This window comes from Apodemus sylvaticus, chromosome 10 (assembly GCF_947179515.1).
Source record: "Apodemus sylvaticus chromosome 10, mApoSyl1.1, whole genome shotgun sequence".
Taxonomy (NCBI): Eukaryota; Metazoa; Chordata; class Mammalia; order Rodentia; family Muridae; genus Apodemus; species Apodemus sylvaticus.
The window spans coordinates 103143013-103215101 of record NC_067481.1 but is presented as its reverse complement, the minus strand read 5'-3'; the positions used below and the strand labels follow the sequence as shown (position 1 = coordinate 103215101).

General features: G+C 48.7%; 1 protein-coding gene across 2 annotated transcripts; it reads left to right on the top strand.

The window, feature by feature from the left end:
• The first annotated feature begins 26953 nt into the window (after window positions 1-26953).
• Window positions 26954-42448, top strand: Tmem114 (transmembrane protein 114). Of its 2 annotated transcripts, XM_052194890.1 has the most exons (4): window positions 26954-27170; window positions 27444-27524; window positions 38910-39047; window positions 42216-42448. In XM_052194890.1, exons 1-4 carry the CDS (start codon window positions 26954-26956, stop codon window positions 42446-42448), a joined length of 669 nt encoding a protein of 222 aa, XP_052050850.1. The 2 variants fall into 2 exon arrangements, with proteins under 2 accessions (XP_052050850.1, XP_052050851.1); XM_052194891.1 differs by lacking the exon at window positions 38910-39047.
• The last annotated feature ends 29641 nt before the right edge of the window (window positions 42449-72089 follow it).

Sequence of the window (72089 nt, the reverse complement as noted above, 5' to 3'; positions counted from 1 at the left end):
CTGTTGCTTATGTTCTTGCCCTTGCCTCTCACCATCTGGTTATCTCTGGTATTAGCTGATCTTGCTGTCTCTGACTGTGGCTTGTCCCTCATGCAAGCCTGTGTGTCAGAACTCCTGGGAGATCAGTTCTTTCCAGGAGGAATTTAGGTATAGACAGCAGTGGCACAGCTGTGTGCAGACAAAAACTGGAAGGATCCTGTCCCCAGCTGTTCCTTGGTTCCTGTGTCCCGATGGCTCAGGGCAGGTCCCTCTTGGGCCAGGAATTTGAGCAGAAGTGGTGGTCTTACCTGTGCTCACAGATGAGTCAGCACTCCTGGGAGACCAGCTCTCTTCCGATGGTATTTGGGTAAGAAGCACTGTGACATAGCATCATGTCCAGGCACAGATGGAAACAGGAAGGGGGGCATTTCTTAATTAATGATTGATGTGGAAGAGTACAGCTCAGTAGGGGTCACTTCTGGTCAGATAGCCTCAAGTTGTATAAAAAGGAGGCTGAAGAGCTGGAAAGATTGCTGCTTGGTCAAGAACAGTGGCTGCTCTTGCCGAGGACCCAAGATAAGTTCCCAGCACCTACCTGGGGGTAACTCCAGTTGTAGGGTTATCTGATGCCCTCTTCTGGCCTCCATGGGTACTGAATGCTTGTGGTGCACATACATATATGCAAGGAAAACATTCATACACTATATATACACGTGTACATTTATCTATTATCTATTGTCTAGTATGTATTGTCTGTCTGTCGTCTGTCTATCATCTACCTATCAATCATGAAAGCAGGCTGAGCAAGCCAAGGAGAGCAAGCCAGCAAGCAGGTTTCCTTCATGGTCTCTGCTTCAATTTCTGCCTCTAGATTCCTATATATACCTATATATTCCTATATAGACAAACTATAAGCTATAAGCCAAACAAACGCTTTCTTCATCTGAATTGGTTTTGGTCAGTGTTTTGTCACAGAAATAGAAAGCAAAGCAAGATCAAATAGTATGTGCATTTGTATGGAGAAATGGAGCCTCGAGTCACATCACCGTAACTTTGATAAGAATATGCTGAGCAAAAGAGGCCAGGGCCTCCCATAGTGTAAGGTGCCATTTGCAGGGAGTATACAGAAGAGGCAAAACTCCATGGAGCTATTAAGCAGCCGAGTAGTTATAGCGGGGACAAGGGGAAGAAAAGGAGTGGGTGACAGCTTATTGGCAGCTGAGTCTCCTTGGGGCATGAAGGCAGAAGGAATGGCTGCTTTGTGCTGTGAATGTGGTCAGTGACACACAATTCCTACTTTCTAGTGCAGTTGGCTATGCTGTGCAAGCCTTTGCTCAGACAGAGCACATGCGTTCTATGATGCTGAAGAGGAGACTTGAAAACAGAAGGGAAGACTCAGTGAGCAGAATGAGCTAGAATGAGCAGAGATAGCAAGTGTCTATGGAATGACGGCAGGAGCTGGGAGTGGTGAAGTGCTTACACAGAGACCTGAGTTCCACCCCTAGCACCAACATAAAGAGCCAGGCACGCCGTTGTGCATGTGATCCCAGTACTGGGGAGTTCACTGGCCAGCCAGTATAGCTGAATGGGTGATTTTCAGGTTCAAGTCTCAAAGAATAAGGTGAAGGAGCTGGGGACATGGCTCAGCAGTAAAGAGCACTTGTTGCTCTTTCAGAGGTCAGAGTTCAGTTCCCAAAACCCATGTTTGATCTACTTACAACCACCTGTAACTCCAGATCCAGAGGATCTGGCACTTTCTTCTGGCCTCTACCTGTACCTCCATCACATCCTGTACCACATGCACACATACACATATATAAAACACATCTTTATTTATGGTTATATTTATTCATATACTCTCTTTATATGTATCTATATAGATGTATTGAAGAGTGGTTGAAGAGAACACCTGATATGAGCCTGTGGTCTCCACGCACACGCACACTCATGCTGTTCCTCTGGTTGGTGCTGCACATTCAAGTACCAGGGTTTGCAGAATGAAAAGACCTTGGAAATACCACCACATACTACTGGGGGCACTGCTGCCTTGGAGACTTCTAGACAGCGAAGGCTTCTGAGAGAGCATCATGACCAGCTTAGTGGGAAGGAGAGGTTTAGCTACTTATTGACATCTGGATCAATGTGTTCCCCTGAGAAATGAGGAGAAGCCATCCTGTTCTTTCCAGAGCCTGGCTTTGGGAGAATAATCCACTTCCATTTGTCACCTGCAGCTCTGCCTTCTTTCCTGGGTTATTCCAGGTCCCAGGGGAGCTCCCAAATGCTGGTGGAACACTGAGTAGCTGCCAGCCATCTCCCTCTGCCTCCCCCTTCTCCTGTCAGATCTCTGCATAGTCTTGGGAGTCTCCAGAGCAGAGGCACATCAGCGGTGGATGCAGAGACAGGGAGGAGCGTCGTGCTGGACTGGGGAGTGCTCTGGCCCATCTAACAGTCATTGTTTATGACAGTTCATACCGACTGTCAACAGGACAGGATCTAGAATCGGCATAGAGACAAACCCCCAGGCATATTGAATCTGGAGACTGAACTCAGGTCTCTATGCTTTATGGAAATAGCGTTCCTATAGATCATCGCCTCAGCCCATAAAACTTCACCTTAAGGGCAGTTTTATGTTCATTGAAAAAAGCAGAAAAGATAGGTATTTCCTCTTATTGTAGACCTTGCACCTATCCCAGCAGTGACGCTCACACCAGTCTAGTTACAGTGACGCTTCCAGACACACTGTTGTCTCTCAAATCCACGGTTTCCACAGGGATTCTCTCTTGCTGATGTGCATCTTAGGGTTTGGGCTGTGTGTGATGACATCTGTCTACACTGTGGTGTCACACAGAATAGCATCACTGCTCTGAAAGTCCTCCTGGTGCCCTCTGCCTCCCTGTAACCCATGTATGACACCCATGCATGGCACCCATGCACAGCACCCATGCATGACACCCATGCATGACACCCTGCAATGGGAACCATGCAGCAGGCAAGCCCTGAAGGACGGCTTCTTTCGCTTAGCCATGCGTACTTGAGTTTCTTCAGTTTCTTTTCACGGCTTTGTAGCCCAACACCTTTCACTGCTGATTATTTTCCCATTATTTGGAAAGCCACCATTTTCCTAATTCTCCCCTGAAGGTCGTTTTGCTCTCTTTAAGGTTTTGGCGATTATGAAAAAGGCTGCTATAAATGTCACTGTGCTGGCTTTTGTGTAGAAATAAATGTTCATTTGCGTAAAAACCAAGGGGACGCAACTGTGGGATCACATGGGAAGAGTACTCTCAGTTTCATAAGCAATCAACTCATCTTCTAAAATAGCAGCACCATTTTTCATTCCCAGCAGCAATGATCAGCAATCCCCACTGTCTCTCATCCTTGCTAGTACATGATGTCACCAGTGTTCTGGGGTTTGGTCATTCTAAAAGTAGGTAGTGCTATTTCGTGGATGTTTTAATTTGCAGTTGCCCAGTGACACTCTGAACACATTTCTCCCATGAAAGATTGCAATGACCTGTGAGTTCCAGGCCAACCTAGGCTACATAGCAAATGCTAGGCCAGCCTGGGCTATACAACAAGATCCTATCTTTGAAAAACGCAACCCAATAATAGTAAAATACAGATAGCACATGTGTATGGTTGTTGCAAAATAAAGACCCCTGTAACTGACAGTCCCTCTAAGAGCCCTCTGTTTATTCTTGTCCTTTCTAGAACCACACCCAAAGTCCTTAGTTGCTGGCAGGTTTTTACAAGATCGCTATGCATGTGCCTCACAGTATAGTGTAGCCTTGCTTGTTTTGAACTTTAAAAAGAATCACTCCGTGCACATTTTTGGAGGGTTGGAGTTTTTTGGTTCATCTTTATGAAATTATCCTATGTTGTGCTCACTGAGTGGCGTTCCTTTTCACTGCAGTATGATGTTTCAGGGTGTGGTCATAATGCAATTACTTGAAACAAATGTGATGGGTGTCGGGCAGACTCATGTGAGTCCTTATCCCCCACCCCCACTGCCTCAGGCTGTGTTGACCTCTTGAAGAGCCAAAAGTACTATAGATAACATGTTTAAATCGCTATAACTTCCTCCCTCTGAGCTATGCAGTGACACGGGCCTAGCCACTTTCTAAACACTGTCCAGCTCACTCCAGTGAAGCAGGAGTTCATAGTTGTCCCATTTTAGACTTTTGAGAGAGTCGTGGGCTCGAGGCTGGTTGACATTGTCAGATTAGGCAAAGAGGGTTTTCATGGTCTTTGCAGTTTGTGCTGGTGCTGGTGCTTGGGAAGTACCCAGAACCTTGCTGGGCGTGAAACATATAGAAAATCCCACAGAATGGACTACTTAGTATATAACTTATACAACCTTACAGTCATCCTCCTGCTTCTGGACTTTGCCCTGCCTGCAACCCTCTCATTTAGTGCCTGTTTCTGAGAGGAATAGACCCCCCCTCCCACTTATGTCACAGGACAAAAATATTCATTTATTTTTCGGTTTCCTTGTGTGCGGTGTATATGTGAATATGCATGCTTCACATGTGTGTGGGCGCATGTATGTGAGTATGCAGAGGCCTGAGGTTAATGCTGGTATTTCCCCACCCTCTTCCTACTATGCCCTAGGCAATGCCTCCCAATCAATGCCAGAGAATTTGGGCACATTTGGTTTTGTTACCCAGGCTGCTTAGGGATCCTCTGTCTTCTTTTGAGGTTGGACTTAGAGGTAGGTCTCAATGCCCACCCAGCATTGATGTGGATCCTGGGGCTCTGAACTCTGCTCCCAGTGCTTTCAGTTAGGACACTGTAGCTGGTGAGTCATCACCTCAGTAAAAGCCTTTTCAGCTTGGCCCACCGGCTTCCTAACCCATGACGCTGTCACCTGAGCCGAATGCCCACCTTTTATGTGCAGTGGTATCCTGATATCCAGTTGCATGGCAGCACAGTGGATAACTGAGCATCCGTGCCCCCTGTGTGATGGTGGCAGAGCATCTCCTTGGAGATGCTTTCTCATTTATCCTTTTAGTTATTTTTTTTTACTGTTTGAGAATTTCATATGTGCATTCAATGAGCTCTGATCAAATGCACTCCTGATCAAATCTGTCTCCCCTCTTTCCCATCCAGTTTCTCTCCCATTCCTCCACATTCCCCTCTTTCCCATCCAGTTTCTCTCCCATTTCTCCACATTCCCCTCTTTCCCATCCAGTTTCTCTCCCATTCCTCCACATTCCCCTCTTTCCCATCCAGTTTCTCTCCCATTTCTCCACATTTCTCTCTTTCCCATCCAGTGCCTCTCCCATTCCTCCACATTCCCCTCTTCATGTGCTCTCTTGCTCTGACTCTCTCCCCCTCCCTTCCCCAAGCCTCCCAAGCTACTGAATTCACTTAGTACCGGCTGTGTATACATGGGCTTAGGTCATCTACTGGATCATGGAGCCTCTCAGGGGATGAATCCTTGAGGGAGCTGCAGCCCCATCAAGTTACCCAGCATACCCTTGATTCTATAGCAGCATGTGTAAGGAACATCCAGGAACAGGTTGAGGTGTGTATGTGTGTCTTAGTCAGGGTTTCTATTCCTGAACAAACATCATGACCAAGAAGCAAGTTGGGGAGGAACGGGTTTATTGAGCTTACACTTCTGCATTGCTGTTCATCACAAAAGGAAGTCAGGACTGGAACTCAAGCAGGAGCTGATGCAGAGGCCATGGAGGGATGTTTCTTACTGGCTTGCTTCCCCTGGCTTGCTCAGCCTGCTCTCTTATAGAACCCAAGAATACCAGCCCAAAGGTGGTACCACCCACAAGGGGCCCTCCCCCTTGATCACTAATTGAGAAAATGCCTCACAGCTGGATCTCATGGAGGCACTTCCCCAACTGAAACTACTTTCTCTGTGATAACTCCAGCCTGTGTCAAGTCAAGTTGACACACAAAACTAGCCGGTACTGTGTGTGTGTGTGTGTGTGTGTGTGTGTGTGTGTGTGTGTGTGTGTGTGTGTGTGTGTGTGTGTGTGTAAAATGCTGACTGACTTGGTGGATGGGAAGCAGAGTTCAGGATGGAGAAAGGACTAAAATAGGGCCAGGAAAGACCCTGAAGAAAGGGATAAAATATGGTCAGCATGACCCTGAGCAGCGGTAGAAAGGCCAGGTGTGAGCCTTGGGCAGACCTGGGGGTTAGCCTTCCCTTTGCCGAGTACCAGCCTCTCTATGTAGGAGAGACAGACAGCTAACACCAGGCCTTCACCCTGCACTCCCCCCCCCCCATCTCCCCCATCTATACTATTCAGAGAGTGGGCGGGGATGCTGTTGCGGAGGCTCATCCTGTTCTGTGGTCTTTTGTAATTTCCTCTTCCCTCTCTACCTCTCATTTTCTCTTTGCCAGCCAGTGATAGGCTAGGAACTTCAGGTCACAAAGAAGCTTTGATTATCTGGCTCCTTGGCAGCGCCTTTCATCTTGGGAACATTTTGTAAGCCAAATCTAATCCAGGCGGGGTGGCATGTTTGCAGGGGAGGGTCGCATCTTCTAGGGTTAGCTTCCAGAGCTCGGCTTAGGAAAAGGCTCTCACATCCACTGGCCACACAGGCTCTAAGCTCAAGACCCAGTCCCTGCTGTGTTCTAAGGGACATCAACTCTCTCTCTTCCAGCTTCCTGAAGGGCTCCTTTTTGAAGATCAGGAAACTGAGGCTCACTTGCCTGTGGGTGGGAAATGGGGGTTGGGCAGCTCCAATCCCCAGGTACCTGTCTCACGCCCCTCTCATTCCTACTGCCCCTAGCCAGACCACTTCTGGCTCATGCTGCAACTTCAGTTAATACCGTGTCAGGGAGGCCGAGTTCCCAGCTTGATTTCCAAATGGCTTTGGATATTACTGCTCTGTGGGAGGATTTTAGCCATGGGTGAAAAAGGTGGCTTGTGCAAAAACAACATTTTCGATTTCTTCTTTCTCAGTTGGGAAAATGTGTTCCAGACAGCAATGCTGAGCTCCACTGGGGGGCAGAGGAGGAGCTTAGGGGGCACCAGAGGCTTTTCGCAGGCATGGCCAGGAGCAGGACGCAGGCAGCCAGGACTCCTCACAGATAAAGGGGCTACACGGAGGAGGCTGGAATGATGGGGTTGTGTGGGTTTGGGGGGGCAGGGACCTGTGGGGAGCAGGCTTGGAAGCAAGAGTGGGTTGAGGCGTATTTGAACCTTGGAAATCTAGTCGGCAGGCTGGAGATCCGCAGGGGTAGGATCGCTCACCTCCTGCCCCGCCCCACCCTGCGTGTCCTGGCACACTTAGCCCTGTGTCCCAGCCTTTGCCCCACCGTTGTCGTCGGTCACGTAGCCAGTTGGTAGCCAGGATAAAGTTCCTTTGCCCTTATAAGGTCGTGTCCAGCAGTACCTGGAATTCCTCCTCATGCAAGGGAGGCAATCCTAGCACCCTGGCCTCAGCCAATGGTGTGCATTCACCCCCTAAAGGTTTATATACTCTTTATGCCCCCTGTTAAAATGAGCTGTCTTTTGGAAGCCTGTCTCCAGAGAGTCTGTTCTAGTCTGCTGTCACTCAGTGCCATCTGAGATCTCCAATCCCCGGTGGTTCCGGCCACTCAGGATCCACTGGCTGTGACTGCTGGTGATGACACCACTTCAGCAGAGCCTGAACTTTAAGGGATAAGGTTATAAGGGACCTGAGGCACCTGACATGGAGCAACAGCATGGTGGAAGTACAATGTCTTGCTTGGATTTTGGAGTCGGGAACTCTTGCCTTAAATTACAAGCTATGCATTTTGGGGTGGAGCTAGTTATTAGTGCCTCAGAGCCTCAGTTTCCTGTCTATAAAGGAGACGAACGGCACCCGCCTGTCTGGGACTCTTTAGGAACGGGACAGTTAAGCCCCCAGCCCCATCTTTGCTGCTACAGGAGCAGGGTTCGGGAAGGGAAGCCCAGATCTCTGATGACGGGGTCTGAGGCTATCGGAATTGTATCATACTGAGTCTTTCTCCTATTGGGCGTCCCCCTAACTCAAAGCATTTGCACAGGTCACACGTCAACTTAGAGCCCTTTCCCCATTAGGCTGCTTTAAGATCAGGAGTTGTCTTTGTCTGGCTTGTTGTGAGACATTTTGCTACTTCTGTCAAGTAGACGAAAGGGGAATGGGGAGTCTGCATGCCAGGCAGAGTCAAGACAGGTCAGGGCCTGTTGGTGGGTTCCCAGCCTGCTGAGACATGCACAGATAAGAGGAGCACCTCCAGCTCAAGGCGAGGGGCTGAAGATTCTATTGACCTTGGTGGAAGGAACAGAGAGGTTTTCTGGGAATGAGAACAAATGTCTTGTATACATTTTAGCAAAATTGTTTCTATTAGCGTGTGGCTTTGCTTCCCATGGTGTTGTAGTATAAGAGGGCTATGAGAAGTTTACTCGTGGCTGGAGTGGTAATGGCCTGCATCTATTTTCTATCTTTCCTATAATCAGCCTCCCTCCCTCCTCAGAGGATTGTTTGGCTTCATACTGGCTGGGCCCATATACTAGCTGGCTGGTGTCGTTAAAGACATTTTGTCTAAATCCATCTCTGTATCACTCTCAAACCTGCTATCTATGCCAAAGTCCCATGCCCACCCAGCCCACTACCTAATGTTTTGGTGTTGAAACCTAGGATGGAAACGGGGACCTTTAGATACCAAAGGTTATTTGCCTAACCAATGTATCTTCCTTTCTGTCCCTCATATTCTAAAACAGAAGCTCTGAGGAACTCACTGTGCGCAGAGCTGGAAAGTCAGAGTCCCTGGGCCATGCTGAGTTTGTGAATGAGCAACTATCTCAAGGTCTTTCTGGAACTTGGTCAGTGTCTTAGTCAGGGTGTCTATTCCTGCACAAACATCATGACCAAGAAGCAAGCTGGGGAGGAAAGGGTTTATTGAGCTTACACTTCCATGTTGCAGTCATCACCAAAGGAAGTCAGGACTGGAACTCAAGCAGGTCAGGAAGCAGGAGCTGATACAGAGGCCATGGAGAGATGTTTCTTACTGGCTTGCTTCCCCTGGCTTGCTCAGCCTGCTCTCTTATAGAACCCAAGAGCACCAGCCCAGGGATGGCACCACCCACAAGGGGCCCTCCCCCCTTGATCACTAATTGAGAAAATGTCCCACAGCTGGATCTCATGGAGGCACTTCCCCAACTGAAGCTCCTTTCTCTGTGATAACTCCAGCCTGTGTCAAGTTGACACACAAAACCAGCCAGTACAGTCAGGCTTGCTCATTTCTAGTTTCTGTGGTACACACGTGCTTCTCTTAGTCACCTCTCCACTGCTGTGACAAAATACTAGAGAAAAATGATGTAAGAGAAAGGAAAGTTTATTTTGGCTCATGGTTTTAGAGGTTTCGTTTAGCACACTGCTAAGTGAAACAAAGTTTCTGGCAAAACAGAACATTGTAGTAAGGAGTGAGCAGTGACAGAGCTGCTCATAATCACTGAGGCCAGGAGGGAGGGAGGGAAGGAGGGAGGGAGGGAGGAAGGGGGGGAAGAAGGGAAGAAGGAAGGGAGGGAGGGAGGGAGAAAGAAAGGAAAGAGAGGGAGGGAAGAAGGAAAGGGAGGGAAGGAAGGAAGGAAGGAGGGAGAAAGGGAGGGAGGGAAGGAGGGAGGGAAGGAAGGAGGGAGGGAGGGACATTATCAAAGGTCACCATCACTACTTTTACTTCTGCAAGGACACTTATTTCACTGGGTTCCATGTCTCCCTGTAGTGCTACTTGGGACCAAGCCTTCAAGACGCAAGCCCTGGGGGAGGTAACATCTCAGATCTCAGTATAGCAATGTTTTGTTGGCCAAAGTTAGTTGGTGGGACAGAGATGCTGAAGGTGTCATATGTCTGCTATCTGGCTCTTTAGGAAGAGTTGGCCAGGGGCTGAAGAGATGCTCAGCATTCGGTAGCACATGCTGCTCCTCCAGAGGACCTGGGTTCAATACTCAGGAACCGCATGGGTGCTAACAGCTTCTGCATCTCCAGTTCCGGGGAATCTGCTACCCTCCTCTGGCCTTCACAGGCACTGCACACATGTAGTGCATAGATGCAAATGCAGGTAAAACACAAACTAAAAGTAAACATATCTTTAAAAACTGGTGATTCCTTTATATATAAGATATATATTTTATTTGTGTGATTAGGGTTTCGAGTGTGATGTGTTATGAAGACCCCGCCTCTAATGCTCCACCATCTAAAGGTCCTTAGCCTTCACCGATCGCCACTGGCTGGGCATCGAGTGTTCAGTCACGGAAGTCTTTGGGGGACACATTTAAACCACAGCAACATCCCACCTTCGGAAACTGTCCACACATGGGTGCAGGAAAGGCCTTTGTGCCTGCTGCTCACAGTCCCCTGCTGTCCCACCTGAAGACTAGCATTCAGCCTAGCACATGGCGCTTTATACGCCATATAATTATTATATACATAATACATCAGATGAGCCAAGCACTGCTTTCTTGAGTAGCTTATTCAACCCCCCTCTGTAATTTGTAGAATGAATGCATCGCAACAGTGCCTGTGGGCCAAAGCATGTGGTTTGAATGAGACCATGCATGAAGGTAGTTGGTCCAATTCCTGGGACCAGGAAGCAGTGGATACCAGAAGTATATAGCTCAGACTCACGAAAGCTAAACTCTGGTTAATTGATTGGATTAAAAAATACCTGGGGCTGGAGAGATGGCTCAGTGGGTAAGAGCACCGACTGCTCTTCCAAAGGTTATGAGTTCAAATCCCAGCACCCACATGGTGGCTCACAACCATCCTTAAAGAGATCTGATGCCCTCTTCTGGTGTGTCTGAAGACAGCTACAGTGTACTTACATATAATAAATAAAAAAAATAAAAAAAATACCTAGCATATTTGTGAGGCATACCTCTAGGGGGTGTCCATGCCTATTCCACAGAGGATTGGAACACAAGGGGTCTGGGTGTGAGGTCATCTGGTGGAGACATATGCCACTCCACAGATCACCAGAGTTGATCAGAGACCTGGCTGCCTGGGCAGGTGGCCCCTTTCTCCTTCACCTCACTGTATGCTCTGTCAAGAGGATGGCCGTTCTTGACAGAGGAGGACCAGTCTTTCTCAAGGGCAGATGAGAAGCTGCACGTCTCTTGCTGGACCCTCCAAATAGCCTCCAAGGTTAATCTGTAACAGGATGGAGGGAAGTCAGGCTTGAAAGACTCCAGACGCACCAGGTGAGGCGCTGCATGTGACTGCCTGCTTTTCTTATAAAAAACATGAAGGAAAGAAAGGAAGGAGGAGGAGGAGCAAGAGGAGGAGGGGGAAGAGGAGGAGGAAGAGGAGAAGGAGGAAGAGGAGGAGGAGGAGGAGGAGGGAGAAGATGAGGAGGAGGAAGAGGAGGAGGAAAGAAGAAGAAGAAGAAGAAGAAGAAGAAGAAGAAGAGGAAGAGGAAGAGGAAGAAGAAGAAGAAGAAGAAGAAGAAGAAGAAGAAGAAGAGAAAGAATAGAAAGAAGACCCTGACCTAATTAATGGGCTCATCCCTTGCTGTCTTTGTAATATGATAGCATTACTGGGAGAGAGCCTGAGGTAGGTGAGGCCTAGTCAGAGGAAGTAGATTATTAGGTGCATGTCCTTGGGACCCATGTCTTGCCCGTGTTCTCTCTGTTTCCTATCTGCTATGATGTAAACTGCACCGTGCTGTCCTCCCCCACATCGTGAACTGACACATCGTGGTCTGGTGTGGGCCAGCAAGATGGCTTAGTGGGTGAAGGCACTTGCTGCTAAGCTGAAATGACCTGAGTTCGATTCCAGTGATCCACATCGGGGGAGGAGAAAATGATGCTTGCAAGCTATCATCTGACCTCTATATATATCTATATGTGCAGATATGTGTCTGAGTATGTATCTATATCCATATGTGGCATGCATCTATATGCACATACACACTCAAATAAATAAATGAAATTATTAATTAAATTAAATAAATGAAAAAAATCTAAGATTTATTTTTATTTTAGGTGTATGAGTGTTTTGCCTGTGTGTGTATGTTCACGTGCCTGCTTGTGGAGACCAGAAGAGGAAATCAGACCATCTGGAACTGGAGCTAAAGATAGGTGTGAGCCACCATGTGGATTCTGGGAACAAAACTTGGGTCTTCTGCAAGAGCAGCCCTGAGCAGCTTTCGGCACTGAGCCATTTCCCCAGCTCCCCATCATCTTGTTTAAAGGCACGCATTCGCCCCAGTGCTGGGGTGGCAGGGACAGGAAGATCCTTGGGGCTCCCTTGCCAGCCAGCCTAACTGAATCTGGTGGGCTCCAGGTCAGTGAGAGGCCCATCACCTACTACCACTACCAGCAGCACACAGGTGGACGGCATCGGCAGATGGACACCTGAGACTGTCCTCAGTCTTCACACGATGCACCCCCTAGCCCACAGACTGCAATGCTACACAGTCTCCATAGGGTTAATGGCGGCAGCATGGCTGGACAGGGGACAGCCTGGCAGGCAGAGCTCATTACTGAGTACTTTATCATTTGTCTAATCCTTCCACTGTATGGGGGCAGGGGAAGAAGATGGCACCCTCCACCACAACAGCAGCCTCCAGGTCTCAAGCCCCAGTGCCTGAAGACATTAGGAAGATATAGTCTTGACAGGTTCACGGGGTTCATCCAGTCATGGGACACTAGCGTTTATCTCCCCTCTCTCCCAAGCTTAAAGAACAGAATCCTGATTTTTTTTTTAAATGTACCTTTCTGCCTGTTCCCAGTCCAGGGGCCCAGGAGTCTCTCTGCTAGTCCTCTGGGGATTCTGTGCAGACGGGGAGTCTCGGCAGGGGATGGATGAGACAGGCTTGTCTGGCCTGTGTCTAGACATTTTATTACCCTTGCTTGCTGGAGAAATTCTAAAAGTGCTTCTGAACAAAACTTCAGACTCTGGGGGATGGACACGGGCCAGGGGGCTTACCAGTATAACAAGTGAAGCCCTCTGACAGGAGATGTGGCCAATGGGAGAGGCTATGCTTGGTGGTACAGGGGTTTATGGGAAATCTGGTACTGTCCCTCAGCTTTCTAGGACCCTGAGGCATTGTAATGGGAGTCTAAGAAAATAGCCTTGTAAAACCAAGACAACAGAAATCCCAGGGCCTTGGGGAAGCAGGGAGGTAGACTGGGGATAGGGCAGCTCACTGACACCAGTGTTCAGTTGTTGTACCCATTTGTCAGACTGGGGTTCACAGTGTCCTTAGACAGTCAGGTGATTGGGCTGGAGGAAAGTGGCTTAGTTCTTGAGCTTTGAAGATGTGTGGCCGCATGTGGCCTGGAGTGCTCTGGGGATCCTGACTGCCTGTTTAGGTTCCTTGCCTGGCTTTGTATTCATAGATATACCTCTGGAGAGAACTGGTCCAAAGAGGAGGCAGGTACCCTGCCTCCGAGCCCCAGCATGCCTCATCTGTCTTGCACAATTTGTCTTTACTTAAAGCCTTCTTTTGGTGGCCTGGCTTTTGATTTCTCTGTCCTTGTGTTAGCATAGTGTTAGGGATTCTCTAGAGGAACAGAACCCACAGATGAATGTATTTTCCCAAGGGTGCTTATTTGATTGGCTTACATAATATTAACTGAGTAGTCCATCAATGTTATCTACACGTAGGAGAGGCTGAGAACCCGGTGTTAGCCAAGAGGATGCATGTCCCAGCAACCTGGTCTGGTACCGAAGGCCTGGAGGATTCCTGGAGATCCCTAGAAATAGGAGAACTTGCTTGCACGATATGAAGGCAGACAGGCGAAAAGCCAAACTTCTCTTTGATCTTATATGCGGACTGCCAGTGGAAGGTGTCACTCATATTCAGGTGGGTCTGCCCACTTCAGTTATCCTAACCAAGAAAATCCTTCACAGGTGTGTTCAGGGGTGTGCCTCTTAGGTGGTTCCTGATCCAGTCAAACTGACAGCTAATAGCGATACCCACATGGAGACCAGCCTATATCTTTGATGATCAGATGGAAATGGGTTAGAATTTCTGCCCTGCTTCTGAGATCGGATCTGGCCGTGAAGCCCAAGCTACCCTTGAACCTTCAATGTTCTTACCCGCCCCTCCCCGACTCCCCAAGATGCCTGGGATGGGCAGGAGCACCCAGGAAATCCCTGCTGTTTTTATGACTTTACCTGAGTTACTCATTTCCCTGGAGGCTGGCTAGCTTTACAAAGGAAAGCCATTTATTGACCTAGGGGTCTGGAGCCCATGGGAGACTGGATCTGGAGAGGGCCCTTGGTTGCACTATCAAGGTGGGCTCTGGTGGCTGGAGTTCTTGGGAAGAAAGCAGCCCTGTTTCCAACGGGAATCTAGAGTGTGGAGCATTTCTGAGTTTGCTCCCGCTATGAAGATTCCTCTCAGAACGCTGGGTTTGCAGCTTAATGCTGAATCACAATGCTGAAGCACTTGCCTAGCTTTTATGAGATTCTGGGTTCCATTTTCATCGCCACAAAATCAGAATCATCAAAGGCACACTGATTCCTCTGAGAACAGACTCTTAGGGACTTGAGACTTCCAACCCCTTAAAAGTCCACTACCTGAACATTACCACACTGGGGAGCAAACTTCCAACACAGGAACCTGTCAGGATATACTGCATCCCACACCCTAACACTGCCTGAAGCGCCCATCTCTGATGCACGAGTTTCTGTGAGTCCATATACACACAGTTAGAGTTCATGGAGGACAGGACCACGACACACAAAAGATGTCCATAGCTTAATTCTAAATATTCTGAGGACATTATCTGATAAGGTAAAGAGCACTTCGGTGGTAAAGCTAAATGAAGCCTTTCAAGACAGACTTATTGGATGCTCTAGGGGGCTGAATGTGATCACAGGAATGTTGGAGTAAGACAAGAGAATCAGACTGGTTAAGATGGACCAGATGTTAGTGAGGGAATTTCACAGTGATGATGAACTGAGGCTGGACCAGAGGTCAGGGAGGAGATGCTTGATGAGGCTGGACCAGAGGTCAGAGATGGCATCATGTGTGGGTATAATGAACCAGGGTCAAGAGAGATACAGAGTAGTAGGGGGTAATCTGGAGGTCACTGAGGAAAAGATGCTGGGCTATCTTTCTCTAGCCTTTTCTCCAACTTCTTGTTCTCCTCCTCCTCCTCCTCCTCCTCCTCCTCCTCTTCTTCTTCTGATTTATTTATTTATTTATTTATTTATTTATTTATTTAGTGTATGTGAGTACATTGTCACTGTCTTCAGATATACCAGAAGAAGTCATCGGATGCCCATTACAGATGGCTGTGAGTCTTCATGTGGTTGCTGGGATTTGAACTCAGGACCTCTGGAAGAGCAGTCAGTGCTCTTAACCACTTGAGCCATCTCTCTAGCCCTTCTTCAACTTCTTATAGCTCTCCCATAGGAAGAAGGGACAAATCCATTTCTTGTCATTTGTCCTTGCAGAGTCTGTCTGGGAAAGGCATACAGTGTCCCTGGAGGCTGGCTGTGTCAGGGCAACAGGACTCAGCTGAGTTCTGGTTCTGGTCCTCCACCCGCCATGCCAGCACCGTGCAGAATCTTGATCAGTGTATTTCTGGCATGGCCTCCTTTGCCCTGGCCTAAGAGGGCCTTGGGGAGTTGGTGTGAGGCAGTGCTGGGTACTGATGTGGCATTGGAGATTCATAGAGACATAGGTCTCCTCTAGAATTATAAATGCTTCCAGGAGGAGATGGCGCTGGCTGGCTGCTGTCCAAGGTCCTAGCAGGAGCCCGATGTCAGACCTAATCACTCAGATTAATACCTGGGTACCTTCAATGGCTTTAGGCTTTGAGCCAGGCCTGGATTTGAATGTCAGCTCATATTTTCGTAGCTGTGTGAACTTGTGAGGTCATACTCCAAGCTCATAACTGGATTTAATCACTCACTGTCTGTTCCCATGGGTCACCTGGAACTCAGTCAGCTCCCTACTAGTCTTCCCAGGTGGTGGCCTTGCAATCCTGAGGTCAGGATCACCTCCATACTGATGGAGTAACTGAGGCCCCACAAGGCTCCCTGACTTTCTGGAAACCAAGGCTATGGAGGAGAGCAGGTCCCATGTACAGCAGCCACCTGCATCCTGAGGCCAGTGTTGAGTATGGAGACTATAGTCTCTCTAACAGCAGCCATAGCTGCTTCCTGGATTCTGTGCGGACTACAAACAACTGATGCTGCGATGGGTTCTGAGATATAGCAGGCATTTCCTTTTCATCCTTCCTTCCATCCTCTCTCCTCTTCTATTCTCCCTTCTCCTTCCTTCTCCTCTTCCATCCCGTCTTCCATCTCTCATTATTTCTTTCTTTAAACAGTGTCTTATGTAGCCCAGATTGTCATCCAATTCTATAGCTGTGGATGGCCTTAAGCTCCTGATCCTCCTGCCTCCACCTCCGAGTGCTGGGATCACAGCTGTGTGTCATCATACCTGGTTTATGTGCTTTGGGGGATGGAAGTTAGGCTTTGTGCATGCTGAGTAAGTACTCTAGCCACGGAGTCAACATCAGCAAGCTAGCATTTGTTGTACAGCGGGTGCTACACTCATCTTGGCCATGAGTGCTCTAACCGCTACTGTCTCCTCGCCTTCAGCATCACTGTTATTCCTGAGCACCTCCCACCTTCCCTCATGGCAGCCCCAGGTAAGGCAGACACTGGCTTTTGAATGTGCATGTATCCAAATGATTCAACGACTTAGCATCCTTATGACTGTAATTTATATAGAAAACATTTGTGTCATATCCCAGGACACCATATATGTCTTTATGCAGCTGTTGATTAGTCTGTCTCTTCTGAATCTTTTAAAAACAAGTCATTTATTTTATGTGTGAGGGTGTTGTGCCTGCATGTCCGTCTGGGCACCATGCACATGCCTAGTGCCTGTGAAAGTCAGAAGAGGGCATCAGATACCATGGAACTGGAGTTAGAGATAGTTGTGAGAGACCATGTGGTGCTGGAACCTGGGCCCTCTGTAAGAGCAGCAATTACTACGACCACTGAGTCACCTCTCCATGCCTATGATGTCCTTTGACATTTTCTTCTTGCGCTTGGATTGATTGTGTTGTCATTCACCCATGCTGTCTGTGTGGCGGCATGTTTCCTAGTTGTGTGACATTCCCTTGCGTGGGCATTTTCCTTATCCATCTCTCAAGTGATGGGCTTTTAGGTTGCTTATAATTTAAACCTCCAAAGCATCATCTGTCCATTTACTGAAGAAGAAGCATGATGGTCAGAGAATGAAATGGTTGCCTAGTGCCATCAAACTAATACATGATGGAGGTGACATCTGAAGTGAGGAAGATTCTCTACCATACTTAAAGTCTTTCCTACTTATCTCCTATATTAAGCTACTGCCATTGGGTGCATGGTAGATGAACTCATGTTTGAATTATGTCTCCATTACTTGAAAGCTGTGTGATGTTCATCTACTTGTCCACCTCTCTGAGCCCTAGTGTTCTCATCTGTATGTATTTGCATTAGTAGCCTTCTTTCATAAGATTGACATAAGGATTCAAAAGGGAGATTCTCTGGAGACGCCTGTTACATTGTAACACTGCCACATTGTAACACTCCAGCACCTTGATTAACTGTTGTGGAGCTGGGGAGATGCTTGATAGATAGGTTTCTTAATGCATAAACAAAAGCACCAGGGTTCAAATCTCCCCATGGGAAGCCCGATACAGTGAGACTGTCTGTAATTCCAGTGTTACCAGGGGAGAGGGAGGCAGAGATAAGAATCTCTGAAGCTCCAGAACCAGCTAGTGTGGACTCTGTAATGATGGACGGCGAGAGACCCTGTCTCAAACAAGGTGGGCTGGTTTTTGAGATTGCCTTCCTTACATGTGGCTGTACTTGTTCTACACACACACACACACACACACACACACACACACACACACACACTCAAACACACATGCACACACACACATGTTGCTGGCATGAATTTCCAGAAAAGGACTTTTTCTCTTTCTTCTTACAGATAGGGAAACTGAGGCTCAAAGAGCCAACTGATTTTGGTTCCAGTCTTAGCTTCTAGTTTAAGCTCTGTCCCATCTGTCACTTGCTAGCATCTTCTCTCTGGACATCCAAACTGGGAAAGCACAGGGATGGAGATAAAGTATCTCTAGTCTTCATCTCCTAGCACTATGACGGGCAAGTTATGGGAAAATGGGATGGAGGTCTGTGATCCCTTTTTATTCCAAGCTGATTACATCATACAAGCTGTGAAAAGTGTCTTCTCTGGCGGCATCTAATGGATAGAGCAGGCTGATGCTGAAACGGTTCTGTGTGGGTCAGAACTTTGGAGTCCAACTGACTGGCGGAGCATCATGTCCCCAGGCTAGCAGAGTGTAGTGGTCTTAATAACTGTGCAGATCTCCTGGCCATAACTCCTTAGAACCCTCAGTTGGCTTCCGAAGGGTTTGCCTTACAAAGTAGGCATTGTGCTTGGAACAAGAGACTTTGTTTGGACAGAGTTCATTTATTCATTTACAAAGTCAACAAATCCTTATCACACATCTGCAGTGTGTTGTAGACTAAAAGCCAATAATATGAGCTGGATAAGGTTAATGCTATTCCTGTCTGATCAATTCAGTGTGTCCAGTTGTAAGTACCAGGCACTCCTAAGATAAGAGACTTATTTTTTTTTTAATGCTCTAATGATATTTGGGAGTGGACAGTGTTGGGATGGAGTATATAACTTTAATTTTTCAAAGTCTACTTTTAATGATGGGTTTCTCTGTATATCTCTGGCTGTCCTGGAACTCTAGACCAGGCTGGCTTCAAACTCAGAGATCTGACAGGTTTTTAAATTAATGACTTTTGTCTTCCTTTTCCCCCTTTTATTTATTTTATCTTTTATTTTCGCATTGTTAGTGATTGACCTGAGAGCCCACACAAGCTAGGTTATTGGTTACTTCCCAGATTCGTCCACTTACAAAAAAAATTGAGATAGCCTCTTGTTGTTGCTCAGGCTAGCCTTGAACTTACTACCCTCTTGTCTCAGCCTCCAGCACAGCTGGATGACAGGCCTGTACCACCGAAGGGTCTTAGTTACTTTTATTTATACTTATAGAGTCAGAAGCTTGCACATGAAGCAGCCCACGTGTCAGGGAGCAGACCACTCAGAACTAGCAACTGCCTTTGCATGTGTGTGCCTGCCTGTCCCTGGTCCCCAAGGCCTGTAAGACACCTGCAAATCCAGGGCAAGATATCTTTGTGTGTGTGCGTGTGTTCATGTTTGTGTATATGTGTGCATGTGTGTATGTATATGTGTGCATGTGTGCACCTGTGTGCATGTGTGCACCTGTGTGCATGTGTGCAGATACATGTGTATAGGTGTATGTGCACATATGTGCACTTATGTATGATGGTTGGAGGACAGAGGGTAGCCTTGGGTGTAGTTTCTCAGGCACTGTTTCTCCTATTGACAGGGTCTCTCATTGGCCTGGAGCTGGTGGAATAGGCCAGGGGACCCCAGGGGTCTGCTCATGTCTGCCTCCCTGGCAGTGGGGTTACAGGCATACACCTCTGTACTTGCCTTTTTCCCCTTCTAGTTTCCAAGGACTGAATTCAGGTTTTTATGCTCACAAGGCAAGCACTTGGCCAACCAAACTCTATCTCCGGTTTTTTCATTTTTTGCTTACGGCAGAACCTCCGTGGTCTCTGACTTGCGCTATTGCTGAGGATATCCTTGAGCTCCTGACCCTCCTGCTTCTCCATCCTTAGTGCTGGCATCACAGGCGTGCACTGTCACGCCTGGCTCTAAGATGAGCGTGGATCTTTATCTCCTTGCTGCCAGATCCTCACAACCCTCAGGCAACCTCCAGAATGTTCTGCTCCGCCAGGTGATAGAACGGGTGGCCATTTCCAGAACACTGCAGTCTAAGGAGCCAGCAGTTTAAAGGCTCATAGGAGAGAAAGAATTTCCTATGTCCAGGGAACTTAAAGACTGGTTATGCAAGGCGGGAGGAACAAGGCAGCATCTGGAGTTGCCCAGGTGTGCTGGGAGACATCACTGGGCAAGCTAACCTTGTCTGTCATGTCTAAGAGTTTAGTTGTGACTGCAGATGCATACCTACGTTCATCTCCTCAATAACAGATGGGCTTTCCAGATGGAGGGAACCCTGAGGGACCTTCTTATTTGGATGAGGGACTCATCAAGCTGTAGACTCATAGGATGGGAGTAAGGCACAGCCATTTCTACCTCTGCCACCCCTTAGATCCCGAGAGGAAGAAAGGGGAAGGTGCTAGCTTCAGCTGGCCTGAGTCCCCAGAAACAACACCTTCAATCCTAATGAGTTCAGAGGAGGTCGTGAAGATCAGGGTGGCCAGGGACTAGTATCCTCACACAAAGACTGGACACTGGGAAGACGGCCCTGGGGTGGGAAGGACATTGCCAACAAGAACATTACCAACAGATAAATGGAGGCTGTAGGAAAAGTGGCTACGCAAGTTTACATGCTGGTAAGCGAGAGGTGAGGAACAGCGAAAGCCCCGCTGATTCAAACATCTGACTTCTCACGGATACTCCGTGCTCCACGGTGAAAGACGAATTCCGCCGTGGTGTTTGGATTCTTTCGAGAGATGAACTGACAGAGAAACTATATATTACTCACTGAGGTTTATCAAATTGTCTCACATGCTGTGGGCTGGATTGCGCAAAGATTCCTTCTGTACACCAGAGAGGCTAAGAGCCCAGTAGCAGCTCAGCCCACTGAGCCGCAGGTCTCTCCAGTCTCAGCCTAGCACTGAGCCGCTGGGAGATTCCTTGAGAGCACTTGATCTGCAGCCCATGCTAGAAGGCTGAAGAAGGGAGCGGGAGGGAGGGAGGGTGGGTGGGTGGGTGAGCACCCTCATAGAAGCAGGAGGAGGGGGGATGGATGAGGGTTTCAGGGGTGTGTGTGTGTGTGTGTGTGTGTGGCACTGGGAATGTAAACGTTTATTTTTTATTACATTTGAAATGTAAATAAAGAAAATAAAGAAAAAAAAGAAGGGTGAAAAAACTGTGTTCTCAGATCAGTGAGAAAGGATGGTGACAGTTGTGGCAGGAGCAACAGGTGGACAGGTGCTCTCTTCAGCTGGAAGCCAAGCCAGGCAGGCAATCGTTTCCTCTGCTGGAATAGCCGGAAGGCACTACCCACTCCCTCCCCCCACTTCCTCCCCCACTCACTTCCCCCACTCCCTTTCCCCCACTCCCAGGCTAATCCTTCCTGTACAAACCCCACAGACCCACTCAGAGGTGTGTGTTTTATAGCAGATTCCAGATCTGACCAAGTTGATAGCAAACTGGCCATCTCCACTGTCTGTCCTCAGCCTCCCTCCCTCCCTCCTCTTCTGCCCTCTCCACTGTTAGAGGTACATTCCACAGCCTGGAGTGACTTGGCCTGAAGCTCCACACAGGACTCTCGCCCGCCCATAGCACTTCATCTGTCCTGGGGTCGGTGAGGAAATCAGGGCTCACACAGCCTGCTGGATGCTGCTTTAAGATGCCGGCCTAGCCTCTGGAATCCGTGCTGGTGCCGCTCTGGTGATGTCTGTCTCTCTGGTAGCAGGGTGCCTAGTGATACTTTACCTTCAGTGACCGGCACATGGCTCCTACATCAGGACTGAACGTGGTTGACCATGGTTCTGTGGCTGACTAGCTGAGTCATGATGCTATACAGTGTTTGATGTGATCGCCCCCAAACACTTAGTCAGCATTATTAAGAGACATCACTGACTGTTCCTTTCAGAGTGGCTGGGCGCAGCTCAGTGAGATTATGGTAAAAATCCTTAGGGGTAATGGATTTTTCAAAACCTATAAAGTTATCTCTACATAGAAACCCCTAAAGATGTCTTCTACTGGTGAGAAGCCCACTAGGGGACATGCTCATGCTAGACAGAAGGGGATCTAGTAGCTTTACCGTGATGGTCCACAAGGTTGGTTCTGGTATCTGTGCTCAGTGAAAAATGGAGGGCTTCCTTTTCAGTGGGGCTTTCTCTTCTCTGGATGACCTTATCTGACCCCCCTCGCTCCCCACCCATCCTCTATCTGAGGAATGTCACACAGCTCTTGGCAAAATTACAGGTTCAACTTCCTGCTTCCAAATAAGCACCTGCCCAGTAGCACCTGCAATGTCTCTCCATGCAAATGAGGCATTTCCAGTTCCTTAGGCCTCAGCCAATATACATTCACCTCAAAAACCTCTTCCCACTCTCCAAGGTTTATACAGCCCTTGTTCACCCCAAATAAAATATATGCACAAGCTGTGTCATTGAATATTGTCTAAGAGAGCTGTTTCATTCACAGCTGGCCACCGAGGGAGGAATCGGAATATGGAACCACACTGGTATATATATCTTGATTTTCCTTCTGGAACCAACAGGGTTCACCATATAAAATGCAGATTTCTAGACAAACATCGTGCAGTTTTTAAAAGTATTATCTCCTATATATCCTTTTGTGAGTAATGAGGGTGTTTCATATAACCTGGGCCAGCTTTCAACTCCCTATATATTGGACGCCAGCCTTGAACTCCTGATCCTCTGCCTCAGTCTCCCCAGTGCTGGATTATATGTTTGCACTGCCATGTCTGGTTTTGGAGAGCCGTAAATCTGAAGTTCTAATTTAATTGGGCATCTCATGTTCTTATTGTCTAATCCTGCAGACATGATCCCTCAATTCACACGGTTACGGTGGCACTCTGCACAGGTGGCCCAAGTGTCTCTGGTGCCACAGGTGGGAGTCAACTGGAGAATGAAGTCTGACCTCAAGTGAAAGGGGGAGAAGGAGGGGAGAGGGAGGGATGTGGAGGGGATGGGAGAGGGGGAGGGGAGGGAGGGGATAATGGAGAAGGAGGGGAGGGAGGAGGGAGAGGGGAGGGGAAGGGGGAGAGAATAATGGAGAGAAGGGGATGGGGAAGGGGAAAGGGGAGGGAGAGGGGAAGAGCGGAGGGAAAGGGGAGGGGGAGGGGGGAGGGGGAGGGGAGGAAGGGGAGAAGGGAGAGAAGGGGAGGGAGGAAGGGGAGGAGGAGGGGAAGGGGAGGGGGAAGGAAGGGAGAGAATAAGGGAGAGGAGGGGATGGGGAAGGGATAGGGGGAGGGGAAGGGGGATGACAACGCCCGCGCTGCCACGGTACCGAGTATCTGGTGTAGGCCTGGGGGATTGACAAGAAACACAGACATTGGTCATTCTGCAAGGAGAATGTCCAAGCTATACTGAGAGACTAGCAATATATATACTAGAGGCCAGGGAAGGAACAGGAGAAAAACAATTACAGTCATAGGTCAGGCACCTGGGAAGTCGTACCACACCAGGCAGGAAGGCAGGAATCAAGCTAAGCCACGGGATGTTTTGCTCTCAAGAAACCTGTGCAAACGGCTCAGCTGGGGGCGTTGAGCCAAGCTCTCTGGTTCCCAACAGGGGGAGGGGAAGGGGAAGGGGGAGGGGAGGGTGGAGAGAGAGAGCAAGAGGTAGAGTGAGTGGGAGGAGAGATAGAGAGGGAGGGAGGGAAGAAGGGGAGAGAGGGTGGGAGAGACAGACAGATGGACAGACGGACAGACAGACAGACAGAGAGGCATATAATTGGGCCTTGTGGGGTGTAGTTGAACTTCACCTTTGTCTGTAGGTTGTTGGTGTGAATCCTGTTGGTGATGTTTCAAATGAAAAAGAAGGTGGAGCGGTGGAGCCCTAGCAGTAGCAGCAGTTAGCAGCACAGCTGCTGTGGGGAAACGGCCAGTGTGGGCGGTGCCTGCTGAGCAGGCTCAGGACCTGGGTGTGAATGCCTTTCACGTCCATGTAGGAGTTAGCAAGGCCGAGCCCACCTGTAGCTGCAGTGCGAGGTGAGGGACAGAGACAGGTGGGTCTCTGGGTCAGGCAGTCTAGCTTCAGGTAGTGATGCTCAGGTTCACTGAAGGCCCTGTCTCAACAAATAAGGCAGAACATGTTGGAGGAAGACCCTCAAAGCTGACCTCTGGCTTCCACATGTGTACGCACAGGTGAGCATACTTACACACACACATCTGCACACACCATCGAGGTGACGGGAAAGGTGGATCTTATGCGACATGGTGATTTACGCAGCAGCAGAAAGTTGTGCAGAATGAGGAGATGCCATTTTACAGTTGATAGCTCGGTGAGCCTGCAACAGCAATGAAACTATGAATCCAAGTTCACTGCTCGCCACTAGAAAGGTCAAGCTACTGTTGCAAGAATAAAGATCTGTATGGATATCAGAAGATGGGAGCTGTCATCAGCACCAACAAAGAGCATCTTCCTCAGGGGTTCCTAGCATGAGGCTTATGTAGGGAGTGGGGTCACTTCCAAAAGGCAGGCAGTGGTCAAATTATGAATTATGAGGTGCTTACAAATTTCAGGGAGGGGGATCTACTTTTCTGATTCATGGGCTGCTGTTATCTACAAGTTGTGTTCTGGGTTCTGTATCTGGATAAAAGTAACCAACTTAAAGGTCCCACAACTGATGGCCTTCCAAGGACAGTTTGTTTAGCTGTGATAGCTTGGGATAAAAAGGTGTCTTTTATTCAGGCAACACAGAAAAATAGAAAGAAGTTACTTTCCCTGGAGGATCAGGGAGTGTGGAGAAAAGGCTCCGAGGATGGGAGAGATAACATTTGTGGAGGAACAGTATTTAACTCATTAGGTGGCTTTAGTCAGAGGTGTCATTTACAGCAAAGCTGGTGGGGGACCATTGCCTGGCTGTGTGACTTCCACAATCAGTGACTTTAGAAAGCCAAGAGCAAGTGAAATCCAGGGTCTAATTAGGGTTTCCTGGGTAACAAGTGTGCTGATGCTGTTGAGGATGAAGATGAGGGTGAGGATGGAGATGGAGATGGAAGACAATGGCGGCACAGTTCTCCACGTCAATTTTCTGCTGTCCTTGTCGAGTCTCACCCCATTTAAAATACATGTGGCTAGCCGAGCCCAAGTTACCAGGATCCCTCGCGTTTTTTCTAGTATATCTTCCCAGCTAACGCCTCTTAAAATTGTTTTTGTTTTTGTGTTGTTGTATGTGTACAGGTGTGCACATTCTCACACACACCATGGAGACTGGAGATACCAGGTCTACATCACTTTATTGTTTTTAGTCGTTTTTTTTTGTTTTTTGTTTGTTTGTTTGTTTGTTTGTTTTTTACTGAATTTGGAGCTAGGCTGGCAATCAGCAAGCCCTGGCAATCCTCCTGTCTTTGCCCTTTCCACCCAGAGCTGGGGTTACAGTCCATATGACCCTGTCAATCTTTTTATGTGCATTCTTGGGTTTCGAACCCATATCTTTGTGTAGCAAGGGCTCTTACCTGCTAAGCTATCTCCAGCTCCCTCATCTCAGCTGTTCTTGCTTCTTGGCACTTGATGGTACACAGCAACATCACAGATATTGGGGGGTTTGGCCCCCTCACCATGAAGGTTAGAACACTTCAGTCTCCTACTTAGACTTTCCAAAGACTTAACCTGTCAGTCCAATGAGCCCTGAAATCCCAAGTCCCGCTCCTGAGCTGCAGACTTTACAGCATTGCTCTCCACCTTCTTGTCTCTTTCTTCTAAGCCCCGTTCCCTCACCAGATTCTTGAAATTTCTCTGTATGCAGCAAACTTTCCCACTCCTGCAGGTAGGGTGGGCTGCTGGCTTACCCATGTCTCAGGTTCAATGCGACTTCCTCAAACACTGAGACCTCCCACCCGGTTTCTCACCCCTATTCACTTTCAGACTTTGGCGTTACAGTTCTTTAGAACTGTATCACAGCGGCATCAAGGATTTGAGCTCTTGGCTGAGAAGATGGCAATGAGAGGCCATTGAGAGCTGTGTCTTGCTTTAGGAATGGGAAGTCTGGGTTGGAGTTGGACTGCTCATGTTCTTTCTTCGTAGCATGGGCCCTGGTGCCAGACGGGCTTTGGAAGTGTTTCAAAAGGAATGAGACGTTTTGTGCGTTTTGTGCGGAGGAAGGGGATGGTAGTATTGGTAACACTGACAATGCCAACGGTAAAGAAAAGAATGGTAACAGTGTTTGTGCTGCTGGTGGTAACAGTGGTGCTGAGGTTGTTGGCGCTGGTGATGAGTTGGTGGGGATGGTTCTTGGTGTGGGTGTGGTAATGGGGTCGGTGGGGTGAGGGGGGATGATGGTGGTGGTGGTGCTGATGGTGGGGTGAGGGCAATGGTAGAGATGATGAGGCTGACGGTGGTGGTAGTAGTGGTGATACAAATGGCGGGCTGGTGGTTAGGATTGTGATGTTAGTGAAGTGATGGCTGTGATGGTGAAGATTTCGGTGACAAAGAAAATAGAGTCATGGAACCTAATGTCCCCTATTGCTTCAAAGAATTTTTGTGCCAAAAAAAAAAATGACCTTTTCTTTTGTAGCCAGTCCAGGAAAATTACTTGAAGGTGCATTTTGAAATCAAAAGCGCCTCAGGAGGAGGCTTTGTAGGAGACTCTGTAACCCCAGACTAGAGAAAGTCACCCTCCTCTTACTCCCTAGTATCTGAAGTCCGCCTTCTCTTCAGCACCGCCCCCCTGGTACCTCCCTCAGTCCAGCCTTCTTGCCTTGGGAGCTCAGCCTTCCTGAGGTTCAGGGCACTCGCCCTGAACTGGAGCGGTGGGAAGCGAAGGTAGACTCGTGGGTAGAGGTGCTGGAGGACAAGGAGGCCTGGAGCTGACAGAGGCGGGGAGCAGCTGGAGGGGTTCATGAAGGCCGAGGCAGGGAAGTGGAGGCAGTAGTCGGGGGCTGGGGAGAAGAGTGCAGAGCCAGGAGGAAGGAGACTCTGGAACTGAGCAGGTTGGAGCTGCGTGTGGAGGTGGCGCCGGCGCGGGTATCAGACCGAGGAGGGTCGGAAGGCACCAGGGGGGAGGTCTCGGGGACAAGGATCCCTGAGGTCGCTGATCTGGGCCGGGTGGGACTGATCAGATGCGGGTGGGATTGCTTAGGTGAGGGCGGTGGAGTCAGAGTTTGAGCCAGATTCCAGATCCGCACTGGAGAACCTGGGGTGCAGCGAACAGACGGGGAGCGTGGGCAGGAGCCGGCGCCCGGGGGCCCTACGCTGGGAGATGCGGGTGCGCCTGGGCGCTCTGGCGGGAGCAGCGGCGCTGAGCGGGGCTCTGAGCTTCGTGCTGCTGGCAGCCGCCATCAGCACCGACTTCTGGTACATCATCGACACCGAGAGGCTGGAAAGGAGCATCCAGGGGGCGCGGGACCAGGGATCGGCCAACCGCAGCCAGCACGAGCCTCTGAGCTCCCATTCCGGACTGTGGAGAACCTGCCGGGGTAAGGGTCCTCCCAGGGTGGGCGTTCTCACCTGGGGGCCGTACCTGGGACCTGTTGCTTGCCGCATACTCCTATCTCAGCCTCCAAGCTCACAATGCAAAGCACTTAGGGGTGCTGGGAGGATGGACAGAGATGCAAAAGTGCGAGGTGCTCAACTTACAAGTGCACAACACCCCCTTGCTTTCTTGGGCGGGCGACATCTAGGGTGGCTTTGGGGTGGGGTGGGGGAAAGAATCCCAGGGTTCGGCCCTTGAAACTCCTTCCTCCTATCAGTTCAGAGCTCCTGCACGCCGTTGATGAACCCGTTCTGGCAGGAGAATGTGACGGTCAGCGACTCCAGCAGACAGCTTCTCGGTAAGTCTGGGGACAATGGATGGAGGAACAGTCTCTCAGTTTTGATGCTCTTCTCCAAACCGGGGTTCCTGAACTTTGGTGGGTGGGAGGCCTTTGACCACAGGTCGTGAGAGGGTGGGGCTCAGCCTGAGGGCGGGGCCACTCTTGCTTTAACTTGAAGGCGTGCAGAATTCATCCAACCAACAGACAGCTCTGTGGTGACTGAGCGAGACCTCAAATCCAGGCAGTGCCCTCTAGGCCCTCATGGACGTGCTGCGGAGAGAGGTCGTCACTGTCACTACACAAACATTAGAGTGGCAACCCCCAGGAAAGAAGGAGTGGGAGCCCAAGCCCGCGTCCCAACACCTTTGGATGGTGAACGCTGAATGAAAGGTCTTGTTCGGTAGTCTGAGGGCCAGCTTGTCAGTAGAAAGCGTGTGGGGTGATTTAAGGCAGGTACTTGGGAGCATCCTGTTGTCTGAAGGGCTGTCAGGTCACATGTGCCTTGCTGGTGCCTGGTTTTTCCCAGGGCTTGCAGTTCCTTAAAGAAGTAAAGCTCACTATAAAAGGGAGAGGAGCTTGACTGGCACCGGTGGAAGGTCGGAGAAAAAGGGGGTAACTTTGTTTATTGACATTTAGGGCTGCCCAGACACCCAGTCAAGAGCTTTCCACCTCTGTCTTTGATTCTCACATGCACCCTGCTCGGAAGTTGGTACCTCCCTCTTCTCTCCACTGCTTCCTCAGTACTGGGTATTAAACCCACGGCCGTGTTCGCACAGGCAAACGTTCTACCACTGAACTCAATCCCTGTCTCTCTCTCTTCTTTGTTTCAGTTTTTATTTTGGACAGAGTTCCACTAAGTTCTCTGGCCTGACCTTGCTCACACACTGCAGCTCTGTCAGGTCTTGGACTTGCAATTCTCCTGCCTCAGCCACCTGAGTAGCTGGAATTTATATTCAGCACCAGGCCTGGATCGGTGTCTCTTTTTGGCTTTCACTTGGCAACTGAGTCGGGGAAGGGTCTCCTAGAGGGGATCTGAATGCGGATGGACGTCCACAGGCCTTGGGTGTGGGTAGTCCTGGACAGACAGCCTGCAGCGTAGGAAGTTACCCCAGCTGGCCTCTGTCTGTTCCATCCTTAGCTCTTCCCTCTGCATCTCAGGCTCCCTCTTGCCACAGGGCTTTGCACATGCTGATTCCAGACATCTTCCCGAGTCTCTCTGCTCCCACCTACAGCTTAGCCTTGCTACTTCCGGCTCGTTGAACGGGTCATTTGGCTTTTTGAAGTGTAGCGTCTCACTTTTTCATTAGACTGGAAACTCCACGAAGGCAGGGATTTTCTCTGTCCTGCCCACTGCTGAACTATCAAAACTCAGCAGAGAAGCTGGCAGGCAGCAGATCACAAAGCAAAAGTCCGCAGAACAAGAATGAGTGACTGCAAGCTACATGACGGGTCAAAATTATATAGATAAGAATGAATGGAACCGTCAATGAATGGATGGATGGGTAGATTGATGGATGACTGGATGGATGGATGAGTGGATGAATGGATAGATGAATGGATAGATGGAGGAGTGAATGACTGGATAGATGGATAAGTGGATGAATGGATGAGTGGATGTACCAATACATGGCTGGACCCAAACTGTTTCTCTCAAGTCCAGTTGCATTCTGGGAAATATTTAACAAATAGCTCTCTTGAAAAAAATTAAAGCCCTTTATTTATAATGTTAGCACCGTTATGTGCTGCATTTCTACTTTGACCAGTTTTTTTTTTTTTAAGATTTATTTATTTTTTATATGTAAGAACACTGTAGCTGTCTTCAGACGCACCAGAAGAGGGCATCAGATCACATTACAGATGGTTGTGAGCCACCCTGTGGTTGCTGGGACTTGAACTCAGGACCTCTGGAAGAGCAGTCAGTGCTCTTAACCATTGAGCCACCTCTGCAGCCCACTCTGACCAGTTTTAAATTGTCAGCGTAATCTTACCTGGCCCTTGTCGGCCCCAGCATGACTCTGTAAGTTCCCACAGCCTGAGGCTCCCCTGTGGTCACCCCTGTGTGGGAGCTGAGCAGGGTGTGGGCAGTCTGTGCTGCTGTGCACTCCAGCTGCGCTGAGAGGTGCTTTGGCTGTTGTTTGAGTGCTTGCTTCAAGAATCATCTAGAATCCTGTGTTTGAAGTGCGGGACAGAAGGGTCTAGCCCTACCTCAGTGCCTTTTCTGGCCCTCTTAATCTTGGAGCAGGTTTCTTGGCCTTTCTAAGCCTCATTTCCACACTGATCAAAACGAGATGCCAAGCCCATTAAGGGTGCTGCCAGGACCCCACAACCCAAGAGTGAAAACACAAAACACTTAGGAGGCCAAGTCAGGAAGACCAAAGGTTTAAAGACTGCTGAACTCCAATGTGGGTTCAGTGTCTGCCTGGGCAACTTAAACTAAGCTAATAGTTCTGGAGATACAGTGCAGTGACTTGCCTAGGATGTACAAAGTCCCGGGTTCTGCCCCCAGCACTGAGGGAGAAAATAATAACAACGATGATAAAACAACACATCACATGATCAAAACAAACATCATCAAGACCGTCAAGACTTTTTTAAAATTTTTTCTTAAGATTTATTTATTTATTTTAGGTATATATGAGTACACTGTCTCTGTCTTCAGACGCCCCAGAAGAGGGCATTAGATCCAATTACAGATGGTTGTGAGCCACCATGTGGTTGCTGGGAATTGAACTCATGACCTTCGGGAGAGCAGCCAGTGCCCTTAACCTCTGAGCCATCTCTCCAGCCCAAGACAATCAAGACTTGTTGGTTGTTGTGCGGTGCCTCAAAGAAGGGCTTGGCAGACTCAGGGCTGGCTCTCAGCAATCAGTCACTGTCCTCACTAAATCCCTTCCAGACTCCTTTTCCCCTGTGACACACTCACTGGTGACCCTTTGTCAAGGCTGGCGCTGTCATTCAGCCGCCTTGCCCTGCTTAGATCCTACTGGATCCACACAGACATAGTTGGCAGTGGGCCGGCTTTCCTCTCGGTTGCTGCTGCAAGTGCCTGCTTGTCCCCTGGGGCCTGAGGAACAGGCAGATTCACACTGCCTCACTCAGCCAGCTCCTCACCTGGGATGTCCGTCTAAGCTTTATGTGAGGCCTTGGGCATTGCCGCCACCTGTCTGGGCCTCAGCTCCCTCATACTGAGGGGAGGAACCATCTTTCTAATCTTTGTAAAAAAAAAAAAAACCCTCCCTATTGCACAGAGATTTTTTAAAATTATGTTTACTAGTATTATGTGTGATGTCTGTGTGGATCAAAGGACGATTTCATGAGCTGGTCCTCCCAACCTTTGTCTGGGGGTGCGTTCAGGCCGTGAGACAGGCCTGGCAAACACTTTACTCACTCAGCGGATTGATGGCCTCCTCCTGTGTGGCGAGGGTGGGATTTGGGAGTTGCCTTTAATAACCCGGGGTGGCGGATGCTTGGTCACATGTGCAGCTGGGAGCCAGGGCTGCAGTTACCTCCATTGTACCAGGCAGGAATGAGGGCAAGCTGCCCCTTCAGACGGCACACTCACTGAAATCACCCCCAGAGAGAGCTTTTTCTCAGAATTGGTTTTTCCCCATAAATGAATTTTGTGTTTGGCCCAAGCTCTTTATGGTGTAAAGATGTTCCAGTCATTTAAAGATCCGCTACACTGGCCAGAGAGACAGGTCGACAGCAGTGCTCTGAGTCAACTCCCTAAGCTCATCCGGGTGGGCATGGATGGGCAGAAAACCCAAGTCTGCCAAGGGACCGCTTGGGCGCATTCCGACCCCTGCAGGCAGAGGTCAGGCAAACCCCGTCACCACTGCCTGCTCATTCCATTTGGCCATCTGGGAGAATGTGAGCAGACTTCAAAGTTCAGGAGCAGATGGCCCAACTCTCACCTCTTCCAGTCAGGAGTCAGAGGAAGCCATCTGCTCTAGAGTGAGCTGTTGCTGTGACAAAACTCCCTGACAAAAGCTACTTAGGCAACAATTCCAGTTTACAGTCTACTGTTGTGAGGAAGTCAAGGCGGGAACATAATTGTGGCCGTGGACAGCGGCGAAGAGGGACGGGTGGAGTTCTGTTTCCTCACTCGTCGGCATTGCTGGCTTTCTCGACTTTACGTCGTCCAGGTCCCCCGTGTGTGAAATAGTACCTTCTCCATGCGGGGTGGATCTTCCTACCTTAGGCAACAATCAAGACACCCTCACCCCACAGACATGCTCACAGGCCAGCCAGATCTAGATAATTCTACATTGAGACTCTTCCTGAATGAAAACCATCCGGGGGCTGCGTTCAGCATCTGGGGGCCGCGTTCAGCATCCGGGGGCCGCGTTCCTTAGCAGCAGAGTCTTGATAACCAGGCTTGAGTACTATTTTGGCTTTCAGACTCACTCTAGGGAAATGCTTTTGGGGGCAAGGAAGTTATCACTTAGCCCTCTAAATGAACCTGATGGACACCGAGCAGACTTGGGGTGTCAGTAATCTTTCTGTAGCAAATGACAGAAATACGGATTACGTCAACTTAAAGAGGAAGAATGGCTGGCCCACGTTTTTTTGCGGCAGTAGGTTGGCCTCCCTCGTTCCCTCCTTTGGACCTGAGTCCTGCGGCCCAGCAGGGAGGGGCTTCTGCGCTGCTGAAACTTCCAGTCAGGTATCCTATTGGTCCGGATCGAGCCGTGTGTCTGTGTGTTGAGCCAATCACGTGCCACTAAAAAGATGCTATATGCTGATTGGCCAGGCTGACACCATTTATTTATTTATTTATCTATTTATTTATTTATTTTAATTTTTTTCCCTTCCCAGGCAAGATTGGTGTGTATCACTACACCAGGCCTTGTGGTCCCTCTTAATATAGGCACGGAGATGGCATCAGGCCCCTAAAGACAAGGGATAGAAAGTGGGGACTCTTGACTGCAACTTACCCACCTGTGTGCATTCTTAGCAGTCACCTGTGTGTAAGTGGGTTCTTCTAGAAGAAAATGAGATCCTATATGCAAAGATCCAGGGATAGATAGGATCAGTATACAGTAGGAGCTCAATTAATGCCTAAATGTTGAGTGTAAAATGGAACTAGTAATTGGAGATTTGTTTATTTTAGAGATTTCTGAAAGTTGGTAGGATTGCTCAGTGGGTGATTGCTGTGCAAGGCCACAGATTTGGGTTTTGTTCCCAGAACCCATGGGAACATGATAAGAGAGAGTTGACTCCATGAAGGGGTGTGTCATCTGAACCCTATGTGCCTGATACACGTGATCAGATATGACAGAGACATATGCACACATGCACAACACAATAATAAAGAATGTTTTTGTGTGTGCATGTGTGTGAGTGTGCATGCGAGTGCATGTGCATGCGCGCGTGGAGGCCAAAGGTGGATGTTGTGTTTCTTCCTCTGTAACTTTATACCTTATTTTCTTTGAGACAGGGTCTCTCACTGTGCCCGAAGCCTCCTGTTTCAGCTGGACAGCTGACAGTGAGGCCCCATGACCAGACATCCCCCTACCCAACCGATGGGGTTACATGTGGGTGCTGCCACACCTGGGGTTCGTGCGGATGTTGGGGTTTTGAACTCAGGCCCTCACAGTGGCAAAGCAAGCATTTCACCCCGAGCCCTTTCCCCATCCTGACTCACTGGGTCATTTAGTATATATTTATTTTACACTAGCATTGGGCTATCTGTCTGGCATTGAATATCATCAGATATTGGCTTCTCTGGGCCAAACGCTGGTCTTATCTCTTCATACATATCAGCTGATTTAATCTCCACCACAGCCAACCTATATCAATATCATATCAATTATCATACTCAACGTCGTAGGTGAGAAAACATGGCAATGGGCGAGTGAGTTCCACTTGGGTCATAGCTGGCAGGCTTGGGACTCGAACCCTGGCAGTTTATGTCCCCTCTTTAGGAATGATGCTGTGCCGAGCCACATTTTAGTGCAGTGCATGTACAAGGCCTAGGCCCAGGAGCTGGCCTGCCACGGACGCATGGACTGCCACGGACGCATGGGGACCCAAGCTCGATACCCAGAACCTGCAAACCCAGTCCAAACAACAGCCAAAACCAAACCCGAATCCATAAGCCCCCTGGAAAAAACCCATAAGCTATGGCACATGGGTTACCCTAGAACTCGTGGGTGCATGGTCAAGAGACAGGTAGATTCGAGGTTCTTTGTCTACACAGCTGAAATATGAATTCCAGGCCAGTCAGAGACTCTGTCTTGAAAACCAAACTGAATGATGCTCTTAGAAATGACACCTGAGGTTGACCTCTGGCCTCTCTGTAAACCACACAGGTTCACTCAGACTTGTACATGCAGGAACATGTAAACACACAGACACAGACACACACACAGAGATACATACACAGACACACACACAGAGATACACACACAGACACACATACAGAGACACACAGACACACACACAGACACACACAGTCACAGACACACACAGATGCACACATAGACACACACAGAGACACAGAGACACACACAGATACACGCACACAGACAGACAGACACATACAGACAAACACACAAACACACACACACACAGAGATACACACACAGACACACATACAGAGACACACAGACACACACAGACACACACAGTCACAGACACACACAGATGCACACACAGATACACACAGAGACACATACAGATACACGCACACAGACAGACACACACAGACAAACACACAAACACACACACAAGACACACAGACACAGATACACAGAGACACACACACAGACACACACACACACAGACACACGCACACAGACACACAGACACAGACACACAGAGAGACACACACAGACATACACACCCAGACACACCCAGACACACACATAGACACACACACACAGACACACACACACACACAGATATACACACACAAACACAAACACACACAAATACACACACAGACACACACAGACACACACACAGACACACATAGACACACACACAGACACATAGACACACACACACAGACACACACAGATACACACACAGACTCCCCCACACAGACACACACAGATTCACACATAGACACACACAAACACACACAGACACACACAGGCATACACACAGACACACACAGGCACACACACAGACACACACATACACACACCCACCCTGGGCCAGAGTTTCAGGCTATTCTGCCTCAGGCAGAGACTTTGAGGAGGATGAGTAAGCAGAGGCAGGAGATAGGACCCGCTCAGTGTGGTCTAGGGACAGCCAGAGCCTCCAGGGTCTGGAGGGTGGGCAGAATGTGCTCCTCAGAGGCACGCCTGGTCTTTCTGGATCCATCTTCAGCTGTGTCTCTACCGAGTAGGTGACCATGGTGGTCAGATGAGGACTCAGGGTCAAATGCTTTCTCTAGCCTGGATCTTTCTGAGAAGATGAGGTTGGGGGGAAAATCGCCAGACTGGGTTTCCTGGCATTCGGGGTGCATGGGCGCTGCAGCCGTGTGGAAAATTAAAATGAAGCTGGGTGAGAAATGAGAATGGCAGAGCGGGGGAGGGACCAGAGGGGACATAAAACCCAGCATTACAAAGCTCCGGGCAGAGCAGGGAAATGAAGTGTGATTTCCTCAGAGTGGTGCCTCAGGCGAGGCGGGCTGCAGAGAGCAAGCTAGGCCAGAGCCCCGCGGTCTGTCCTGCTTTGGCTATGGAATCTCCTCTCACAGTCTCGGTTAACTGTGGAGAGGTCACTGAGTGCCACTGGCTGTAGCCATGAATCTGTGGATGAGTTGGAGCTGACTAGCTTTAGGAGGAGCGTGTTGGAGGGAGTGGCTGTGTCCGCGGCCTCCCCTGCGGCCTCCCCTGCGGCCTTCCCGGTCTCTTCCTGGCTGCTTGGAGATGAGTAGTTCTCCTCTGCTGTGGTATTTCTGCCTCGTCACCAGCCTGAGAGCCAGGAAGCCTGGTGAGCTCAGACCGAAGCCGTGGAAACTCTGAGTCCCGAGTCTTTATTTTTCTCTATACCTATTATCTATAACGTAATGTTACCATAGCTACCATCTCTTGGCATAAATGATACTGCTGCTGGGTATCACCCAAGGCATATATATGGCAGTGTGGTAAATGATGCCACCAACAAACATACCTGGATCCAGAGATGGCTCAGTAGGCAGGAGCACTGGCCGCACACACTTTATGACCTGCGTTCCATCCCTAAGACCCACGCTCAGTAGGTTTATTTTCCTGTTGTCATAATAGAATACCCACGACAAAAACAACTTAATGGAGAAAGAGCTTATTTGACTTATGGTTCCAAAGGGACTGAGCTCAATCCCGGATCCCAGTATGGAAGTCATGGTGGCTGGCAGGAGCCGGAGGCAGGCTGGGCCCATTGCATCCACACCAAGGATGCAAAAACTGAATGGAAGATGGGGTCAGGCTATAAACCCTCAAAGTCCGCTGGACCTTGAGCCCCTCTTCCCAAAGGTTCACAACCTTCCCACACAGCTGGGGACAAAGCGGTCAAACACACTGGCCTACGGGGTCGGGGTCGGGGTGGGGGAACAGTTCATATTCAAACCACAACAGCACGCACATGTGAAAGGAGAGACCTGGCCCCACAAAGCTGTCCTCCGATGTCCACACACATGCTCACCGCCCCTACAGTAAATGCACACATAAAAAAAAGACATACCCATGCCCTCAGCCCCAGACTCGGGGAGTGACTGACTATTTGGGAAGAGCAACACTGCGGATGGAGTTGGGGAATCTCAAGCTGAGGTCCTCTTGGGTTAATGTAATGGGCTGTAAGGCCCGTGATGAGTGAGAGTCCCTACAGGAGGGAACACGCAGCCAAGAGACAGAGGCAGAGGGATTGCCTGGAGTGGAGCTGCAGAAGCCAATGCTGCCCCAGAGTGGCTGCTGAGAGGCAGGGCCACCCCCTGCAGTGGGGACGAGGACCAGGATTTCTAATACCTTGGCTCTAAAGCTTAGCAAATAAATCCTGATGCTTTTTGGGTTGGCAGGGTCTGGGGTAGCCAAGTGGGCCAAGAATGCACTGTGTAGCTGAGGGTGACCTTGAATTTTTGAACCTTCTGCCTCTACCTCCCAACTACTGGGATTGTAGGCATGAGCCACAATACCTGGTTTAAATGGTTTGTTTTCGAGATATTATTATTATTATTATTATTATTATTATTATATTTGAATTGTGTTATGTCCATACCCCCCTTGTGTGCAGCCCATGAAGGCCAGAAGAAGATGTTGGGCCCCCTCAGAGCTGGGGTTACAAATGGTTGTTAGCTGCCACTTGAGTGCTGGGAATCAAATCTGGCTCCTCTGGAAGAGCTTCTGCCACTCTTAACTGCTGAGTCATCTCTCTGGAGGCAGAGGCAGTGACTGTCTGAGTTCAAGGCCAGCCTGGTCTACAGAGTAAGTTCCAGGACAGCCAGGGCTACACAGAGCAGCCCTGTCTTGAGGAGTCACAGACGCTGCCGCTGCACCCCACTTTCCAGAGGGCTAAGGTTTCAAACCCAGGCCCCCATGTTTGTACTGCGGGTGCTTAGTGGACGGAACCATCTCCCCAGCCCCTCCATGGCTGCTTTTTTCCTTTCGTGTACTGAATCCTCAACTCACAGGCTCAGAGGATGGGCTATTTGTTGGCGCTCCATTTCACAGATGAGAAAACCAAGGTTTGCAAAGTTACCCCCCAGATTGTTATGACATCTGGGCTTCCAGATGTTAGAACAGACACTGGAGCCCTGGGGGGGGGGCGGGGGTGTGGGCAGCGAGTACTTGGCCGATCCGGAGACAACTGAGGGACACATGTGCTCCAGTTCCTCTCAGTGTTGCTGTGTGCCTGGTGGTTGAGGCTGTTGATTTAGTGGCTTTTGAGGATGGTGTGACTCTTAGAAGCACTGAGATCTTGATGCTAATCCCTGTGTGCAGTCTATCAGCTCATCTACAGGGCGTACTGTCTGTGAGCTATTCATCTTTGTCTCTGGGCCTTGGAGCTGGGCTCCTAGCAGACAGCATCTGTTCATCTGCTGAATTTAGTATGTCCTGGGGGGGGGGGGGGAGGGACCGGGGTGATGGCCTAGTGAGCAGAGCTTGTGGCACAGGGCCAGACTCTGAGTTTGAATCTCTAGAACCCACAGAGATGGTCAACACGGAAAGGGCAGTCCCTCCCAGTCTGTACTCTTTTTACAGTCAAGCCCCCAGATCATGGTCAGAGACTGCCTGTATGAGTTTTAAAATCATGTTCAGTATCGTGTGTGGTTGTGTACACACAAACCAGCACAGCCCACATGGAGAGACCCGAGGACAGCTTTGTAGGTTAGCTTTCTCCTTCCGGCTTCAGGCTGACGTGGCCAGTGTTTGTGCCACTGGAGCCATCTCTCAGGCCCATGTGTTGAGTTAATGTTTTATTGTTAAAATCACCAAAGATGGGCTGGAGAGATGGCTCAGTGGTTAGGAGCACCGACTGCTTTTCCAGAGGTCCTGAGTTCAAATCCCAGCAACCACATGGTGTCTCACAACCATCTAACAAGATCTGACGCCCTCTTCTGGAGTGTCTGAAGACAGCTACAGTGTATTTACATATAATAAATAATTAAATCTTAAAAAAAAAAGATCGCCAAGGATTTTGGGTGTGCAGTTACTTTTGGGGTGTGGGATGAGATTAGATCCATGCCCCCTCCCAGGATGAGTCATGTGCCTTGAATTTATGATGAGTCTGTAATTTTGGGACAGGGACAGGCAGAGGCCGAATATAGGTATAGGGTTTTTGTTTTGTTTTTGTTTTTCAAGACAGGGTTTCTCTGTTTAATAGCTCTGGCTGTCTCTGAACTCATTTTGTAGACCGGGCTGGTCTTGAACTCAGAGATCCACCTGCCTCTGCCTCCTGAGTGGTGGGATTAAAGGTGTGCACCATCATGCCTGGCTTTGTACGTTTTTAACAATTTATCACAGCTCTGAATGGAACCCGGGTCCCCTGCTGGGGCAACAGGTAACCACTGAGCCATCAATCTCTCCAGCTCCAAGTGTGGGGTTTTTATAAGCCGTCCTTTCTCCAGGGCCTCTGCCCATCACCTCACCTGCTCACCACTTGTCACTGCCCTCAGCTAGAAGGGAACTAGATTTTCCAGGAGCTCCGGTGGTGTTTACCGCTTCTCAGAATAGCGGGCTCTTGAGTCCGCATCGAGAGACTACGTAAATAATGCAACACTGCCCTCTAGGGGTCACAGAGAGTAAGTGCAAAGATGCTCACAGTTGAGACCATAGATTCAGGAGTCTCCACCGCTCTTAGTTACCACTAGAAGTAGTTGTGTAGACCTCCAACTGGGGGCACGTGGTAACTTATGTAAATGATCGGATGCTAGGCATTAGTAACGCCCTGTGCCCTTCTCCCTCTTCTCTTTAGCGATGCACGGGACATTTGTGATCTTGCTGCCCCTCAGTCTGATCGTGATGGTGTTTGGGGGGATGACTGGGTTTCTGAGCTTCCTCCTGCGAGCTCACCTCCTCCTGCTGCTCACCGGGACCCTCTTTCTCTTTGGAGGTAGGTGTGCACCTGCCCGGGGCCCAGACTCTACAGGTGTGCAGATGGTGAGTGCTCTGCTGTAATCCTCTTTAGGGGCAGATCTCAGCTTCTCTGAGGGCTGCCCCCTCTTGTGGCAGTATCTGGAAGAGGCAGAGGTTCTCAGCCTTAAGCTCCCCAGATCTCTGGTTCCAGGGGAGGAAGAGAAGGAGGGGGGCAGGGCACAGCCTTGGGAGTCATCCCCCTTGCTGCAAAGCTGTGTCTGCCACCTCTGTCTGGTCTCCCAGTGATGGCTTCTGGTTTAGAGCTGTGGGCTGAGAAGAGACCCTGGCACCCGCTGCCTTTGCTCCCTTCTGCTGAGTAGCAGCTCTGATGTGGAAAATCAGACTGACCAGGCACGGAAGGACCATGGCTTCACACGGCTGCAGGTTCTCAGTAAGCAGAGCTCACTGTGAGATGGAACAGAATCACAAGTTGAAGCTGTGGAGGGTCTGGGGACATGCTGGTTGAGTGGCCCTCGGCTTCCTCGTGATTACAGTCAGCACCCGCAGACTGTACCCATAAGCCCTGCGCTTGAATGTGGCTGAGAGGGTAGATTTTATGAAGCTGTGTGAGATGACCCACGTATTCAGCAGCTTCTTAAGCTGCTGTGTACACACACGTCACAGCCGTTTGCATCACGCGTGAGAACGAGCAAGGTTTACCTCGAGAAGGTAGCACACATCAGGACATGGTGGTACACACTATTATCCCAACACCCGGGAGGCTGAGTGTTGACCTCAAGCTGAAATCCATACAGTGTAACTCTTACGAACAGAAAACAATACCAGATCAAACCACACCTCTCAAACCCAAATCCAAACCACACCTGCTAAAAACCCAAACCCATACTTAAACCAAACCTAACCAACCCAAACTAAATCAACCACATCCAAACAAAAGCCAGGTAGGCAGACACTGGCAGAGGCAGATCTGTTTACATGACTGGCTATAGGTCTTGGGAAAGTGGGACCCACAGCCCAGATGGGCGCTCTATGACTCCCTGAATTAAAACAAGAGAAAGAAAGGCAGAGGCCTAGGAGATGGCTCAGCACGTAAGAGCATTTGCTATGTAAGCCAGAGAAGCCAGGTTCAGATCCCCCAAACCATGGAACAATCCAGGCATGATGGTAAAAATAAATATAAAAATATAAAGCATTGGAGAGGAGACTGCCAGTTTGGCTCCAAGGTCAGGGAGAGATCCTGTCTCAAGAGGATTAGGTGGTGAGTGGCAGGCAGGATGTCCTCTTGACACATGCACACATCACACACGCACATTCGAGCACACACACACACACATGTACACATACATGCACACACGCATGCACATGCATGCACACATGCACATTCGAGCACACACATGTACACATACATGCACGCATGCCTGCACACACATACACGCATGCACACGTGTACACATGCATGCACACATGCATGCACATGCATACACACATGCACACATGTACACATGCATGCACACGCACATGCACTCACACACAAGAAAGATGATTTCTTGGGAACTTTAGAGGAGGAAAATCAAGGAGGGTACAGATAATGGGAAGCTTTTCTTCCCATGGCTATTCCTGGTCTTGGCTATGGTGATTCACTCAACAGCGAATTCTCACATCAGTTCCCTCAGGTAAGACTCTGGTGGTGGCCCCCTCTGATCTGGAGGCACAAACCAGCTTATATGGTTGGCACCATCATAAGGCCGAGTTATTCATTTAATGAGATTTCAAAGTGAAAGGGAACATAAGGGGCCATGAGAAGGAAGCCCAGGAAGAGCATACACTTAGCGTGTGCAAGGCCCTACACTACAAAACTGAAACAAAATAACACAACTCAGGTGTGTCCGCTTGCCACCATCCTGGACTGCGTAGCAATGAATCAGTATCTTATGGAGACCTACTGTGTGCCAGCACAGGAGGTGCCAGGGGAAAGGGGCTTGGAGATCACCCTCCAGGACTCACAGCCTGAAGAGAGACACAAGAAGCTGCAATTGTGACCCGGGCTGTGGTGGTGATGGCGGACCCCTGGCTAGGAAGAGGAATAGGTAGGGAGAGAGGAAAAGAGGGGAAGGTAAAGGTGTGTGTGTGTGTGTGTGTGTGTGTGTTTCTCCCTAGAAAAGGTGTAAACCACCTCTTTCCCTCCTTCTCCGGTCCCAGTGAGGTATGACTCAGCGGAAGTTCCCCAGGGGAACCGATGAGTTTATGAGACTTACTTACAGATCAGCGAGTGAGGGGTTACAGGCAGGGGCATAGATGACCCTAAAGCAGCCACCCTGGAAAGTCTGCACCCACCCCGCATGCGTGATGACACCTGTGGCTGTGTAGATGAAACCCACCCCTTTCCTCCCCTCCCGATCTCCTCTAGCCCTTCCCCCAAGTCCACACACACACACAAAAATTAGGGTAGAAATGCATATAATGGTGGTGGCTAGATACTCAGGTGAGGGTCCTAAGACCGCCCTGTGCCCTCCAGCCCAGCAGAAGTTTGGCTGGGAGGACAGTCTTGCACAACAGAGGGAGAGGGGAAGAGGAGAGAAGAAAGGGGAGAGGGAGGAGGAAGTGAGGGAGACAGAGGAGGGAGAGGAAGGTAGGGGAGGAAGATGAGGGAGGAGAAAGAGGAGACGAGGTGTAGGTGAAGAAAACCCAGCTCTATGTTAAAAGAATAACTATTTTTTTCTGGAGTTAAATTTTAGTGACAGTGGCCTGGGGACGTAGATTCAGGTCTCCCATCTCCACACGTATCACGTTCCAACGAAGTAGAAATTCAGAGTGTTTTATAGTGACGAATAAAGAAAGCCATAGCGAGGAGGGGTGGAGGAGGGAACTGGGTAGAGGAGGAGGAGGGGAGGGGGAGGAGGAGGAAGGGGAGGAGAAGGAGGGAACTGGGAAAGGAGGAGGAGGGGGAGGAGGAGGAAGAAGGGGAGGAGGAGGAGGGGGAACTGGAAAAAGGAGGGGAGGAGGAGGAGGGGGAGGAGGAGGAGAGAACTGGGAAGAGAAGGAGGAGGGGGAGGAGGAGGAGGGAACTGGGAGGAGGAAGAAGAGGGGGAGGAGGGGGAGGAGGAAGAGGAGGAGGAGAGGGAGGAGAAGGAGGAGGGACAGGCCAGGAGGTTCTGAAGGACTGTCCGTCCGTCTTTCCCTGCAGCCATGGTGACCCTCACTGGAATCAGCATCTACATTGCGTACTCAGCCGCCGCCTTCCGAGAGGCCGTGTGCCTCTTGGAGGAGCGGGCCCTGCTGGATCAGGTGGACATCCGCTTTGGCTGGTCCCTGGCCCTCGGCTGGATTAGCTTTGTCTCGGAGCTGCTCGCTGGGGTGGTCTTCCTGGCAGCCGCTCGTGTGCTCAGCCTGAGTCAGACGCAGGACCAAGCCATCTGATTTTGGCCAACCCAGGAGGCGCAGGGCCTTCTGGACCCATCTCAGCGAACAGCACCGCTTTCTTCCATAAACACCACTGACAGAGGCCAGCGTCCGTGGTGGCCCGCTGAGGACGAGCGCTCCTGGCTGCCGTGTTTGTGCTGTCGGGGCTGCCCATTCTACTGTGATGTGCGCTTGTGTGCGCCTCTGGTGGACCGGGAGAGGAGAGGGGTGTGGAACCCATATCACCTAAATAAACGCCAATCCTAGTCACCCAGGAGTTTTGCAGCTCTGCCTCACTCTGCGCCTCCTCTGGCTTCATTTTGTCCTCGGCCCTGCCCTTTGGATTGGCTTCTCTTCTTTGTGAGGGGATGCTGGGTGGATCGGAGGTCGGTTAAGTTGTGCAAAGGTGCACAGAGACACTGCCATGCTTGGCTCTTCAAGAGTCACCCTGCCGCCAGCACAGCGTCTCTGGATTGTGTGTGGGGTTTTTCTTCCTCAGACGCTGCCTCGAGCTTCACACAACCTAGACACAGACAGGAGGACACAGTGGTCAGTTAGCCCCAGGGAGAAGTCAGAGCTCTGGGGTCCCAGCACCAAGCAGGGAAGGTTCTCTGAGTGAGCCACTCCAGGCAGTGTGTGTGAAGAGAGGGGCTGGGGGAGAGGGAGGTGGAGGGAGGGTGTAAGGGAGGAAGTGGAGGGGGTTGGGGAGGACGGGATGGAGGGGGAACAGAGGGTGGAGGAGGGAGTTGGGGTGAAGGGGATGGGGGAGGGTGGGGGTGGAGGAAGTGGGGGTGGGGAAGGAGGGAAGTAGGGAGTGACAGGGGAGTGGAGAGGGGAGTTGGGGTGGAGGAGGGACGTGGAGGACGTGGGAAGAGTCCTGCCTAATTCTCTATAGCAAAGGGTTCCTGGTACAAGGAGTTTCTGGGCTAGGGGCTTAATTTGGAAATGTTAGCAGATGCATCCCAGAGGCTAGAGACCCCCGGACGACTCAGCAGGGCAGTGCTGGTCCTCTGTACTTCTCCAGGGTTGTCAGGAGACCCTCAGAGGCACCCATCGTGACATCATATCTTCACAATGCCACCACCCTTGCAGGACATTGTCATCAAATGACACCGCTATAGTCACCAGTGACACCATAGCCCTTCTGTGACATCAAAAGTAACCAAGGACTGGCTTAGTTACTTTTCTATTGCTGTGACCAAACGCCACGACCATGTTACATTTGGAGCTCACAGGCTCAGAGTTAGAGTTTGTGACCATCACGGCAGGGAGCATGGCGGCAGGCAGGCAGCACTGGGCAGTCAGTAGCTTTCATCTTTACCTACGAGTAGGACGCAGAGAGCTAACAGGAAATGGATGGGCTTTTGAAACCTCAAAGTCGACTCCTAGTGACACACCTCCTCCAACATGGCCACACCTCCTTCAACATGGCCACACCTCCTCCAACATGGCCACACCTCCTCCAACATGGTCACACATCCTCCAACATGGCCACACCTCCTCCAACATGGCCACACCTCCTCCAACATGGTCACATATCCTCCAACATGGCCACACCTCCTCCAACATGGCCACACCTCCTTCAACAAGGCCACACCTCTTCCAACGTGGCCACACCTCCTTCAACATGGCTACACCTCCTAATCCTTCCCAAACAGTCCCACCAGTTGAGGATCAAATATTCAAACCTATGCGTCTATGGTGGCTTTGTCATCCCCAATGACAACTGCCAACTTTATGACATCACTGTCACCCTCAGAATGACATCCACTTCATCAGAGCACTGTAATCTTCAGCCACAGCACCATCATACACAGCATGACATCTTCATTCTTATGCCACGTCCACCATGACACCAGGGTCACCATGCCATCCCTCATTTGACATCATCATCTCCATCTTGACATCATAGTCACAGCTGATGCTCAGTGAGCATTTATTACACATCCTATACAGTCAGTCAGTCAGTCAGTCAACAAACACTGAAAATAGTGAGGGGCAATGACTGGAAGACCAGCCTTGATCTCTGAGCTGACATGTTGAGGAGAAAGTTGTGGGAAACATGTAGTACTACGGGATAGATCAGTCAGTATATAGATGAGGAAACCGAGGCACAGGCAGCCTATAACTGTTCCAGAAGCACAAGAGGGAAGGGTTGCAATGGGAATCAAACTCAGCCTTGGGAATTCCAAAACAAATCAATGCTTTCCTGCCAACACATGCACCACCCACTTCTCTGTCCCTGAACCTAGGACTTGGGACATCTTCTGTTTATACAGGACAAGTGTAAACAGCGTCTACAGGCCCCACCAGACAGCAAACTCTGGCAGCAGTCCAGGGCCAGCAAACATTTTTATGGAGGCTGTTATCAGGACGGTCTTTGCTGCCATCTGCTGGTCACATCATAGAATGCACTAGAGGAACTAATAAAGGGGTAAGGAAAGTTCAGAACCTCGGAGTTTTCCCAGGCAGAGCAAGTCCTAGAGACAGTTTTTTTTTTTTTTTTTTTTTTTTTTTTTTTTTTAATTAAATTAAAAGTTTTAATTTTGGTCCTTACGACTGGTGCCCAAACTGGAGGTTGACGGTAGAGGCGGAAGCTAATATCCTCCCGGACATTTGAGGCGGAGGAGCCTCCTGAGTAAACAGACAGGAATAATAACCCAAGCAGTGTGCAGCCAGGAAGCTGACTGCATTGAACAGGAGAAATTCATTCATTTGCTCATGTCTGTAGACCTCTAATGTGGATGGCAAGCTGGGGGACATATTGGTGGGTGGCGGTTTTGTCAACTTGACCCCACTGCATGGGAGACAGTGGCTGGACCAGCTCTCCCGTGCTGGCTGGCTTACCTGCAGCTCCAGCAGTGCGCACTGTGGATGGCTAGGGGAGGGGTCAGCTCCTCTTCTCCCGCTAACAGTGCCAGCTCTCCCACAATGCCCGGGTGAGGGGTGGGGCCAGTTCAGACATTAATAAGCCCTCTGGTGGCAGACCAGACCAGAGGTGTCTGCCTGGCGTTTGGTGGTAACAGACTCCTGCTGCTGCAAGGCCATGGGCCCAGATGTGGCCCCAGGGGCAGCACAGGCCAGGACCCCACCATGGTCTCAGGTGGTACCTCTGGCTGCTCACATCATGTTGTTCCTCACTACTCTAGAGTCTCCTGTTCTGCCTCTGTTCATTGCACATATATCCTTCTGTTTATCTTTCTCGTGGGACCGTGAAAGGCAGCGTGGTCCCTGGTTGAACTAAGGCTAGAAACCCCGGAGACCTTGAAGGGACAGTAGGAGCTTTGCCTGCTCCTGTGCACCAGGCCCTGTCACTAGCCACAGCCCCCCATAGATTTGTGGCCAAAAGTCACATAAGGGCGATGCCCCAACCCCCTCTACATGCAGAGGTCGTGACCTGTGGTCTTGTAGGCTAAAGACAGGTCTCCATTTTAATGAGTTACCTAAAGGCCTGGAGGCTTAGCCTATAAGCTTTCCTTCCCAGACACTCCTGCCTGGAAAAGGTATTTAATCACAGGCCTGCCCTGAGAAGTGCGGTTTTACTTATCCACTCTCCACTAATGACAATGACATAAATGCCTTAAAACCACGGACTGCATCTTTTCATTGGGATCTGCCGTGGGAAGTCATGGAGACTGTAGTTTTTACCTGTTGTCTTCACCGCAGTCTAGTCTCCTGTATTGCCTCTCTGTGCTCCCAGCCACGGCCACCGACTCAAGCTCAGGCCAATCCCGCTGCCGCAAGCCCAGGATTCTCCCTATGGGACCAGCCATGCCCCGCCTGGGGCAGATCCAGCCCGGATTCCAGCCCCATTCCGTTCTCAGCTCCTCTGCAGTTTCCAGCTGCTCCTTGATGTCCCAGAGCCTGAGACCCAGTCGGCCCTAACCCCTCCCCCCCAGGCCCTAACCCCTCCCCCCAGGCCCCGGGACCCCCCAGCCAGCTCCAGCTGTCCCTCCCCTCAGAGTGCGTTTCCCCAGCCCCAGAGCTGTGTGCCGGGGCTTCCCCACGGCCCAGCACCTGCCCACAGGTGTAGGGTAAGCAAGGCCAACTTCCGGCGCGTCCGTCCTACCTCGCTGAGCTGCCCTGCCTTGTGGTGGACCGGACTCGGACCCATAACTCTACATTTCTCCCCCACTTGCTTGCTCCTCTTGATGGTGTCTGGGATCGCTGAGTGCCCGAGGTCATCTTAGGAGTGCTATGCCCACTTGTGTATTTTGGCACTGGGGTTGGTCGTCTCAGGCATGGTCTGCCTCCTTGGCCTGCATGGTGCCTGGATTGTGGTCATCTCAGGCTAGCTCTAGTTGGGGCCTACAACGCCTCTAGAGACAATTTAAAACAGAATTTAGATTAAAACATTATTATTATTATTATTATTATTATTATTATTATTATTATCTTATTGTATGTGTATGAGGTTTTTGCCTGCAGGCATGTCTGTTCAGCACATGCATACCTGGTGTCTGCAGAGGCCTGAAAAGGGAATCCTGGAATCTTTGGGGATGGGGACTGTAGTTACAAATGCTTGTGAGACTCCATATAGGAGCTGGGAATTGAACCCACATCATCAGCCAGTGCTCATCACCGCTGAGCCATCCCTCCAGCCCTGTGGAGTGAACGCTCTAAGGATGAGCCCAGCTGTGGCCGGTCCCTTTTTGTTCTTTGCAAGGGAGCATGGTGGTTTTAAGGTTCCTTGGTTTGCCCTGTAGAGAGTGAACAGCGGGGAGGGGTGTGTGTAGGAGAACTATGGAGAGATCAGAGAGCGGCCCCCTGGGAAGTGTGCTGGGATTGGGTGTGCTCTGCTGCCAGGAAGAGGTGCTGACGTATCAAAGGAGGAGGGGAAGAGGGAGGAGCCAGTGGGAGCCCGCCTTGGCGTGGACGATGTCAGTCACGGCTTGGTGCAGCTGCGAGGACTCATTTATTCACGCCCCAGTTCATTTATTGAAGGCTTGTTCACTGGCTTACTGTGGAGCTGACTTAGAGAGCGTGGGTGAGGGGTTCTCGACAGGAGCAGGGATGACCCTAAAACAGCTGTACTGGAAAGTCTTCACCCAGCACAGACGATGGTTTTGCTCTGGACGGCCGGGGCAGAATTGCACACAAATGGCTTGGAGGAGGAGTGGTTAGAATCTCTGATAAATACCCAAGGGCCCTTCCCGTGTGCTTCCTTCCGTAAGAGAATGCCAGCAGTCAGCAAGCAGGACCCAGAAGGAGTCTTGCAGGCCTGCACGGTGGATGTGCTGAAGAATGGGGGCCATTTTGCTAGGAGGTCTTTGCTCTACAGCACGATGGTTCCTCCCGGGCTCACTGGGCCCTGTCACAGGGAAGGAGAGCCTCCCTGGGACAGTGGTCAGAGATGGATAAATGCCCTGCCTGGGTTTGGTGTTGCCAAATGAGGGGCCCTGAGCCTTCTCACGCAGGGCGTGGTGGTGGTGGTGGACCATTCGCTGGCTGCCAGGAGCCTGAGGCTGTGGTGGGTGCTGCTTTGGGAAGCTCTTTCAGTGGTGACTGGGTCCTGCACCCTCTAGTGGTGAAAGGGTCTAGCCCCATCCACACAGATTCTCACTCCTGGGGGCCAACAGCCTGGGTTTAATGTGTAATGGGGGGGTGGGAGGGTTGGGGGTTGTGGAGGCTGGGGGATGGGCGATCTACAGTCATTGCTGGTCCTCTGGTGATTTTCATTTGTTGTTTCCTAGACATCTGACATCCAACAGCTGGGACGGGACATTAGGCCTCTGTGGATATCAGAGCAGAGTCACCATCTTCCCAGCCTTGTTCTAACAACAGCCTGAGCCTTTCCAAATATTTATAAGTGAGGATCCCCTAGGAACTGGGACCACGTGGAGGGGTTGGAAGGAGAGGCGAGAGGGAGAATGAGAGATGGGGATTCACACAGGAAAGCAAGAGAGGTACAAAGACCGGAGAAGCATAGCCCATGCACTGCACACACACACACACACACACACACACACACACACACACACACACACACATGCACATACACACCACAGGGGCATGTTCTGAGGACTACGTCTCCAGAGGTTAAACATGTAAAGTTTACATGTTTGAACGTCAGGGTGTGTTCGTGCTAGCCTGCGTCTGACCCTTTGCAGGTAGGTCAGATCCAGAGGCCTATACGGATTCTCCCAGATCCCGTGGAGCAGGAGAGGAGAGGGTGTGGCTGTGGGCTGCTTCAAGGGAGGCCCAGCATGTGGTTTTCTAGAAAACTTGTATTTAATAAGTAGGAAGTGTACACTCTAAAATCTCACTAGTAGGATAGGTCATCATAATGCTTAATACAGGTTGTCACTTTGACAGGAGCTGGAATAGACTTCTGGGCAAGGTCTGTGAGGGGGTTTCTAGAGTGGGTTGATTGATGGGGAGACCCACCCTGAATAGCGGGTTGTGCCCCCCTTTTCCCCCAGTAAAGGCTCACAATACATGGACAGATTTCTATTAGACTTTCACAGGCAGGGAGCTTGGAAATGTCTTGGTAAAATGACTCCTATAAAATATGAATTCAGATCCTGGAAATCATGAAAAAGTTGGGCCTGGTAGCATGAAAGTGGCTGTAAGCCCAGCCTTGGGTGGAGTGCACACAGGCAAATTCTGAAGGTCATTGGTCAGCCAGCAAGTCAGTGTATTCCAGGGTTAATAAGAGAGCCTGTTTGAAACAGTGAAGGTAGAATGATTGAGGAGAGTCACATGATTCTAGCCTCCATAGACACATACACTCACACAAACACACACACCACATATACACCACACACACATGTATACACACCACACACAAACATACACATACATGCGCATACATATACACATGCACATAGACACACACCACAAACACACAAACACATACACTCACACAAACACACACACCACATATACACCACACACACATGTATACACACCACACACAAACATACACATACATGTGCATACATATACACATGCACATAGACACCACAAACACACTACAAACAAACACACCACAAACACACCACACACAAACACAAACACACACACACCACATACACACCACACACAAACACAAACACACACACACCACACACACACCACACACAATCATACATACCACATACATACCACATGCAAATACACACACCACATGCATACACATACCACATATACACCACACACACATGTATACACACCACACACAAACACACACATGCATGCACATACATATACACATGCACATAGACACACATACCACAAACACACCACACACAAACACAAACACACACACAGCACATACACATCACACATAAACATACATACCACACGCATACACACACCACATATACACCACACACACATGTATACACACCACACACAAACACACACATACACATGCACATAGATACACACCACAAACATACCACACACACAAACCACACACACCACTTATATACCACACACATGGATATCTACCACACACAAATACACACATACACATGTACATAGACACACATACCACAAACATACCACACACAAACACACACACATATATGCATACCACACACAAGCACACACATACATATACACATAGATACACACACCACAAACATACCACACACAAACACACATACCACATACACACCACACACAAACACACACAGCACACACATGCACGCATACACACTTTCAAACACACTATGCATTGGGGAACAAAAACTAGGAAAAATATGTTTTGAAGGTTGCTATGAACTCCTGACTGTGTGGAGGATGCCGTTTAAAAAAGGCAAGATTCCCTAAGCCTGGGCTACTTCTGGTGGCTTCTGTCCCCCTAACGGCTTTTCCTTCTCCTCAAACACATCCACTGTCCCAGAGAGCCATGCTCCCCGTGAACTCCCAAGTCAGTGTGCAATAGCCAGCCCCCATCACAGCCATTTCATTAGCGTGATAGACGTCTATCCCCCGGCCAGAAGGCAAGTTCACAGCTGAGCGCCTGCTTTTAGTGGTGGGGCTCGGGCGCCCATCCCATCATTCCTTTGAGTGGGCTGTGGCTAGCTCTTTGAACCGCCAGCATCCGAATTTGTTGGGCTGTGGAAGTGAACCAGTCTGGGTGACAGAGAACCATGGGTCAGAGCATTGGTCACAAGGTGTCACTTTCCCCAGGAAGTGCACCTTGCATCTCAGGGACTGGCTGTAAATAAGACAGAAAGGGAAGCCTGGTCTCCAAGAAGTGAGTCGTGGCCTTGAGCTCAAGTCTAAGCCCAGCCACAAGCGAGGCTTGTAGCCGTGGATGGGTGACCCAGCACGCACCTCAGTTGCTCTGCCTGTAGAGGGCGCCATTCTAGAAAGAGTGTAACCACGTACACACCACACACAAACACACATACCACATACACACCACATAGAAACACACACACCACATATATACCACACACACACACATGTATACATACCACACACAAACACACACAAACACACGCACTCAGGGTGGTTATACATGGTGCATTTAAAGGCCCTGATTGTATGTCTCACGCGCACAGCAAACCCTGGGGTACACACACACACATCTGCGTCCCGATGTCACTTCCGGTGTTCTTCATAAACACCGTTGTCACCCTTGGTCACATGTTTGGAATCACCCGTAAATACACCACAGGTGTCTAGGAAGATGTTTCCGGAGAGGTTTGATTGAGGAAGGAAAGCCCACTCTAAGGGCGAGCCGCACAGTTCTGTGAACTGGGATTGCAGGGGAAAGGAGGGACTCGGCGGAGGACCAGCTCCGATCTCCCCTGCTTCCTAACTGCAGATCCAGCATGGCAGGCTGCCTCACGCTCCTGCCGTCAGGAGGACTATCCTCCCACCCATGGCCCTCACACCAGCCTCCCATCCCCCTAGCTGCTTTTGGCTGGTATTTTGTCTCAGCAGTGATAAAATTAACTAACGACAGCTTCTGTCATTTGCTGAGTCAAGGCCGTATGAAGCCATGATTTTTCTTTCTTTATAAAGAAAGGTATGGTGGTGCATGCCTACGATCCCAGCTCCTGAGAGGTAGAGGCAGGAGGACCAAGAGTTCAAGGCCATCCTTGGCTACATAGTGAGTGTGATGTCAGCCTGGACTATATTATTAAAACCAACATCTAAAACAAAACAAATTCCAAGGAGGGGGAAACTGTACCAGAAGCCCACGAAGCCACAGGCAAAGTGACATAAAACAGGATTGAGCAGGATAATCGAAATGTGGTCCCTCGAGAAGAAGTTTCAGTGTGACAGGGGACCTCATCATAAATGCAAGTTCTCAGGCCCCACCTTAGAAAGATCTACTGAATCAGACACTTCAAGAGATGCTCTAAGGAATCTGTGTCTCAGCGGACACTCTGGGTGATCCCAAACACAGCAAAACCCGAGGACCGTCAGACCAGATGAGCGTGCCGAGATGGAACTGGACCACAGTGGGTTATCAGTGGAGGACATGGAAACGAGGAACCAAAAGAAGGATGAAGGAACATGGACTCAATAGAGAGAGGGGCTCTCAGAGCACCAGTGGGGACACACACTGCCAAGGCTACAGTTCCACGCTGAGCATCATGGGAAAAGATGCTGGAGTGAGAGGGAACAACAACTGTAAGATTCTGGGGATCAGAGTTACAGCGCAGGAGAGAGAGACACGCTCATATTTTATTCACATCTCGGAGGAGAACAGTGGATGTTTCCAGGGGAAGCTATTTTTCAAATGTCTGTAGACTTGATTGGGTTGAAAAAAAGTACAAATTAATTTAAACGCATCGTTGAACTTCCCATAACTTTTGCTTTGATGTGTTTTCTCAGTCACTTGCCACTGAACCGGCTGCCACGGAACTTCTGAGAGTTGGAAAGAGGTCCCCTTATGTAAGAGGAAACAGACGGTGTGGCCTGGTGGGGAAAATCCGCCCCGGTGCACCTTGGGATTGGCCCTTGTCTCAAGAGGTCAGTCATCCGTGTCACCAGACCTACTGTTGGTACTAGGACCTCTGAAACCTGTGATATCACATATACGATAACACAACCACACCTGTCACCAAGACAACGGCCACCATCTTCCCAGAGTCCATTGGGCTCACCTTTACCTGTGACCATGTCACCATCTGTGTATATACAAGAAGAATGCCCCTCCCTCTCTCTTTTCCCTTCTTCTCTTTCTACCTCCACCTTTGCCCTTTCCCCTCTCAATAAACCTCACGTGGAGCTGTTTGGCCTGGTGTGGTTTTTCTGGAGCCTCCCCCGCCCTGTGATCCCAACACCTGCTATTCTTACCTGTCCTTTTAATATAGCAGATCACTCAGCATCCTTGAAGTTCATCATGTTCTTTTAAAACCTTTTTTTTTTACGTGAACTCGTACATATCCATGAAGACCCCAATCAAATGTTATCCCATCTTTATTACTTTTCTTATTCCTGTGTCATGAAACTCAGAAAAAAAAAACAACTTAAGGGAGAAAGAGTTTATTTTCATGGTTTTATAGTGAAGCAGCAGCAGGAACTTGAGGAAGCTCCCGTCCTGCCTCTCTGTAACGCCAGGCTCGAAGCTGACACTCAGCAGATATCAGCTCCGGCCTTGTTTGCTGCTCGTGCTTGCGATTTATCTGACTGCCGTGTTCCTGTGAACTGCATGCCCTGGTATTTAAAGTAGCTTGAGCTGTGAGGGCGGATAAAGGAAGCAGAGAGGATGGGGAAATCGGAACTAGAAAACGTCGACAACAAGTACATCTAGGAACAAAAGAAACTCAGTAACAACAATGACACCCATCCCCACCAGGCTAACACTTTTACAGAATTTTGGCAACATGAGATTTTAGCATGAAACTTCCTGGCAGTCTAGGCAAAAAAGGAAAACTGTGGGGTTACGTATGTCACTTTAACTGAAGAATTAGAGTGATTTACTAAGAAAGATAAAGGATTTAAAATAAGGGGTTTACAATACAGGCTCCTATACGATTGGCATCAACAAGGTGTCAGATTCATGTCTATGCAGTGCACATACTCTGTTGTGGACGCACTGGAGATGCTGGGCTACAGTTACCAATAAAGATGCCTTAGCACCAGAGGGGAAGGAGATCCCCAGCCGCATGCAGTAGTCGGCAGGTTCTGAGGTAAGGAGAAATGACAACGCTTGGAGAGCCCAAGGCAGGAACCTTGTCGGTGGTAATGAGTAGGGGAAGGCTTTGGGGAGGAGCTGGCAGCTGGATGGTTACATTTGAAGAGTGATACCATCTGAGTGGGTGGAGGGTGGAGGTGAAGGGTCGGGAAGGGTGATTGGCAGCTTCACAAATGCATGGTTTTAGGGAGGAGGGGGCATCAGAGAAATGGCTGGGAATCCACTAAGTCTGGTGCAGGGTGGAGGAGAGACAACAGGGGAGATGGCAAGGTGAGGCTTGAATGTGACATGGCTGTCTGGTCCCCGACAGTGGCGCTGCTTTGGAAGTTTGTGCAACAATCTCTAGGAGTCGGAGCCTCTCTGGAAGAAGGGAGGCCTGGAGGTTTTATAGTTTCATAGACCAGAGATACAGTGTGACCAGTCCTCTCACGTCTTCCCTGGGTGATGGACTGTATCAAGCTGTGAGTCAAAATAAATCCTCCCTCCCTTCCCTCAGATAGTTGGTCACGCCAACAAGATAGTTAACTAATACACAAGGCAAGCCAGCCCTTGCATGGGTCTAATTACACCGGAAAGTCCCAATCTTTGAGTTCTGTAGGACAGGTAATGGGGAACTAAGGAAGAATTGTTAGTGGATAGGCGACACAACCTAAGCTCAATGTTTAACGATGCAAAAGTACTCACTCTATTGCCCCTTCCTCACCACTGACCAGGGCCTTGCTTTCTCTCTAGGTAGCCCAAGCTGGTCCGAAATGTCTTTGCAATAAGGCTAAGGGATCCAGAAACACTGAAGTTTGAGCTGACACCAATTATGCTGCAAGGGTGAAAATTAATTAAAAGTTTTCAAAGGGCTGTGTTCCCCATTCTTCTCTCTTTTGTGTTATCGGCAACGCCGCTTGCTTTTTCTCCTGGCTGGGAGTTACTGCTGTACAACGTTTTCGTGTTGCCTGTAGGGTAATTATGTCAACTATATGAGCGATGATAAGTGGCGGTTTGTATTATTCTGTGATTAATCTCCATACATTCTGGCATTCCAATCTGCCCTCAGAAGACAAAGCCTGCGATTCTCTGGTGCAGACGGAGGATTCAGGGAAGAGCTGCAAGGGCCGAGGAGTTGAAACCAACATGATTCCAGATTGAAGTTTCCCAGGACGTTCAGAGCATCTGCAAACTCCAGGCTCAAGTTTCCCGTTCCACCTTTCTCCCCAACCCAAGACTGATGCTTTTGAGAGACCATCTAATATGCAGAGTACACTCCAAACCCTGTCCTTTCCTTACCATCTAAGTGCTGTGACCAAATACCCATCAAGAAGCCATCGAAGAGCGAGTTTCTGTGACCGACAGTTGGAGGGATACTGGCCATCCTGGCAGGGATAGCAACAGGAGTGTGAGGCAGAGGGGAGTTGTACTCACAGCCAGGAAGCAGAGAGCAGTAAATGCTCACTAAGATCCTGTGCCAGGGAGCGATGCTGCCAGTGTTTAGGGGGAGTCTCTCACTCCAATCAGCTGATTAGGCAAACCTTCATAGATGTGCACAGAGGTTTGTGTCCAGGGGCATTTAGAGCCTGGGACATTGACAACCAATATTAACCACCACACTCCCCGGTCCCACTCATAACCAGCTTAAGAAGACTACGAAGAAGGAATATGCACCCTCAACACTGCACTCCTGAGGAATTCTTTCATATTGAACATTTTTGCACATTAGCTCACATGGAATAAATCCAGCCCTATGTGAATCCCAGACTGAGGATGGATATTTTCCAAGATGGTGTCTGAAGAGCAGACGTGGGATTTATAACGACCTCAGATGATAATGTTCTACAGAACAGAGGGGCCAGGATAGCTGAGGATTTGCCATATAGATTAATTATATAAGCAACCAGAAGACAGGAGTCTAAAACATTCAGTAAATAAAAAGAAGCAAGATGCTACTTACTCCGGTCTGATCATTCACACTGTGTACGTCACCCAGCACATTCACACTACAACCCATAAATGTGTATAATTATCATAAACTATGCAATAATAAAACAGAAACATCGCCTGGTGGCTTAAGCAAGCCTCTCACCACCTCTTCCTGCTCCTCCTCTCCCCATTTATTCTTATGTATTTGAGACAAGGTAGCTCAGATTCTTGTTCTGTTCAAGGTCTGGGGCATAGAGTGAATTCATGACAAGTTTGGGCAACTTAGCAAGACCCTGTCCCAAAATAAATAGTAAAGAGAAGGCCTAGAAATGGCACTTGAGGACATATCTCTTGCCTGGCTCATGAGGCTAAAACCCCAGTATACTCCTGTCCGTGCCATGGGTCACCAAGGGATACCGTAGCTTTCTTAGATTTCCTTTCCTTTCCTTTCCTTTCCTTTCCTTTCCTTTCCTTTCCTTTCCTTTCCTTTCCTTTCCTTTCCTTTCCTTTCCTTTCCTTTCCTTTTTCCTTTCCTTTCCTTTCCTTTCCTTTCCTTTCCTTTCCTTTCCTTTCCTTTCCTTTCCTTTCCTTTCCTTTCCTTTCCTTTCTTTTGACAGGTCTTATGTATCCCAGGCTGGTCTCAAACTCTCTACGTAGATGAAGATGACCCTGAGCTTCTGATCCTGCTGCAGCCACTCCTGTAGGGCGGGGTTCCAGGTACGGTCTACCATGGCCTGCTTGTGAAATGCGGAAGACTGAATTCTGGGCTTCATGTGTGCCAGGCAAGCTTTCTACCTACTAGGTCACGTCTCCAGCCCTTGGGTTTTCTTTTGAGATGAGGTTTGCTTATGGTCCAGGTTTACGATCCCAAGGTCTGTGATTACAGGTGGGTATCAAAATACCCATCATCTCGAGTTCTGTACCAAACTAAAGCAGTCAAGAATTGATTTATGTCTACCCAGAGGATGGGTGAAGCATCTCTTGCAAAGCTCAAAAGAAAGCAACAAAGTGGTCCATCCCACTGCAGGCCAAGTCTGCTTCCTTGAGTCCTGCAGACTCCCGTTTCCCATGTTAGACCATTTCCCCACACGGGCAGGGCAAGGACACGTGACCTACATAGGGCTCTTTCTGATCCATGATCCAAGGGAAAATTTTATTAAAACAGACTGCTGTTTCTCACTTGCTTGTCACATTTTAAAATTTATATTTTAAAACATTACTAGAGCCGACACCATTAATTACTTCCTGAAATGTCAAATACATTTAAATTTGGGAATGCAAGACTGTGGCTTTGTCTCAGAACAGAGGGAAGTAACTCTTTTAAAAGGTCATTTCCAGGCTATCTCGAGACCTCTTCTTTGCCTGAAACTCACTGACAGCTAAACCGTCTCTCACCTCCTGCTCCTCCATCTCCTCCATCTCTTCCTTTCCTTTTCCATCTTTCTCCTCTCCCTTTTCCCTCTTCTGCCTTCTCCTCTTCCTTTGCTCCCCTTTCTTATTTATTTGAGGCAGGGTCTTACATAGCACGGGTTGGATTTGAACCTGCTATGGCAGGGTGGTCTTAAATGCTTAAATATCCTCCTCTCCTCTGGCTGTTGGGATGATGGATTTGTGCTAGCACATCCAGCTTCTCTGGAGATATACCTGGTCATTCCCATCTTCTCTTTACTAGATATTCGCAGTTCCGTATGGGGTTGTATCTGAGGACTGTACTCTTAGCCCTATTTGTAGAGTCCATATTCATCTTTAGCTTTCCCACCCTACAACCCCAAATAGGTCTTGCTGCTGCCACCGGTGAGACAGGTGAGAGAGGTGATGGCCACAGAGGTTCCACTCAGATCTGCTGACCATGGCCTTAGGGCATCTTCTATCTCAACCTGGTCACACTTGGTGGAGCATTTGTCCAGGGTCCCTGGCTTCTTACCAGATCTGCACCTGCCTCTCCTCCAAACCTGCCTTTCCACAGCTCCTTCCAGAGGGGACAACTTAGTCCTGTGCTGTCAGATGTGCCCAGGAATGGTGCTTCAGATGGGCAAAGGGGTTTGAATGGAATCTTTCAGTGATGGTTGATTTTGATTGAGAACTAGATTGAGTCTGCTGAGAGCCATTAATCGTCAGACCTCTGGGCACCTCTGTGGGAGCATTCCCAGAGCAAACTGAGGGAAGAAGGCCCTCCCTCAGGCAGTGCTGTACCTTCTTTGGCTCAGATATAAAGAGGTCCCAGTTTGAAAGACAATGGCTGCCTACCTTCCCTTTTTATTGGTGAGTGCATGTATTCTGCTGCTATTGACATCCTTGCTGATGAACCCCAGCTTCTTCAGCCTTCCAGTGTGGACGGAAGACCAGCAGCTCTCTAGGAATTCTCCAGGCCTTCAGCATCTGATTGGGCTGCGGAGGCGTCCAGCCTCAGGCTCTCAGTCTCTTCAGTACGTAGAAAGCCGTTAGGCTGCCCAGCCCCTGTTACGTAAGCCAACCTAATGGATCCCCTGCACTAGAAGTATGTTCTATGTGTTCTGTTCCTCCAGAGAACCCCATCTGATACAGTCTCCAAGGGATCGCAAACGTCTGTTTGCCACCATGTATAATGGGGGGGGGCTATGATGTGCCCCTGTGATATTTAGATGGTAACAGAGAACCCAGAATGGAAAAAAAATGGAAGAGGCCATGAAAAAATATAACTTGTGAATATAATATTGTAGCAAAAGACTCTGTTTGTTATCAGATTATTTGATAAATGTCTACAACGCTCTTCTTCAGATACCAGCTATTAAGCTGGAAACAGGGGACATGTGATGAGCTAATTTTAAAGAGATAAACATATATGTTAATAAATGATGGAATCTGTAACATCAATTCTCACGCTTCAATAAAGTAATACACACACAAAATGAACCATGAAAAAGAACACAATACATACACACTCATATTTGTTTTTAAAACATAATAAATTTTATTTGCATTACAAATCGTTAAAAAGTCAGGTATAGGAGTATGTGCACAGTACAACTTGAAGTCAATGCACAGTTTTAAAAAAATGAGACATGAGGGCTGAAGAAATAGTTCAGAGGTAAAGCATGATGTTCAGATCCCTGAGTTCAATTCCCAGCAACCACCCAGTGGTTCATGACCATCTATAATGAGATCTGATGCCCTATTCTGGCCTGCAGGCATATATGCAGGCAGAACATTGTATATATAATAAGAATATAAATAAATCTTTTTTAAAAAACGAGGCTTAGAGAACAGGGGCCATTAGAAGAGGTGAATCCGGGAGAAGTTAGGCACACTCATATTTTTTGAGATGGTCTTTTGTAGCTCATAGTGGCCTCGAACTTACTACAGAAGCAAAGATGACCTTGTAATCCTGATGCCCCTGACTGCACCTCCTCAGCGCTGGCGTTGTAAGCATGTGCTACCATGTCCGGTTTATGAGGTGGTGGATCAAACCAAGGGCTTCATGAAACCCTTGCTTGCATGGAAGAGGCAAGCACTCCAGCAACCTAGCCTGGTACGTGCGTGAGTATCCGTGCGTGAGTATCCATGCATGTACACACATTTTACCTATGTTAACCCAGTTGTGTGACTCAAATGTCCTCAAGTGCAGTGACGGACACAGTGTAGCTTCTCTCTCCAGCGGGTCATCTCTGTTCACTGGGTTTTCCTGCAGACTCACACACCAGTTCTTTGGGTTTCCCTTCTGTGATGACTAATCTTGGTTGCCAACGTGACACAACAGGGAAGAAGAGTGGTGTCAAGAAAGCTGCTTTGATAAGTTTGGCCTGCGAAGGAACCAGTAGACCGCGCTGATGACGTGAGAGGGCCCCGCCCACTGTGGGCGGTGCCACCCTTAGGCAGGCGGTCCTGGGCGGTCTAAGAGAGCAGCTGGGGCTGAGCCAGAGAGCAGGTGATAAGCAGCACCCCTTTATGGGTTCTGCTTCGGCTCCGGCCTTCAGGTTCCTGCTTGGGCCCCGCCATGGCTTTCCTGGAGATGGATTCTACCTGTAATCTAAAACCCTTTCCTAACTTGTTTTTGGCCATAATTTATCAAAGCAACAGAAAGCAAACTAGACCACTTGCAGAGTAGCTGCAGGTTACAGAGCCTCCAATCTCGCTGGCATTTCGCTTTGCTTTCCTTTCCCCTTCCAGTCCCTCTTTCCCGTCTCTCCTCCTCCTTCGTCCCCTCTCTTTCTTACTCCCAATGTCCATGAGTAATAAGAGTGAGATATGGCGTCCTAGCCCTTCCTTTTACCCTTACCCTCTTGGCAATCGTGCCATAGTGCCAGAGAAGCTTTCTTTTCTTTTCGGTCGCTGCTTTGGGATAGAGCTTCGGCATCTGTGGTGAATGACTAACAGGAACCAACAGTCCCATCCTGAAAGGCTCCGCAGGCCTTGAAAGAACTCCGCAATGCTGAATAAGACGAAGGAAACCAGAGTACAGTCTGTTGGTGTCAGAGTCTCCCCTGTGTGGGCTCTGTGTCTGAATGGGAAGGTGTTTATGAAGACATCAGCACCAGTTACACGCAGGCGCTGGTCACGATCCTGCTGACTTTATATTTGGAGGAAAAAGTGAAAATGCACAATTCTTCCAACCAGAAAGAAGAAGCTCACCACTTCTGCTTCAGAGCATTTGGTCCCTAAGGAATAATAATAATAATAATAATAATAATAATATGTATAGAGGCTTAGGACCCACATTTTTCTCACATTTTCGCATCTAGTTTTTAAATGGTCATACTATGTAGCCCAGGTTGGCCTTGAACTCATGATCCTCTTAGGCCTCGCCAGTGGTTTATTTACAGTGTGTGCCATCATGTAACATCTGTCTTTCATTTTACTGTGAGGACAAAGAAGACTTAAAACAGAAAGGTCTTGAGCAAAGAGCCTGGATCTTTTTATTAGAAGCCTTTTTCAGATCTGGAACTTGGCACTTGGCAAATCCTTTCCAACCTTCCTCTCTACCTGACTGTGTAAGAATTATGCGAGACCCAAACTTCCAGGTGTCTCCTATGCTGAAGGATTGAGGGCGGTGCTGCGTTCATCACTGGGCTCATAAGCGCAGTGCCTACTGTTTGGAAATCCTTTCTCCTTGACAGATGGTATATTTCATTTATTCCCCATGATCTTCTTGCATTATTTCAATATTATTAATACTTGGCAAATATATTAAAAAAGTAATAAACTGGCAATTATGATTGTGCTATGGACCCTAAACTGCAGTTATTCATTACATTTCAATTATTAACTTCACTTCAAATGTCTTTCAGCAAAAATTGCAGAGAGAGAGAGAGAGAGAGAGAGAGAGAGAGAGAGAGAGAGAGAGAGGGAGGGAGGGAGAGAGAGAGAGAGAGAAAGATACCCCAACAAATCTTTGTACCCTGGTTTTTGGAGTCTCATGTTTCACTCTGACTTGACATTTTTCTGATTTATAAACTATCTCAGGGCTAGATGAGTCATAGTGATAATAAAATATATTCCTTCTCACTTAATAAACAATAATGATCTATACTTTGTATTTGCATAGTACTTTTTTAACTTCTCCTGGTGTGTTAGTTTCCATGACTACATTTAATTTCAGCACCATGCTAATAAAATGCCCTCTGTATATCTCCTAATTTATTGATAGGGGACACTGGGTACAGCAAGACTCGGACTGGGCAGAGCCAACACCCAGGTCATGACGCACTACCAATTATATCCCCCCAACAGCAACTACTCAGAGCATCTTGGTACCAGTGTTATTTTGTTAAGGCAAACCTTGACCTACATGTAAAGTGAGCATGATGAAGATGCTGACCACAGAGGGAGTAACTGTCTGATGAAGATGCTGACCACAGAGGGAGTAGCTGTCTGATGAAGATGCTGACCACAGAGGGAGTAGCTGTCTGATGAAGATGCTGACCACAGAGGGAGCAGCTGTCTGATGACCTTAAGCATGGCTGTAAGTACTGAGCACATGTTACTTGGTCAAATTTCCTTAAGAGCCAATGGGGAAGGCACACGACAGTACAGTAACCCCGCTTTATGGAAACTTCCCCGGCCCACACCAATCCCAAAGTGCAGGAGCTGAGACTACAGTCATAACCATAGCGATAGCAATGGTAGTGATAATGATGAAGACTGTAGCAACAGAAATCCAAGGCTGAGCATGGGATGACCGAGGCGTAGATTTCATAAATGAAGACCGGATGAACTGCTTCAATTTAGAAATGGCAGCCATCTTGCCCATTATTGCCTCTTCATCCAGCACCCACAAAAAGCGCTGGTGCATGCCCTCCTGCTTTTCACCCCAAAGGAAGCACAGTGACCGGAAGCGAGGCCGATGCAGGTGCCTTGGGGAGCCCCTCCTTTGGGAGTTTGGCTCAAGATTCACCCTCTAAGCAAACCTGTATCCTCCATACCGTGACCTATCCCATCTCCCCTGAAGAAGCGAGATGAACGATTGCTGTAAAGAACATGAGAAATTCTGTTTCCCTAAAATAAGCAAATTGTGTTAAATTTTAATGGTAGCCATTATGGGCTGGTTTGTCTGTGGGCTGGAGCGAGTCCTCTAGTCCTCTTTGAAGAATCCCATTTGCACAGATTAATTGCCTGCAATTTTGCCTGGCACGTCCTCATCTCAGTCATCGGCACTGTGAAAGCTTGTCCCCATCTGGGTAGAGCTCGATGATGTAGCACTTTGGCCTTTAAAATATGCACAATAAATATTTTAGATTTGCTGATGAATGGCTTGCTCTCATGACATGGCTGCCGAGTTTGCAGGGGCAGAGGGAGGAACAATTTCAAAGTGAGAGTCACCTTCAGACTTCGTTTGGAGGTGCTGGGTGTGTGAGTATGTCTGGTGGCCTTTCCGTCAGCACCCTACAATGGCCATGTTTCCCCTTTCTTGTGGACCGAGCTTCCCAGGCCCTCCTTTCCCAGGAATACTTAATAGGTAACTTACGGTTCATTTGAGAATTTGAGTCCATGAAGTATCCAGTGAGAATCCTAAAGCTACATTATGGAGTAGATCTCGTCTCTTATCTATTCAGATAGCTACTGCTAATGATCAACTCGGTAGAATCTAGAGTCACCTGGAGACAGCACCTGGGGCAAGGATATCATTATTTGTTTTTATTCTTAAAAAATTGAGACAGGGTTTCACTATGAAGCGCAGACTAGCACAGATCTTGGGATATAACTCAGACTGGCCTTAAACTTTTTTTTTTTTAAATTTTTTAATTCTTTTTTTTCCCCCCGAGACAGGGTTTCTCTGTGTAGCCCTGGCTGTCCTGGAACTCACTCTGTAGACCAGGCTGGCCTTGAACTCAGAAATCCGCCTGCCTCTTATTCTTGCGAATTTCATACACAATATACAATGAAATGTATTGTATCAATGCCCTCAATCTTTCCCTTTCCGCATCTCCCATGCCCTATCCGACATGTGCCCCTCCCCCATCCCTCCTCCTCTTCTTCTTTTTGATAAGCCGGTGATTTCGGTCGGCACTGACAATATGCACATGGATGTGGGATCATCTTCTAGAGCATAGGAGACCTACCAGTGGTCACATCTTCATGAAAGAATGATTCTCCCTCCAAAGCAGCCAACCATTCCTCAGTGAGAGGTGGGACCTAGGAGCACCTCCCCCACCTATAACCCTGGAATCTTTATCCTACTGATGCTGGCCTTGCAAGTGTGCACCACTGAGCGCCACTGGAGGGTTTCAAGGGATCACAATGTCTAAACTCCCATCTTTACAAGTCCCAAAGAGATGTGGCACCTTGAACAAGCCACAGAGAAGGTAGAAGTAAAAAAGAAACTACTCCAGGTCTTCAAGCTGTTCCTTCAAGCTCAGGTGTCACCTTTAGATCTGAGTCCTTGATCTAGAGGCCCAGCTTCTGTTTCAAAACAAAAGATTAAGCGGAGCATCCTGGTATACGCCTGAAATCCCAGTATTTTAGCTTCTGGGACAAGAGGACCAAGAGTTTGAGGATAGTCTGGGCTGTATAATGAGATCTTGTTTCAAAATTACATTTCCCAAAGTAAAACTAAAAGAAAACAGAAACATAATAACAAAGGTCTAAGTTTGCAAGACTAAGATACTCTGTGAATTCAAGATATTTGTGTTGGGGTTGAACCCCAGGTATAATCACAAAGGATCTGCTCTTAAGAGACATTTGAGGGAGGGAAGGAGGGAAGAGGGAGGAGGAAAGGAGGAGGGAGAAGGGAGGAGGGAGGGAGAAGGGAGGAGGAGGGAAGAGGGAGGAGGGAAGAGGGAGGAGGAAAGGAGGAGGGAGAAGGGAGGAGGAGGGAAGAGGGAGGAGGGAAGAGGAGGGAGGGAGGAGGGAGGAGGAGAGAGGAGGGAGGAGGGAGGAGGGAGGAGGGAGAAGGGGCAGAGGAAACCTACAAGTCTTCAAACATCTTCAAAAGAGAATGATTCACATAAAAGTCTGCTTCATTGTTATTTTGTTTAACAAATCCTTTAGTGTGCATTTCTATATGGAAGAAAACCAGATCGAGTGTCTGCTTCTTGATCCATACAGACATGAGTTGGCAACCCTAGGCCCATGTCACCCCAGCTGAAAGCTGCTTCTGCCACTTTGCCTGTTCCAACCATGATGGCCTGTGCCCTCTAATCATGAGCCAAGACAACCCTGTCTCCCTTCCATCTCTTCTTGTCAGATATTTGGTTACTAAAATGAGAAAAGTAACATACAGAAAATTGGTACCGAGAAGTGGGGATGCTGTAGTGGGGACAGGAGGCTCATAGCGTTCTGCACTGGCTTCAGGAGGAAGGTGGGAGAGTTTGTGACTGTGCTCAGAGAAGTCCTAGGGTGTTAGGAGTGCAGCCAATGGACTGTTCTGATGGCAGTGAGGAGAAACAGGATACAAACAGAAAAGCCAAGAGGAAAGACTGCTCATGAGACTGCACAAGAAAGCAGACTCCACAGAGAGCTTGACTAGAGACCATTTGTGTCATATTCTCACAAAGAACTTGTCTGCTTTCTGCAACTGTCCTGAACATTTTAGTGAGGCCGAGTAGAAAGGAATGTGTTGATTTGTTTGGCAGAGGAAAGTTTAAGCACAGCGTTCAAGCCATGGCCTGGTTACTGCTTGTTACGTTTCTTCAGATTTACAGCAAGAGCATGTCTTAGTCAGGTTTTCTATTCCTGCACAAACATCATGACCAAGATGCAAGTTGGGGAGGAAAGGGTTTATTCAGCTTATGCTTCCACATTGTTGTTTATCACCAGGATAGGAAGACAAAGGAAGTCAGGACTGGAACTCAAGCAGGTCAGGAAGCAGGAGCTGATGTAGAGGCCATGGAGGGATGTTTCATACTGGCTTGCTTCCCCTGGCTTGCTCAGCCTGCTCTCTTATAGAACCCAAGACTACCAGCCCAGGGATGGTACCACCCACAAGAGGCTCCCCCCCACTTGATCACTAATTGAGAAAATTCCCCACAGCTGGATCTCATGGAGGCACTTCCCCAACTGAAGCTCCTTTCTCTGTGATAACTCCAGCCTGTGTCAAGTTGACACACAAAACCAGCCAGTACAGAGCATAAATGTGAATAATGTTCAGTTTGCTAAAGGAAGGAGCATGAACTTGGTTGGATCTGTGGTTAAAGTTGAGTGCAGGGATGTAGCTGTCACAAAGCTTAGCTCCATTAGTGAGAAACTGGAACAATAGGAAAGGATGAGACCTCATATACCCAGAACCCTAGACTGTAACAATGCAAGGAGAATATCCTTCCTCCTCCATCAGGGACGCCTAGGAAATGTTTTCCCAGTCTCATCCCTGATGGCCCAAAGGGGACCCTGCAGCTGTTGAGCTGGCAGCAGGAGTTAGTGTCCTCTATATGGTGATGATTTTGCAGGCATGAAATGCATGAGGGAAGTTGCTATGGAAGCTTGCCCCAAGGTTCCAGAAGGCTGCTGGGGCTAGCCAATGTGTAGCGGAGTTAGATTTCCTGAGTGGAGTTCCTGTCCAGGTTGTGTGTGAACCTAAGTTTCAGTGGAGATGGCAGGAGATTGTTGATGTGGGATATTAATTGAAGGGATGTGCAGGTATGGGGCGGGCCTAGTTCAGTGGAAAGATGAGAAGTGCTTCAGCCAATGGGACCTGAGGAGCAAGGCTATTCAAGCCGACTCAGAGGTCGGATAGTGCGACTGTGTGCCTCGGGTACTTGGATGCCTGACTTCAGCGTCTAGTGTTTACCCACCTGAGGTTTGGTCTTGCTTTCATCTGATCCTTCCTGGCTATCTTTCTGTTTCTCCATTTTGGAATGGGGGACATTTCTTCTATGCCAGTGTTTGGAAGCATGTAAGTTGTTTCTAATGATGCAGAGGCTCACAATTAATAGACTGCCTTGAGTCCCAGAGGAGACTTTGGAGTTTTGACTGGTGTTGGAGAGGTAAAGTTATGGAGAAACTGCAAGTCGGATTTGGTATATTTTACATTATGAGATGACCACAAGCCTACAGGAGCCAAGGAGGAATGCTATGGGTTGAATGTGAAATGTCTTCCACAAGCTCCTGTGTTTGAAGACTTGGCTCCCAGTTGGTGGTGCTGTTTGGGAGGCTATGGAACCTTTACAAATCATCTTATTGGAGAGAGCGGTCCACTGCGGGGGGGGGGGGGGGTCTAGAGGCTGATGCTCACCCTCCCTTCTTTTTCTCTTTGGCTTCCATAAGTGAGTAAGCAAGCTTCTATTCCTGCCACCACAGCTAGTCCTCATCGCGGTGCCTTTTTGCTGCAATGAATTCACTAAGTAATGTGAGGCAAAATAAGCTCTTCTTTTGCAAGGAAAAGTAGCTGGAGATGTTCAACTTGGTCTCTTGTATATGTGTGGCAGGTTTTCTATTTCACAACAGGGCATCTGCCAAGAATTTTTTTTTTCTTCTCTATAGTTCACAGGGTATTCTACACCCTTTTGGATAAAGTATCTAATTTTTGGGTTATTCTAGTTTCCTCGGTTGCTGTGATAAATACTCTGACCAAAAGCAACCTTTTGCTTTTGTGTTTGCGTATCTTACTCATCCAATTCACAGTCCTTCATTAGGGCAGCCAGGACAGAAGTTTGAAGCAGAAACCACGGAGGAAACCAGAAGCAAGCAGAAATGATGCTGGCTGTGGACTCACTCTCTGGCTCACACTCACTGACTCATGTCCAGCTAGTTCTCTTATACAGCCAGGATGTATAGGGATGGTGTCACCCATAGTGGACTGGCACTCCTCCATCAATTATTAACCAAGACAATCCTTCACAGGTATACCCATGGGCTAATATGATCAACGCAATTCTTTATTTAAACCTGTCACTCCCTCAGGTGACTCTAGGCTGTGTCAAATTGACAATTAAAACTAAGACATTAGTGTCCCACAGTATACTCAACCAAGTATCCCATGGCCTATTCAACTGTTTTGTTTATCCCTTCACTGAGTGCTGTGTAGTCTGTTCAGCTGTGTGTCTTACAGACTATACAGTTGTTACACTAAACGTGGTGCTGACATTTAACTGACTCTCCTACTATGTTTCTGCAAAATATACATCTCTTTCGGTAGGATGTTTTCACTCAGATGGGATTTCTGAGACCAGGAAGGCTAAGCCAACTTCTGCACTGGTTCGTGCGGTCTCTGGGCTCTGCAGTGGTATCCTTCAGTAGCGATTCTGGAGAAAGCGCAGCAGGACTTCTCCTGGTGATGGCTCTCCATGCAGTTCCAAGCACAGTCATAAGAAGCAGCACTAGATTTCCCAGCTGCAACACTTCTTTTTCCAGTGTCCTAAGAAGGGAGTTGGAATGGGATAAGTTATGTGTTGTGGTTTTAGGCATTAATGAATATGAGAAACTAAATTATTGAATTTTGCAATGCAAATTATATTTTGAACACAAATTCTTCATTTCTGAATGCTAAGGACTCATAAAGAATGTCAATGGTTTATGAATTAGGCCATTAGCATGCAATTTGTGATTCAAACAGCACACCAGCGCCGTGTAATAAGGAACTATATAAAGAGTAGTGTTGTTGTCTAGATTTTCAAAATATTTTGTTTGGTGCATTAGAAAGTTTTAAAAAGCCTTTAAGAGCTCTTCCTCCATTTTTCTGCTTTCCTTCCTTCTAACCAACCTTTCTTCATCCTCCCTCCCTCTCTCCCTCTTTCTTTCTTCCTTCCCTTTCTCCCTCTTTCTTTCTTCCTTCCCTTTCTCCCTCCTTCCCTCCTTCCCTCCCCTTCCTTCCTTTCCCTGTCTTCCTTCCTCCTTCTCTCTTCCCTCCCTCTCTTCCTTTCCTTTTTTCTTTCTTCCTCCTTTCTCCCATCTTTTCCTCCCCATCCCTGCTTCCCTCTCTCCTCCCGCCCTAGTCTCTCCCTTCTTCCCATTCTTTTTCTCCTCATCTTTCCACCTTCATTCCTGTTTCTTTCCTCCCTTTCTTTTCTTCCTTCCATCCTTTCCTCACTGTCTCCTTTCTCTTCTCGTTCTCTCCTTCTAGTCTCTCATCCTATAGATGATCACATTAGTTCTTTTACATTTTCAATCATTTCCTAGGTTAGACTGAGAGACCTAGAGAAGTCTTAAGAATAGGGCTCTCCTAGTAATTTGGGTTGCAGACAGTAAGACCAGGGAGTGAAGGCACTTGTCTGAGGTCCTACAGGGCACAGCCAAGAGGAGCCAGGTCTCTGCATCCGGTACTCACATCTCCAGCTGACTCATTCATGCTACGGTGTGATTGGCTAATCTCAGACACCTTCCTTATAGCAGGTTTTCATGTCATGAGAGGCTAGGGCATGGCTTCTGAATGGGGCGAGAGAGTGGGAAAGGGGGGAGGAAGTGGAGGATAAGAAAGGGTAAAACTGGGTCAGACTTTGCAGATTCCATCAGCTCTGACGATCTGATTGATCCGCAGACAATCTGATGACAAGCAGAAGGGTGTGGAAGGAAATCTCAGTGTAGTGGGAGGCATACGTTTCACAGCCAATATGAGCTATTTTCTGAAGTGGTTGAATGCCTCATTGCCCAGAGAGGAGTGCAAATTCAAGTTCTCAGACATCTAAGAACCCAGTGTTCCTGTTGTGATCGTCACGTGGCTCTAGAAAGGCCACACCAGGCCAAACAGTTCTGTGTGAGGTTTATTGAGAGAGAGAGAAGGATAAGGTGGTGGCAAAAGGAGAAGGGGAGGGATGAGAGAGAGAGAGAGAGAGAGAGAGAGAGAGAGAGAGAATCAGAGATTTCTTTTTTATATGGATAGTGATGTAGCCACAGGTAAAGGTGGGAGGTGAGCCAAGTGGGAACATGGTGGCTGTTGCCTTGGCAACAGGTGTGTGGGCTGCATTGTCGCCTAAATGTGATGTCACAGGTTTCAGAGGTCCTGATACTAACACCTGTACCTTCGTTGTGGCCAGGCACAGACATACTTGAGGACCATCCAGGGAAGTCTGAAAGAGACTGGCCTTCATAGGCTCACATATTCGAATACTTAGTCCCGAGTTGGTGAGTTGTCAGGGAAGAAATGGGTGTGGTCTTGTTGGAGCAGCTTCATTATGGGATGGACTTTAGGCTTTCAAAAAGCCCACGCCAGGTCTAGTGTCTTTCCTTGTCTCTGGTGCTAGCTCGTTCTCCAGCACCACGTCTGTCTGCATGCTGCCATGCTCCCTGTCACGATGACAAACGGTAAGTAACCCCCAACTTGATGTTTGCTTTTATAAGACTTGCCTTGGTCATAGTGTCTTTTCACAGCAACGGACCAATGATTAAGGCAAGAGTTGTAAGACTTTCCACACCCACAATGCACTGCTACTCAGTTAAGTCTGAATCTCCAGCACTAGGACCTGTGCATAGCAGTGTTTTAAAACAGGATTTTGAACTTCCACGGCAGTCCTGTGTTTCTATTCTCCTGTACTTAGAAACCGCCAAAGAAACTAACCATTGCTGATGCTTTCTGGCTTTCTTTCCCTCCATATTCCAACTCAGTTCATTTGGAGGGGACCGGTGGACCACTGCTTAATACCCTGCTGCTGTAAGGACCACAGCGTAGAAACGGCGGTTCCACTTGAGCGGGACACTCCTCTCTCTTCAGCAAATGACCCCAAAGTACACAAACCATTTTACCTGTTGTGGTGATAGGAGACAGCTCCACTGACAGGTTCAGTGGCAGAGCTGTGAAGCAAGGCGACATCCCCAGATGACTTTGTGAGATCCAGCCAGGTCCATTTTGCCACAGCACCATCCACAAGTTAGCTCCTTCAGGGGTGTACATATGACATCACGTGACCCAGCACTTCTGCTTGACCTCTTAGAGAGGACAAGAGAAAGTAAAACACAGCAGGAGGACGACAGAAGACAACGTGTGGTAATCTGCAGCAGAAAAACTGAGCAGTGGGGCTATTCATAAGGCAATGTTCTCTTTGAATTAGGGAAGTATGAGGACTTTTAGTGGGGGGAATATATGCATATTTATATAGGAAAGCACATTTAGGGGCCGGCACATTTGTGACCATCCTCAGTGTAAGCTGTTTTGGGTTCTAAGTCACGGGTTTTTGAAAAAGAAAGATGGCAGATTCTAGCATTTCGGGGACCTGAATGGCTCAGGATTAGTGAGGGAAGGGTTAAGGAGACTTTCGACCCCAGATACCTCATATGAGGATGGAAGGCATTGGCTTCCTTCCCTTCTTCCTGTTACTAACTCCTGCTGCCCTACTATCAACCCCAGAAAGACTTCCTACCTTGACAGTTGTCAGGCCTCACTCTTTGTTTGACCTTACAAGGTTTTTGCCCCTTTAGGCCCCCTAGCCCTTGAGTATGCAGATGAAGTGTCTTTTAACACGCTATTCTGGCCAATTGTACATGGACACACAAAACTTGCAGAGACTCTGACCACCACAAGGGCATAAAGCCCCCTTCCCCGGTCCCTGGAATAAACGGAACCAGTTCTCCAAAGTTGTTGCCAGGTGTGTGAATTCTTTTCTCCCACTTTCACTGCCGACCCAGGCCCTGCATTGTACCCACTTGCCCTCCAGCCCAGTCTGGGGCACACTACCCCAGGTGGGCTGGCTACCCCCGGGAGAAAAGCAGGCACCAAGCACCACAGTTCAGTATTATAATGAGCTAAATTCACTCTAGGACATCTAACGGGATGAATGAGATTGGTTTGATAATCTTGACCGGTTCGACTTAAGTGTCTCCAAAGAGTTTTAGCTGAAACAAAAAGAGTACTTTAAAAAAATGCATTAGCATCTCTTAAAGTGGTGGGGGTGGGGCAGCTTTCTCCTGAGTAGCTTGCGGGAGCCTGATCCTAAAGGCTCTTTTCAATGGCTGATAATCCTGTCGGCGGAGTGGGAAGCTTTTGCAAAGAATAACTTTCCAAGCACAGCAATTTCTTTCTTCCCAGATTTTTTAAAATATTATGTTGTGTGTTGTGAATGTGTGTCGTGTGTGTGCATGCCCAGGAGGCTGGAAGAAGGCGGCAGATCCCCCGGAGTTGTAGTTACAGGCACTTGTGAGCTGCCCGGGAACCAAGTTTTGGTTCTCTGGAAAAGCAGCATGTGCGGATGGAAAAAGGTTGTTGTTAAGCACTCCTTGCCCAAATGCAATCTTTTTTAGGTAGTGATGACGATGGGCTTTTGCTATGTTCTGTAAAGCAGAGGACCCGGAAAGCTCTCTAGGAGAGTACCCTCCTCATCCTGCAAGAGAAACTTCAAAGGTCACGGGGCTGTGGTTCAGTTCTAAGGAAGTACTAGAATCTTCCTGGGACACCTGCAGAAGTCATTGCCCACAAAGATGGTGAACCAGAATCAACTTTCCTAGAGCCCTTGCACATCCGATGGTGGAGGGTCTCAGCGTCATACCAGGAAGCGTGCCACTTGACGGATGGCACTGATGGCCATGGGGCAAAGAGCTCACCTTGGGTGATAAAATATTTAGAATTTAACTTCACACCCTTTTGTTTTATAAAGAAGAAGGCTCATGCATTTTTAAATTATTTTGTAAATCACATTGAAGGCTGACAATGCAGATTTACCACTGTGGCTGCAATTTAAATACCAGGTTATCCCCTCATTATGTTAACAGAGCGAAAAGCTAGAGAGCTCTTCCCTCTGATCTGTCAGGAGCCCGTGGAGTTTCTCCTGATGAAAGCACCATGGCCGCTGCTCTAGATTCTAGAGATGCCCCCCATGGTGGGAAGGGAGAAAAGGGCTGTGATTGGATACTCTGGGAAGAGGCAGTGTGTTTAGAGGAGCCGGGCGGAGGCGAGGGGAGGGAGCTGATGCCCATTACATAGAACAGAGCACTACACAAGTTCGGCATTGGCGCCACAGTGGAGGGGCAAAGTGCATGTGTTTCGCCCTCTCAGAACCTAAGGATTCTTCAAAAGTGTGTGTGTGTGTGTGTGTGTGTGTGGTTTGGAGTGAGCATATTCATATCAGAAACTGTCATAAAATTAGATTTCCACTCTAGTGATGGCAAGGAGGAAATAACAGCTTGAAGGAAGCTCGCAGACCCCTTGCGTCTTAGGACAGCTTAGGATTTCCATCTGGAATAGTGCCATAGACTCCTACTGGTTTTGGTTTTCTTTTTAATTATTTGGTTATTTTTATTGGAATTATTTTCATAGAATATATTTTGACCGTACTTTCTTCTCCCCCAGTTTCTCCCAGATCTTCTCCG

What these genes read in the sequence shown, in the direction of transcription:
- Tmem114 (XM_052194890.1), top strand. Translation starts at nt 26,954, where the DNA reads ATGCGGGTGCGCCTGGGCGCTCTGGCGGGAGCAGCGGCGCTGAGCGGG. An exon ending in ACTGTGGAGAACCTGCCGGG is followed by an intron (nt 27,171 to 27,443) that starts GTAAGGGTCCTC and finishes TCCTCCTATCAG; the next exon opens with TTCAGAGCTCCTGCACGCCG. An exon ending in CTCCAGCAGACAGCTTCTCG is followed by an intron (nt 27,525 to 38,909) that starts GTAAGTCTGGGG and finishes TCTTCTCTTTAG; the next exon opens with CGATGCACGGGACATTTGTG.